Source organism: Lynx canadensis, chromosome D1, assembly GCF_007474595.2.
Source record: "Lynx canadensis isolate LIC74 chromosome D1, mLynCan4.pri.v2, whole genome shotgun sequence".
Taxonomy (NCBI): domain Eukaryota; kingdom Metazoa; phylum Chordata; class Mammalia; order Carnivora; family Felidae; genus Lynx; species Lynx canadensis.
Genome location: NC_044312.2, coordinates 47,708,372 through 47,780,460, shown reverse-complemented (window position 1 = coordinate 47,780,460; position 72,089 = coordinate 47,708,372).

The window sequence follows — 72,089 nt, the reverse complement described above, 5'->3', positions numbered from 1 at the left end:
CAGATATTGGATTTCCTTCTATCCCTCTCTGTAGCACCTCCTGAGGCACCTTATTTAAACAATGGGGCTCCATAGAACAAAGTTTGCTCAAAAACTGACACTTCAGCATCCCATCACAGAACTAGTGTGGCAAAATCTAAAGATGAAAACTTTGGCTTTTTCTGTCAAAATTTTGGATAGGTTTAGGACTGAGTGATATGCAGATGAGGGTTAGCTTTCTCTTAGCCCTGATACAAATGTAAGCCTTCACTGCCCTGTCTCCAATCCTAGCCATCTCTATTATTTCCTCATATAGCTATCCTTTTAAACTTAATGAAGCAGAGGTTTTGTGTTGTTATAACTGAATGGCTACATTGAGTAGGAATTAACCTATGGTTCTAGACTCATGGCTCAATAGTAAAGGTAAGAAAAATGATTCTAGGTACACCACATATAAAATTTGCAGAGCATCCAACTAGTAAGGCAGATACCTGTCTACTGGGATGGCATAGTGATGCTGTTCCTTTAGACCTGGGCCACCACCACCACTATCACGTACAAGTTAAATAAGGAGAACACGGATGTAAGTGTGAAAGAAGATCATCAAGTAGTATAAAATTTGTAGTGAGCAAGCTATTGCCCACTTCTGCTCTGGAGGAAACAAGGGAGACCTCTCATCTCCCCAAAGCCAAGAATGAGGTCTACAAGAGAATCATTCAGAGAGATTGGTTGTTCATGAGGAAGGAACTGGCTCTCTGTTGCATCACTATAAGTTTGCTGAGCCACAGAACACAGGGCCTCTCTCATGCTATTGATGGACACAATATTAGTGAGAAACATTTTAAGGAGCTTAATAGGTGTCCTCTGAAGTCTTAGGGTGTGTGAAAGCATAGAGATCAATTCTTCTCATCTGGAATCTTCAGAAGACTGGACGTCCTACTGGAATTCCATCCTAGTGAGTGCTGAAAGACCTGTAATGAGGTGTGTATGAGAAGAGAATGAGTACAAATCTCACCTTATCCCAATTTGAATTGCGGTTTCACCATTTCACCATTGACCTTAGGCTACTTAAGAATGTTAAACTTGATTTTCTTATTTCACAAATAAAGTTATTTTTTTATTTAAAAATATTTAATGTTTATTCATTTTTGAGAGACAGAAAGAGAGCATGAGCGGGAGAGAAGCAGAGAGAGAGGGAGACACAGAATCTAAAGCAGGTTCCAGGCTCTGAGCTGTCAGCACAGAGCCTGATGCAGGGCTCGAATCCAAGAGCCATGAGATCATGACCTGAGCCGAAGTCGGACGCTTAACCTACTGAGCCACCCAGGTGCCCTCTGTAAATAAAGTTATTGATGCCAGGATCATGCATAGGGCAAAGATGAAATGAGATAATGTTATAAAACTAGGCCCCTGACATGTAGCTGGAAGATACTATTATTGGCATTAGGCAGGATAGGTCTGTGGTTTTTAGAGTCAGACAAACTTATGGTAAAATCTCAGCACCACCATTAACTAACTTGGTTGAACCCAGAAAAGTCACTTCAGCTCTCTAACCCTTACTGTTGAAATGCTGATTGGTGAAATCAATTAACAGAGCTCAGCATAGCTCTTACCAAGATTTTAATCTTGTCAAGCATTAAAGTCAATGTCCACATATTTCTCTCTCTCTCCCCTGGATCATAAATGACTTAAATGCATGCACTTGGCCTCAGTTATCTTCTTATTGCCACTACAACACCATCACCACCACCACCACGAAATACACCGACTTGCATATAAATAGATACTCAATAAATACTATATGGATTTGAATTTTTGTTAGGTCCTTGGGACCTTTGAGAGATTGTCTTAGTACCATTCTGGTTAGCAATAAGAGAGTCCAGGAGTGCCTGGGTGGCTCAGTTGGTTAAGCATCCACCTTTGGCTCAGGTCATGATCTGAGTTTGAGCCCTGCGTAGGGCTCTGTGCTGATAACTTGGAGCCTGGAGCTGCTTTGGATTCTGGGTCTCCCTCTCTCTCTGCCCCTCCCCTGCTTATGCTCTGTCTTTCAAAAGTAAATAAACACTAAAAAAAGAAAAAAAAAAAGAAAGAAAGCAAGAAATAAGAACTCCAACTTAAAGTAACTTAAGCAAAAAATAAATAAATAAATAAATAAATAAATAAATAAATAAATAAATACATGAACAAAATAAGGAACACATTTTATTGAAGTTTATGGATTATTTTATGGAAGACAAAGATAGGAAGGTCTTTCAAGGGATGGAGCCAGATCCTAGAAAATCTTTAAGAGCACAAACTGTTCTCTCTCTTGATCTGTCCTCTCTGATTTTCCACAGAGGTGTTTGCTTCATTCTTTCTCTATGCTGAAGGGCTTGTTCTTTTTCTCTATGCATATGACAAGAAGATGATAAATTTGATTTTACTCTAAGGTTTAATCTCCTTTCAGTTGACCAACCCAGCCTAACTGGTCATCTCTTGGTGTCTACTGTTGCTATCAGGAAGCCTGCTTCCTGCTCTTTTGTGGATAATTTCTTTTTTCTTTCCACTTTTAAGATTTTTTTTATTTTTTTTTTATATTTTGTAGTTTCATTATGATGTGCTTCAGTGTGGGTTTGGTTTTATTTATTTTTTACTTGGGACTTAGTGTACTTTTAAAAAATGTTAATATTTATTTTTGATAGAGAGAGAACACATGAGTGGGGAAGGGATATATAGAGAGGGAGACATAGAATCTGAAGCAGGCTCTGCGCTGTCAGCACAAAGCTTGACATGGAGCTTGAACCCATGAACCATGAGATCACGATCTGGTCTGAAGTTGGACATTCAACTGACTGAGCCACCCAGGTGCCCTGATATACTTTTTAACCTAAAACTTAAATCATGTCTTTCTTCTGGAAAATTCCCATGCACTATCGCCTCCAAAATTGTCATTACTCCTCCCCTCTCTCAATTCTCTTCTTTCTACTGTATTTATACTAATGCCACAGCTTCTCCATCTATCATCCACGTGTCTTAAATTCTCCCTTACGTTTTTTATCTCTTAATCTCTTTACTATATTCTGAGTGACTTACATGTGTTTTTTAAATTTACTAATTATTAAGATTTCCTGGTATTTAACTAACCAATAAAGGCTGTGTTTGTTTTTTTGTTTTCAATAACTGTATTTTTTTATTGCTAGCCCAAGTTGGCCTATTCTTCTTTTTATAATTCCCTACAGAGATGATAAATATCAGTATTGCATTCAATTTCACAAAACTATTACATGTAATCTGGAGCATATCTGTTTATTCTTCATAAATTAAGGGGTCCTGATTATACAGTAAATGTAAAATAACTAACATGAAGCCATACCTCTACCTTTGCTACAGTGACATGGACTTGGCTAGGCCTTTCAGTCTGTGCACATTTCCAAATGTTACATAACCAGTGAAATCTGATTAAGAGGAAAGCTCTGAAGTGGTAATTCACCAGAGGGCCTTGAAGCTGATAAATGATAGGCAAGCCGTGTTATTTATAAAATAGTTACAGCCTAATTCACAAAATTTACCAGCATTTCATTTTTCTAAAAAGAAATGGGAAATTAAGAAATTATTTGAATTGATACTTGGTCAAGTGGTAGGGCTGAGAAGGGATACTAGAATGGTAGTATAGAGACCCTGGTGGGGCAGATGGATTGATTATAGAAGTCCTCAAGAATCATTACATAATAATCACCAATAAAATCTCTGTTGCTTGTAAACAGAGTAACAAAAAGATTTCTGAATTGTAATCCTAGGTATATTATAAATAAATGAAAAGTGCAAGTAATCATACATTAAGATTCACAAATACATCAAAAACTACATGAGGACTCTGTTTACAGCAACATTTCACAAAACAAGGCACACAGCATTTTAATTCCCATAGCTTGATTTCAAAAATACTCTTGTGGTCATTTCAAAAAATTCCCTTGGGGCATCTGAGTGCCTCAGTCAGTTGGACATCCAGGTTCGGCTCAGGTCATGATCTCATGGTTCATGGGTTCAAGTCCTGGGTCGGCTCCGTGCTGACAGCTCAGAGCCTGGAGCCTGCTTCAGATTCTGTGTCTACCTGTCTATCTCAAAAGTAAATAAACACTTAAAAAAATTCCCTCATTCTGCCTTTGTTTTTTCTGAACACCTTATACACCCAAAAGGCCACTCCCAATTGTCATATCTCTAGGAATTTATCAGGATTTATTGACTATTGCTTCACCTTGGCTAGCTCTTACCTCATGTACTCATCCTTCAGAAGACTATTCTTATTCCCAGCCAGCATGATGTACACATTGGTACGGAAACGCTTAATTTCTACATTCCATTTTTCTGGAAGGTTTTCTATACTACAAACATAACCAATGAAGAAACACATCAATAGAACATCCATGTCTGGCCGGAAAAGGGGCTTCAGTTGGTCATGACCTTCCTGCTCAGCTGTGTCCCCTCAAAGCAACCCCACCTGCTTTCCATTAACTTTAATGTCAGCCATGTGGTTCTCTGGGTACTTGTCCCTGTTAAGATTATCAGCCAGCCAGTCCCTCCCTAAGCTCCGCCATGATGATCACCAGCATCTTTAAGATGGCATCCATTATTTACAGAGTGCTGTGAGGCAGGGACTGTGGCAGAGAGGTTCTATAGAGTATATTAAGCATCTCAGAAAATAGGTACTTTTAGGCAACACCTCCTGAATCAAGATACTGCTCTTTCAATCATGGATTCAGAAGCATCTGTGGATTGGTGGGTGGGAAGCACAAGCAAGCTTTTAAAATTTTAAAGACATTTATGTTTTAAAGTTTCTTTAGATCATTATTTCTATTTATCTCATATGATTGTTCATACTTGCTGCTTATTCTGATTACCTCCTACAATACTAGATTGATGTGTATATTGTAATATTTGTCTCTGAATTTATCTTTACAAAGAAATATGTTCTCAGATTCTACATTACTCAATGGTGGTATAATGGTTGTTGAAGATCCAAAATAATAGTACCAAGAGAATCTGAGAAAACACATCAGGCATGTCCTTTTATACCATCCAGGACTGGAATTACCAGACTACTTTTATGATGCCTCTCTGGATTATATGGAATCTTGTATGTTTTGTATGTAAAATCCAAGTCTAGCTGTCCCATATGTGTGGGTTTTTGGCCTCAAGTATCATTCTTATAAAAACATTAAGCCCCAGTTCTTAAAGTATTTATCAGATGTAATCCCAGTTTTCCTTTCTACTCACAGTTGGGTTCTCTCTGTTTTAGCCATTCGAAGATTTCACTTTTATTTCCTTAAACTCATTGTTATTATTATTACATTTAATTTTTTTCTAGGATTTGCATGTGTTCAGAGTGAGAGTGCATAGTTCTTCTATCAGCTCAGTTTCCATCTGGACAAGATGTTTGGATTGATTATCCCTTGGTCACAATTCCAAATAACAGGGAAGTAGAGACTGATTGGCTTAGGTTCTATCCAGTTATCCTTGGATAAATTAATCATAATGATGCCACAGCATGTAGTAGAAACATGTCTGCTACCTTTGTGAGTGAGAGGGCAACTCTTATGATAACGCTGTTGGACAGATACCACTGTAATACCTCTTATTATAGAGACCTCAAGGAAGATTTTTGTTTTTATTCTTTGTTTGGATTTCTTCATCTAAAAACATCAAGGTGGCAAATTTCCTACTTATTATATTTTCTGAATCTGGCTTACAACATGTTTAAAAAGACATACATCTGGTCTTATATAGACTTTAAATATACTTTATAAAATGAGAGAATAAACATCTCTTGGCACAAAAGTTGGATTTTCTAATAGAGAATGGATATCCAAAGAATGAGCAACAGATTACTATTCCTACCAGATTTTTAACAAAAATATGGAAATGACAACAAAATATTTCCCTTAATAAGTTCACTCTGGGTTTGGTTTTGGTTTTGTTTTTTTCTTTGTTTGTTTTAATTATTAAAAGTCTCAAAACAGCCTGAGTGATTGGTGAGTGGAAGAGTTGGAGTCTTCAGATTATGAAAGGTTCTTACCAAAAAATTGGCTATGGCAGGAATATCGTTTCAATTTAGCACTCCAGAGTTCATATGACTGGATATTCCCATGTCTATAAAAAGGAAACCATTCCTGGAGCTGAAAAATGAGTATTTGCCTAAGCACTTAAGTAACAGAGCAATAAACCTTTCACACATCTACAGATAACAAGATGTCTTGGGAAGCATGGCAGATCTGCATGCTATTCCTAAGGGGACTCCTGAATCTACGCACATTGGCAGGCTTTTTGTAAAACATCTATCATTTAAATAAATTTCGGATCTACCTCTTGAGACCTTATTCCTGAGAACTCAGTATTATGTTCCCTATTTCTATCACAGGCTGTGCTTTCACTTACCATTATCCAGTGGGTTCTGTCCATTCACTTTCCTTTCTATGTGCTTGGAGGGATGTACTATTGGAAATTTAAATAAGTCAGCACTATACATCAGGTAAAGAGTATATATTCATAATAATCCTACCAATAACTCCCATTTTCAGAGTGCTTTTATTTTTTTTCAAAATATGTTTGTTCCTCTGCTCATTTGATCTTCATGGTAATACTACAAGGGCTAAATTTTTTCACTAAGTCCAGAAAGCTTAGAAATCTTTCCACTATCAGTAATTTTCAATCCTGGTTGAACTGTTAGAATTATCTGGAGAGCTTTTTAAAAACACTGATAGTGTTTCTCTGACCTGACACCAATTAACTCAGAAGTTCTAAGGGTAGCCCAGGCAACAGTACTTTTTCTCCCCCCTCCAACCTGCAAATACCTGCAGTCTTCTCTGAGATGCTATAATTTTCTACTTCTAATACATAAATCATGGAAATTATGCTCTAGTTTGTTCACATAATCTAAAGAAATTTTGCTAATCTTTGGGGAAGAAATTTGGATTGTGTAGAAGAAAGGTATTGCAAAGATGGTGACAATATCCTACTCAGAAGAAATGATAAAGATTAGATGATAGATGAAAGATAAATTCGAAATAATAATCCATGCTTTAAATAGAAACCAATAAATAATAGGCTATGCAGTGTTTCTCAAATTAGGATCCTTAGACTCTTGGAGGTTTGTGAAGGTCCACAATTTCCCCATGATAACCGACTTTTAATTTGGTGTTCTCCTTTTTAACTATAATCTAAAAGTACTGATAGAAATATATTCTAGTTCACTTGGATAGACACCTTTTAACTCAGTGTGGCATTAAGATTTTAAAGACTACATTGCTGTTTGTGTTTACAACCACACAGATGCAAACTGTTGCCCTTTAACTGACCAGATATAATAAGAAAAGAACAGGGGAAGACTTACTTTGTAATGATGCACTCAAGCCAAACACAGGCCAAATGACCTCAAGGACCAGTATGTGGACTAACATTTCACAGTTGTTTGAACAAGAAACAAACAATACAGAAAAGTTCCAGAAAAATTGAGCACACAATAATATGCCATGTCTAATTTAAAAGAACCACGCAGAAGCAGTTATTACCATATGGATATTGCAAGATGATGATTTAATTTCAATAAACAGCATTTGTCACACTAAATTAATGACTTTCATTTGGATTGCATTTGCTTGTAGTTTTCACTATACTTAAGTTGTAAATATGTTTTGGTTTAATAGTTGTATAGGAGCTATTAGAATATAGAACTTAAACAGTTTAATCTTATGCATATTTAAGTAATAAAAAATAATTTAGTTCAAATTTGGGAGTTCTAGAATTATTTTTCCTTTGTGAAGGGTATATTACTCCAGTTTGAGAAACAGTGCTGTCTTCTTTTGTTCAAAAATTGATTTTTGCTGTTGGCAGCCTCTGATCTTATAGAATAGATGGATAATTAGTATATTTGGAATGTATAAATATTCTTAATTTGCTATCACATGCCAAGTGTGGAAGCTCTGCAAATAATCTTGAAACTCCAGAATTCCAACAAAAAAAAAGTGATCCACCTCTATGGGATTTTAAATCCCTTCCTATCTTTTGAGATCTTAACCTGATTGATCTTCAACAATTAAAAGAGGATTTTTCATACATAAATAATTTCAAGGAATCATATGATAATCTTATTCTTAGGAAAATTTCACATATTAAAGTCATGATGCAACTACAGCATTTTTGAGCCAGACATCCCCAAGTCCAAATTCTTAATATGCTATTTATATCTGCCCTTGGACAACCTATGTAATTTCTTAAAGAGCCTTATCCAAATATGAAGATAATATTGGTATAAACTTTAGGCAGTTGTTATGAGGATTACCAGGATGGCCTATTTAATGTCCAGAAAAGAGAATGAACTATGTTATCTTTAATTTCATTTTCTGTTTATGATTTGATAGACAGTTTTCTAGGCTATAATTAAGATGTCTGCTGCTCTGTGGCTTTCTTTTTTTTTTTTTTAATTTTTTTTTCAACGTTTATTTATTTTTGGGACAGAGAGAGACAGAACATGAACGGGGGAGGGGCAGAGAGAGAAGGAGACACAGAATCGGAAACAGGCTCCAGGCTCTGAGCCATCAGCCCAGAGCCTGACGCGGGGCTCGAACTCACAGACCGCGAGATCGTGACCTGGCTGAAGTCGGACGCTTAACCGACTGCGCCACCCAGGCGCCCCAATGTGGCTTTCTAATTGTAGTTTTACATAACTCAATCTCCCGGAGTTCTTACCTGCAGACCAAATGAATTATTTACTCTCTTGTGTGGCTAAACTGATCTTAGTCTCCTGATTTCTCAATGAAAAAGAGCATATGATTGAATTATGACCACCCTACCTTATCTGAAATCCCTAGGGTCTGCTGTGTCTGGGAATCTAGAAACGTTTGAATTCTAGAGGTACCTAGAATGGCTGGCTCAGTTGGTAGAGCATGCAACTCAGTTGGTAGAATTTAAGCCCTAGGCTGGTCATAGAGATTACTTTAAAAAAAAAAGGAAATATTTGAATTTTAGAAATGTTACAAGGTGTATATACCAGGTGTTATATATTAGCCTCCAGCAGGATCTGGGGCAGAATCAGTATTTCTGAAATGAAATATATGAATAGTCATATTAAGTAGAATACATTTTTTAAAAAAGTTATAAATAGCCTCGTATTAGTTTATGTTGGGTTTTGCAACCAAATAAGTTTTGACACCAAAGTTACACAAAACTTTTGGTTTTTAAGAGGTTTTAGATTTTGGAGCTACAGATATGTGTTTGTGGACCTCTGAATCCATCCTTGACTCTCAATGTCTAGCTTTGTGATATCTAGTAACTTTACCTCTGAACCTCAGTTTCTACATGCTTAAAATCAAAGTCTGAATAAGATGTCCTCTAGAGTTCCTTCTAAGAGTTATAGCCATTCATTTTAAATGAAAGAAACGAAATAGACACTGTTTTCGCTACAATATAACCTAAATAATTCACTCAATGACTAGATATTCTTTGAAATTTACTATGTCAGCCATTTTCTGTGTGTTATGAATTCTGTGGTGAACAATTTTATTCTTGCTGAATTTATATTCTGGGTGGAATGGAGACTGACAAATAACAACAGATAAGTAAACAAGAACATTTCTAATACTGATTAATGCTATAATGAAATAAAAGAGAATGGCATTATAGAGAGTGATTGATGGGACAGTTAATTTCCATTTCAGTGGTTAGGCAAAACTTCTCCATGGAAGCTGGAATTTTAAAGATAAGAAAGAAGAAGAAAGATAGAAGAAAATCTATGAAAGTCTATATGCGGAGCATTCCAGGAAGAAAATATGTCAGATACAAAAGACCAGAGGCAGGAAATAGGCCTTTGGAACTGAAATGTAGGAGTCTAAGAGAATAGTGGCAGAAGATGAAGTGAAAGTGACAGGGATGAACAAGATTATCAAGGCTTTGCAGGACCTGGAAAGGAAGGAGTGCATGAAATCAACCTTTGTCTTACAATGCTCATATAAAATCTCTTAGTTTCTACAGATCTATTATAAGTATCTTGAAGGAGAAAAACCTCTATTCTGTATCAAAGAAATGTTCAAATGAAAACAGAATGCAATGATACCAAAAAACAAACAAAAAACAATAAAAAACAACAACAGCACAATAACCTCCAGTGAAAAATCAAATCAAGAGCAACAAGACATAAAATAAATTCCATTAGTTATTTATTGATTTGGAATGCCAAAGTAAGTTACTTCTGATGAAAAGACCTGATAAAGGTCTCTAGGACCTTTATACAAAAACAAACCATAAATATATTTTTTAATTTTTTAAATGTTTATTTATTTTTGAGAGAGAGAGAGAGAGAGAGAGAGAGAGAGAGAGAGAGAACACAAGCAGGCCAGGGGCAGAGAAAGAGATGGACACACAGATTCCAAACCAGGTTCCAGGCTCTGAGCTGTCAGCACAGTGCCCGGTGTGGGGCTTGAACTCATGAACCATGAGATCATGACCTGAGCTGAAGTCAGGCGTTTAGCCAACTGAGCCACCCAGCACCCTCAAACCATAAATAATTTCTTTTTTCAGCAATAGTACTAGAATAATTTTCTGGTAGTACATCTTCATATATTATAGACCACTAGGTACAGGATTCAGACAAATAAGAGGAAAAGTGAGAAGCTACATAAACTGGGAAGATTCAGATATTATTTTATTTGTTTTTTAATTTTTTTAACATTTATTTATTTTTGAGAGAAGAGACAGAGCGGGAGCAGGATAGGGGCAGAGAGAAAGGGAGACAAAGAATCTGAAGCAGGCTCCAGGCTCTGAGCTGTCAGCACAGAGCCTGACATCAGGCTCGAACTCACAATCAGTGAGATCATGACCTGAGCTGAAGTCGTATGCTTAACTGACTGAGCCACCCAGAGGCCCCAAGATTTGGATTTTAAACATCAGAAGACATCACTCAAACAAACTTAATGTAGAAAACCTTTCTTCTGCTCTTAAGAACACAGAGATATTAATTCCTTTTAAAAACATTTTAGTGTCTATTACTAGTATTTATTGGGTGAACATCAAATAACACAAATACTGGCAAGCTCATTTTAAAAGTAAAACACATTTTTAAAAGTATATATTTATTTATTTTGAGAGACAAAGAAAGAGTGTGTGCATGCATATACAGGGGGGGAGGGAGAGAGGGGGAGAGACGGAGAGACAGAGAGAGAGAGAGAGAGAGAGAGAGAGAGAGAATCCCAAGCAGGCTCCCCATTGCCAGTGCTGAGCCCAAACTCATGAACCCTCTGCCAAGCTAGAACTCAACAGCGGCATCATGACTTAAGTCGGATGCTTGACCTGCTAGGCCATCCAGGTGCCCCAAAAGTAAAACACATTTTTAAACTGTCAGAACTCAATATATGGTGGCTATCACTACTAAGTTTCCTAAGTGCAGCAGAGTTCACACAGCTTAGGAGAGAAACTGACATGTCAGAACCTATTGCTTACAAGACCCATACCCAACCTAGCATTGTTCTCAGCAATGTAAGCCATAAGAAATACAAGCTAGAGTGCCCAAAGTCAAAAATATTTAACCTTTGAGGCAAAAGGGCTAAAACATAAAACAAAGACCGATGCAATTAGAAATATATCTGAAAGCTTAGAAATGTGATTGTCAGTAAAGTAAATATTTCAACTCCACTTTCTATACTATAATAGAAATATTAATCTTATAATAGAAATTATGATAATTAATAATCTTATCAGGTTATTAATAAGATTAGTATATGTCTTTGCTTAATATAAGAAAATAATGTGTTTCTTTTTTACAAACATGGCAAAAACACTCTTTGCAATGTGCACCCAATAGGATAAAGACACCCTCATGATATATTTAAGTTCTCGTAATAAAAGGATGTGTCAGCATCCTTACCACCTAATGACCATAAATAGCACAGCTTGCTTAGTCTCCTGAAAAATATTCTCAGAGTTCAAACTCAATTCCATTAAGCACAAGTCCCAACAGGATTTATATATCATTAGGAGATATACATGTCCTTGGATTGTCCTTTCTGTAAAACATCCTAATGGGCTGGTACGGCGGCTCCACATTGTACCTTTTAAACCTTTTCTTCTATCATTATCTCTCTCTCTCTCTCTTTCTCTCTCACCTGCACTGTCTAAAGGGAGAGTAATTTCTGTTATAAATACGTTGTGCTCTCAGAAGATCCAACACTGACTCAAGTGGATTGTTCCAAAATTCATCCTAGAACTTGACTCAGAGACCTATTTTGCAAGGTAATTCACTTATGGGCTTCCTTAAAATCTAAACTTTTACAAGATAATTTACAGTCACATTGAAAAAACAAAACAAAGATGCTAATTTTTCCCAAGGCAAAAAAATAATCTATTCACCTTTTAATCATGTATTGAAACTAAGACACATTTTCTCAACCAATTTGCCTTACAAAGAAGTTTTAGAATTAGAAAATTCAATTTTATAATTAGAAAAAGGTTCCACTGATTCTCAACATAGGCACTACTGGCATTTTAGTCAAGAAAATGTTTCACTGTGTGAGTTAATCCCACACATTTAAAAGATATTTATTTTCCCCTGGGTTTTATCTACTATTTACCACGAATGTCTCCAGTCATAACAAAACAACCCTCCATCCCATATATACACATTTCAAACAAACCACATAGGGCTTTAAGGACCCAAGTTGAGCACCACTACACCTATCAAATTCTGCAATGAAAAAATAGAGTCTTGGAAACATTCAATGCTTTGCTAAATGATACAGAGCTAGTAAAGGTCAACATTGTGATTCTCCATTTAGTGTTCTATTTTTTTCTCCATAAAGAGCTATTTCATAAAATCATCAATACATAGAGTTGAATGATATCTCAACAAGATATCCATGTCATTGGCTCTACACAGAGATATAACTGGAATAAAAACATAATCTCACTACATTGATACAAATATTTGATTTCCCCAGCATGCTATTTAGCATTCTCTCAAGAATGAGTTGAGAGGAGAGAACAAGCATAGATCAATGGAATAGAATAGAGAATCCAGAAATGGACCCACAAATATATGGCCAACTAATCTTTGACAAAGCAGGAAAGAGTATCCAATGGAAAAAAGACAGTCTCTTTAGCAAATGGCACTGGGAGAACTGGACAGCAACATGAAGAAGAATAAAACTGGACCACTTTCTTACACCATCCACAAAAATAAATTCAAAATGGATGAAAGACCTAAATGTGATACAGGAAACCATCAAAATCCTAGAGAAAAAAACAGGCAGCAACTTCTTTGACCTAAGCCACAGCAACATCTTACTTGTCATGCCTTTGGAAGCAAGGGAAATAAAGGCAAAAATGAACTATTGAGACTTCATTGAGATAAAAAAAAAAAAAAAAAAAAAACTTCCGCAGAGCAAAGGAAATGATCAAAAAACTAAAAGACAACTGACAGAATGAGAGAAGATATTTGCAAATGACATATCAGATAAAGGGTCAGTATCCAAAATCTATAAAGAACTTACAAACTTCAACACTCAAAAATCAAATAATCCAGTGAAGAGATGGGCAGAAGACATGAACAGACACTTTTCCAAAGAAGACAAACAGACACATGAAAAGATGTTCAATATCATTCATCATCAGGTAAATACAAATCAAAACCACAATGAGATACCACCTTACACCTGTCAGAATGGCTAACATTAACAACTCAGGGAACAATAGATGTTGGTGAGGATGCGGAGAAAGAGGATCTCTTTTGCATTGTTGGTGGGAATGCAAGCTGGTGCAGCCACTCTGGAAAACAGTATGGAGGTTCCTCAAAAAATTAAAAATAGAACTACCCTAGACCCAGCAATTGCACTACTACTTGCATTTATCCAAGGGATACAGATATGCTGTTTTAAACGGGCACATGCACCCCAACGTTTATAGCAGCACTATCAACAATAGCCAAAGTATAGAAAGAGCCCAAATGTCCATCAATGGATGAATGGATAAAGAAGATGTGGTACACACACACACACACACACACACACACACACACAATGGAGTATTACTTGGCAATCAAAAAGAATGAAATCTTGCTGTTTGCAACTACGTGGATAGAACTAGACGGTATTATGCTAAGTGAAATTAGTCAGAGAAAGGCGAATATCATATGACTTCTCTGATATGAGGACTTTAAGATACAGAACAGATGAACACAAGGGAAGGGAAGCAAAAATAATATAAAAGCCGGGAGGGGGACAAAACATAAGAAACTCTTAAATATGCAGAACAAACAGAGGGTTACTGGAGGGGTTGTGGGAAGGGGGATGGGCTAAATGGGTAAGAGACGTTAAGGAATCTACTCCTGAAATCATTGTTGCAATATATGCTAACTAACTTGGATGTAAATTTAAAAAATAATAATAATAAGTTAGGGGTGCCTGCGTGGCTCAATCGGTTTAGCAAGTGACTCTTGATTGCAGCTCAGGTCATGATCTCAGGGTCATGGGATTGATCCCTGCATCAGGCTCTATGCTGAGCATGAAGCCTGCTGAAGATTCTCTTTCTCTCCTCCTGCACCTCCCTGGCTCGTGTGCACACATGTGCCCTCTCTCTAAAATAAAAATAAATTTAAAAATTAAGATAAATATGTTTTAAATAGACCTAAATAAATAAATGAGAAGATCTGATAAATAAATGAAGATCCGATGTACAGCATAGTGACTATAGTTAACAATACTGTAGTATATACTTGAAAGTTGCTGAGAGTAAACCTTAAACGTTCTCAGCCCAAAAATGAAATGGCAATAATATGAGGTAATTAACCAATGTTACACTGGTAATAATTTTATAAGGTATATGTATGAAATGAACATGTTACACTATAAACATACACAATGTTACATATCAGTTATATGGGAGTAAAGTTGAGGGGGAAAGAAAGAAAAAAGAAAAAAGAATCAAAGATGACCAGATATGTAAGTAAAATATGAAGGACAAGATAAACTAACAGAAAAATTTTCCTCCAAATTTCTAGCTCTGCCCATGGGTAGGGGAGAGACTTCTACACAGACGTTAGTAGCGCAGTATTTATTTACTTCTTGCTTTCTTTGGTTCTACAGCTTAGGTTGGGTAAGTAAAAGGTTTCATACTCAAAGCCCCACCCTGACCTCTAATATCTGTCAGCAACATATACGTCTCTTGGTAAACCCAAAACCTGTACTGGTTCTGTGATTAGCACTCTCTTTCTCTGTGTCAAGAGTACTCTATGCTGCTGGAAAAAATCAAATGACTTCAACAATTGGTCATTACCCCAGATTTATGACCTCCAACCTCAGTAGGATCCCCACCACTGACAAATGATCCTTAGTCTTGTACTTCACTCCTTCTTCTGCATTTTTCACCAGATAAGCTTCACTCTTTAAGTTCTAAAGGAAATCTCCTGCTTCCACACCCACACACCTATCCACCTTCTCTCTTCCTCTTTCAAAGCAGGTAAAACTTTTGTTTTCAGAAAACTTCCCTCTTGGAAAACTGATCATATTTAGGCTGTAGTCAAAATAACATTAGTCAAAGGATACTAGTAATGCTTAAAGGAACCACTGATAAGACTAAAAACCATTGAAGTGAATATTTATCAAATTTACAAAAATAGTAAATGCCCAAATCATATTTCCTTGACATTGCTCTTTAAAGTGGCATATTGAAAGCATCTCCCTTTGTGACATGATCCATTTTGTCTTTGAAAAGCCTTAATTGTTTACTGTAGACACATTCATTTAGTATTTTATAAGTTGATAGATTGATTCTTTTGAAAACATTGTTCTATTTATACTCATATAACTTAACACAGAGTATGTTGCTGTCCAATATACACTAGACTACCTAATGAAAACATGTTTCTTTCAATGAGAGAAAAAATTGCTATCTAAAAGGAACAAATGAGCAAACAAAATGCCTCTCCCTGCTAAAGCAAATTGTGTTTTTTTTTATTATCTTAAATAAATTACCAACCTTTCATAAATTAGAGCATTAATTACTTCACCTGAAGACATATATAAGATGGTGCTTTAAATTCACAGATTGGTGAGATACCATTCTTGGAAAGGATGAAAAGAACACAATATTTGGGGCGCCTGGGTGGCTGAGTCAGTTAAACATCCAATTTCAACTCAGGTGAGGATTGATGATCTCATGTTCATGGGTTCGAGCCCCACATCAGACTTTGCAGACCGCTCGAACTCTGGGCCTGCTTTGGATTCTGTGTCTCCTTCTCTCTCTGCCCTTCCCCCACTTGTGCTCTGTCTCTTAAGAATAAAAAAAAAAGACACAATATATGGATTTTGGCAAAACTTAGATTTCCAGCTTTAATAAACTTTCCCAGATAAGTATATAAAGCTCACAATGCAGAGTCTGGCACTTGGAAACTATTAAATAGCTGTACTAAATAACTATAGCTATTTTTCTTCTATTCAAGTATTTTTCCCCAATTATGATCAAATGTTATATGGAATTTTGTAACATGAATTTGTTTCTTAATAATATTTTAATTTTTTTAATGTTTATTTATTTTTTTTGAGAGAAAGAGAGACAGAGCATGAGTAGGGGAGGGGCAAAGAGAGAGTGGAGACACAGAACCTGAAGCAGGCTCCAGGCCCTGAGCTGTCAGCATGGAGTCCCATGCAGGGCTCAAACCCACAAACTGTGAGATCATGACCTGAGCCGAAGTCAGATGCTCAACCGACTGAGCCACTGAGGTGCCCCTGTCTCTGAATAATCTTAAACTCAATACTCTTTTTAACGTTTAATGGTAACTTACCTCATAAAAATAATACTAAGGGAATATCAATGTTGTTTTTTATTGATTCTATGAAATAAACTAGAATTATAAATTGAGAGCAGCACTGAAACATATAATACCTCAATGAAATAAACTGAACTTTTTAAAAAACTGGTTTTATTACAGATAAAGTAAATTGAAAAGTAAAAAAACATTTTTAAAAATGAACTATAAGTCAAGTAGTCATTGTCAGACCCCCGTGTTGTTCTAACTAAAATTAACTCAGGGCAATGTCATATAATAATTACATTGTCTAATTTCTATTCTTTTTTTTTGAAACATTTTAACAGAGGAGAATTTATTCCAAGAATATGTTTAGTTTAACATGAGAAAGACAACTAATTTAGTCCACATTATATTATCTCAATGCAGGAAAAGCATTTAATAGTATCCAATAGTAAAAAGTTGTTGAGCAAAAAAAGAATAGAAGACAAATATTAATCTGGCAAAGTAGAGTTTCACAAACTTTTTCTTGTTAAAGAGCCAGATAATAAACATTTCCAGTTTTGCAAGCCATGTGATCTCTGTTACACTACTCAACTTTGTTGTTTGAGTGCAAAAGCAGCTATGGACAATATTTACATTAATGAGCATGTCTGTGTTCCAATAAAACTTTATTTACAAAAACAATGTCAGGTCAGGTTGGGCCCATGGATCATAGTTTGCCAACTCCTGAGTTAGATGCTATTTATAAAATATATCGGTACTTATCACAATTAATGGTAAAACCATTCCTTATGAGATAGGAACAATACAAAATTTCCCACTGTTAGAACTGTGATTCACATTGCATTTGAGGTTTTAATCAGTTTCAGTATGTTAAGAAAAATATATACAAGGTTAATTGGAAAGGAATTGGAAAGGAGGAAATAGAACTGTCATTATCTGCAAAACAAAATTATATACAAGTCTGAAAGAACCTAACTTTTTTTTAATGAGAAGAATTTAGCATAGTTTCTGGACACAAAAATCAACAAAACTGTCTTCCTACAAGAAATAAAATTTAAAGTAATATCATTACAATAGTATCAAAAACATTAAGTACTCAAGAATATATTTATGAAAATATGTATGACTTCTACAGAGAAATTTATTTTTATTTTATTTTTTCTAATTCAAGGATAATTAATATACCATGTTGTATTAGTTTCAGGTGTGCAATATAATAATTCAACAATTTTAAACATTTCTCAATTCTCATCAAGGTGGTGTACTCTTAATCCTCTTAATCTTTTTCACCCATCCCCCCACCAACCTACCCTGTGACAACCTAGTTTGTTCTCTGTATTTAAGAGTCTGTTTTGTTTGTTTGTTTGTTTGTTTTTGTTTTTGCTTTTTTGTGTGTTTTCTGTTTTGTTTTGTTTTGTTTTTGTTTTGTTTCGTTTTGTTTTGTTTTTTTTAGAGAGAGAGCTTGCAAGCAGGAGAGAGGGGCAGAGGGAGAAGGGAGAGGATCATAAGCAGGCTCCACGCTGAGCAGGGCTTGATACAATAATGGTATCATGACCTGAGCCAAAATTAAGACTTAGATGCTCAACCAACCGAACCATCCAGGTATCCCAAGAGTCTGTTTTTTTTGTTTACCTTTTTTGTTTAATTTGTTAATTTCTTTTGTTTCTTAAATTACACATTTGAGTGAAATCATATGATATTTGTCTCTCTCTGGCTTGCTTATTCAACTTACCATTATACCTCCTAGGTCCACCTATGTTGTTGCAAACGGCAAGATTTCATTCTTTTTTATCCCTAAGTAATAGCCCACTGTCTTACACACTCACACGTGTGCACACACACACACACACACACACATCTTTATCCATTCATCTATGGATAGACACTTGGATTTCTTCCATATTTTGGCTATTATAAATAATGCTGCATTAAACATGGGGTAAATACATCTTTTCAAATTAGTGTTTTCATATTTTTGGGGTAAATACCCAGTAGTGGAATTGCTGGATCAAATGGCAATTCTATTCTTTAGTTTTGGGGGAAACTCCATACTGTTTTCTACAGTGGCTACCCTAGTTTGCTTTCTCATCAAAAGTGCATACGATTTCCTTTTTCTCCACATCCTCACCAACACTTCTTATTTCTTATGTGGTGGGTTTTTCTGTTTTTTGTTTTTTGTTTTTGTTTGTTTTGTTTTGTTTTTCAGCCATTATAAAGTGCTATCTCATTTTGGTTTTAATTATTTGCATTTCAGGTCCTCTGCCCATTTTTAATTGGATTTTGTGTGTCTGTGTTGAGTTGTGTAAGTTCTTTATGTATTTTGTATATTAACCCCTTATCAGATATATAATTTTCAAGTATCTTCTCCCATTCAGTAGGTTGCCTTTTTATTTTGTTGATTTTTTCTCTCACCATGTAAAAGCTTTTTATTTCAGTGTAGTCCCAATAGTTTAATTTTGCTTTTGCTTCTTTTGCCTGAGGAGGCATATCTAGAAAAAATGTCTCTACATCCAGTGTCCAAGAAATTACTGCCTATGTTTTATTTTAAAAACTTGTGGTTTCACATCTCATTTTTATGTCTTTAATTCATTTTGAAATTATTTTTGTACATGGTGTAAGAAAGTGGTCCAGTTTTATTTTGTGTGTAGCTGTCAGTTTCCCAGCACCACTGGCTGAAGAGACTGTCTTCTCTCCATTATATATGCTTGCTTCCTTTGTTGTAAATTAATTTATCATATAAGCATAGCTTTATTTCTTAATTCTCTATTCTGTTCCATGGATCTACATGTCCATTTTTGTGCCACTATTATGCCATTTTGATTACCATAGCTTTGTAGTATATCTTGAAATTGAGATTGTGATACCTCTAGCTCTGTTTTTTTTTTCAAGACTATTTTGGCTCTTTGAGGTCTTTTGTGGTGCCAGACACATTTTAGGATTGTTTGTTCTAGTTTAGTGGAAAATGTTATTGATATTTTGATAGAGATTGCATTAAATCTGTAGATTGCTTTGGGTAGCATGGGCATTTTAACAATATTGGTTCTTCCAATCCATATCTTTCCATTTGTTTGTGTCATCTTCAGTTTCTTTCATCAGTGTTTTATAGTTTTTGGAGTACAGGGCTTTCACCTCCTTGGTTAATTTATTCCTAGGTATTTTATTCTTTTTGGTGAGACTTTAGATGAGATTCTTTTCTTAATTTCTTTTTCTTATAGTTTGTTACTAGTTTACAAAATAAAACAGGTTTCTGTATATTAATTATGTATCCTGTGACTTTAGTGAATTCATTAATCAGTTCTAGTAGTATTTTGGTGGAGTCTTTAGGGTTTTCCATATGTTGTATCATGTCATCTCTGAATAGTGAAAGTTTTACTTCTTCCTTGCCAATTTGGATGTCTTTTATTTTATTTTTCTTGTCTGATTGTTATGGCTAGGACTGTAAGTACAATATTGAATAAAAGTAGTGAGAGTTGACATCCTTTTATTTTTTCTGGTCTTAGAGGAAAAGCTCTCAGTGTTTCACCATTAAGTATGATGTTAGCTGTGGGTTTTTCATATATGGCCTTTATTATATTGTGTTGAGTTAACTTCTCTCTAAACCTACTTTGTTGAAAGTTTTTATGATAAATGAATGCTGTACTTTGTCAAATTATTTGTCTGCATTTATTGAGATGATCATATGTTTTTTATCCTTTTTCTTTTAATGTAATATATCATGGGGGTGCCTGGGTGGCTCAGTCGGTTAAGTGACCGACTTCAGCTCAGGTCATGATCTCATGGTTCATGAGTTTGAGCCCTGCATCAGGCTCTGTGCTGACAGCTCAGAGCCTGGAGCCTGCTTCCGATTCTTTGTCTCCCTCTCTCTCTGCACCTCCCCTGCTTGTGCTCTGTCTCTCTCTGTCTCTCAAAAAAGAAATAAATGTTAAAAAAATTAAAAAATATATATCATGTTGATTGATTTGTGAATATTGAACCAATTTGCATCCCTGGAATAAAAAACTCACTTGGTGAATAATTTTTTAATGCATTGTTGGATTCAATTTGCTAATATTTTGTTGAGGATTTTTGCATCTATATTCATCACAAAGACTGGCCTGTAGCTTTCTTTATTTGTTTCATTTTTATCTGGTTTTGGTATCAGGATAACTTTGGCCTTGTAGAATGAATTTGGAAGCTTTCCTTTCTCTTATATTTTGGGAATAGTTCTGAAAAAACTAGATATTAAATAATTAAAAGTTTCCTAGAATTCACCTGTGAATCTGTCTGGTCCTGGACTTCTGTTTTATTGGGAATGTTTTGATTACTGATTCAAGTTCCTTGCTAGTAGCTGGTCTGTTCAAATTTCGTATTTTTTCCTGATTCAGTTTTGAAAGGTTATAAGTTTCTAGGAATTTTTCCAATTGTTCTAGGTTGTCCATATTTGTTGACATATAATTTTTCATAATGTTCTCTTTACTCCTTTATATTTCTGTAGTGTTGGTTATTTTTCCTCCTTCATTTCTGATTTTATTTATTTGAGTCCTTCCTACTCCCCCCTCCTTTTTTTGATGAGTTTGGCTAAAAGTCTATGAATTTTGTTGATCTTTTAAAAAAACCAACTCCTGGTTTCATTGTTTTTCTTCTTTTTTTAAGTAGGCTCATGCCCAGCCCCAGTGAAGAGCTTGAATACACAACCCTGAGATGAAGACCTAAGCTGATATCAAGAGTCCAATGTTTAACCAGTTGAACCACCCAGGTTCCCCTCATTTCTATTCTTAATAATAAAAATTCTAGTAGTTAGGGATATAATTTGGGTATGATTTTTCCTTTCACATGAATTTCATTGTAGTCTCACATAGTAAACTTTACTGAGGACAATAATCTATCAAAAAATGTGTGTTGAACATTTACTGTGTTACTGTATTTTTGACCTCAATCTCTTACTAGTTGTTAAATCCTTTTTCAACTCCTGTTCTTCAATCCCACAGAGATAAATATGCAGCACCTTAATTTCTTTGTTTGCTCTCAGTTTATAGGCTTCTTTTGATCTTCTTTTTCTTTATCCAGCTTGAACCTAAGGGCTGTTCATTTCAAATACTGTCTGGGCAATAACTTTGATTCCTTTAGTCCAATCCTTCAGGTGTACCCACTCATCAAAACCCAAACCCTGAGATCAATACGACAGCAGGTATTTCCACCAAGGCACTGGAAGTTCTGTGGGAAAGGAAATCATATATTCACATTCATGCTAATAGTAGCTTCTACCTAGTCATAGTTTCCACACTCAGTGGGATAATACTGTCCTTTATCAGTTTCCTCTCTTCTTTCCCTCAAAAAAGTTTGTCTAAATCATTATCATCTTTCTTCCTTCCTTAATCTTATGTAATTCTTCTTTTTGACAGACTAGGTAGCCCTCTCTCCATGAGAAAACTGGAGACCATTATTCCTACTTTCCATTATAATAACCAGTCCTGGAAAGCTAATACACAGCCACAGCCTTCCTCACCCCATTGTCTCCCCTATTCTCTTCAGTTCTTCTCCTTCATCTATATCAGAAGTTGACAAACTATGGCTTGCTGCCTGTTTGTGTGAATAAAATTTTATAGAAAATAGCTATGCTTATTTGCTTACATATTGTCTATAGTGGCATTTATGTTACAATAGTAGAATTGAGTAGTGTCATCAGAGACCATATGCCATGGAAAACCTAAAATATTTATTATCCAGCATTATGCCAACAACAAAAAATTGCTACCCTCTGAACTATACTGCCAACATCTTAACTTTGCCAAGTTCTTTTTTTTAAGCCTAAAAATATGGTTATCTCTTTTCTAGTCTAAAAATGTTTGCTTGGAGGGGATTTTTGGCTCCATAGTTACAGACCAATTTCTCTCTTCCCCACCTCATAGAACTCATTCAGGAAGTATATCGCACCTTCTCTCTTCATTGTGCTTTTTATTCCTTCCTTTTTCCCTGTAATCTGACTTTTATTCCTACTACCTTTTTGAAATTACTCTCATAAAATTAATGAGAGCCTCCTATCTGTGAGGTTGAAAGAAAAAATTGTGATCTTTAACTAATTGACCCATTTTTAGGCACTCTCCCCTTAAAATTATGTAATATAATGTTCTTAGCAAAGAATGCATAACAGGATCATCTCTAGAGTTTTCACCCCTCTGTTAGCCATCAGAATTGCTCTATACTGTTAAGTTTTGTTGCCTCTCAGATGAGGAAATAACAGTATTACCCCAATTAGAGAGAAAATAAGTTAACTGGAAAAAATTAATAATAATCAAGCATCTGTGGTAAAAGAGAGAAGAATACCTAGTCTAATAAGCTGTCAATATACAATATTCATCCTCGCCATATAGGAGGCAAACACTTGCCTTTGCAGAATATGTCCACCCCACTGCCCTTTCTTCTCTCTCTTCTAGAATATCACCATCCATTCACTAGTGAGAAACTGACCAAAGGGAGTCCAGGACATTTTGGTGTATAAGGTTTTTCTTTTTCTTTTTCTTTTCTTTCAGTTATCTTTTGAAATGAGAAATACTAACTATATAAAGAACAAAGAGACTTTATTTCTCTTATAAAATTGATATTCCATGGTTAATGACATAAATGTATTTGGAAGAGGTGTGAGATACCCTTCAAAAGATCTAGATGATTAATCAAAATTTTTACTTCTCATAACGATGGTTGGCACAGGATATGTGCATAGAAATTAAATCTCCAAACCAGTAACACATGCTTACTTATTTAATATGTAATTTCCATATTCCTGAAGTTGAAAGCTATCACACTAATGAAAGGAAATACAGTAATATTGAAGGAACATGATCTGCTTTCTTTTAGGATAGAAAGGTAACTATGGTGGGAGATCCAGATGATTAATGAAAATTTTCACTTCTCATAATGATGGCAGCACAGGATATATACATAGAAATTATCAACTAAAATGACCATGAAGGCAAACAAGAAAGACAAAGCACTGGTGATACCAATCAACAATTTGCATCTAGCTAGGGGGAAAATACCCTCTTTAATTCTATTATGCTGAGGATAGACTAATTGTTTCTACTGGGCACATGTTTTAGTTTTTAAAACAGAACAAAATCAGATAAAAAATTGGTAGAAAAATATACTTCAACTTCTCGTCTGAATCTGTATATGTGGAATCTGTGTCTCTAAGTAAACAGCTTAGCAGTCACAAATTTAATAGGGGAAAACGCTTTCAGATCTATAACAGAGTTATCCCTTCCTTATACCTCTGCTTTATACAACTTCATCCCACAAAATTATAATAAGGGATTTATTAATATACATATTCATGCTCTGATGATCCAAGCAAGTACACTTAAGATGTTAAGAATTTATTAATTAGGCCAATAAAAAATTTATTCCACAGAAAATATGCCATCTTTCGACTTATTCATGGAACTATACAAAATGTTATCACTTATTATGCCACCAAAAAATCAGTAGAGTTTAAAATGCAAAACTCATGAGGACACAATTCTCTGACCATGGTGCTTTAAAACCAGGAATTAATAATACAGAGGAATAAAACTAAACAAGTTCTAACCTTTTCAAAATTAGAAGAAAAAATTTTGAAAATATTATAAAAATTATTGTATTAAAGGAAGCAAAATTATTTTTCTTGACCCCTGAGAATATCATAAATATGAGAATGTAATATATAATATTTGCGGGATTCTTTTATTTTTTATTTTTTTATTATATGTTTTCAATATATGAAGTTTATTGTCATACTGGTTTCCATACAACACCCAGTGCTCATCCCAAAAGGTGCCCTCCTCAATACCCATCACCCACCCTCCCCTCCCTCCCACCCATCATCGACCCTCAGTTTGTTCTCAGTTTTTAAGAGTCTCTTATGCTTTGGCTCTCTTCCACTCTAACCTCTTTTTTTTTTCCTTCCCCTCCCCCATGGGTTTCTGTTAAGTTTCTCAGGATCCACATAAGAGTGAAAACATATGGTATCTGTCTTTCTCTGTATGGCTTACTTCACTTAGCATAACACTCTCCAGTTCCATCCACGATGCTACAAAAGGCCATATTTCATTATTTCTCATTGCCACGTAGTACTCCATTGTGTATATAAACCACAATTTCTTTATCCATTCATCAGTTGATGGACATTTAGGCTCTTTCCATAATTTGGCTATTGTTGAGAGTGCTGCTATAAACATTGGGGTACAAGTGCCCCTATGCATCAGTACTCCTGTATCCCTTGGGTAAATTCCTAGCAGTGCTATTGCTGGGTCATAAGGTAGGTCTATTTTTAATTTTTTGAGGAACTTCCACACTGTTTTCCGGACTGCTGCACCAGTTTGCATTCCCACCAACAGTCCAAGAGGGTTCCCATTTCTCCACATCCTCTCCAGTATCTATAGTCTCCTGATTTGTTCTTTGGGCCACATTGACTGGCGTGAGGTGATATCTGAGTGTGGTTTTGATTTGTATTTCCCTGATGAGAAGCGACGTTGAGCATCTTTTCATGTGCCTGTTGGCCATCTGGATGTCTTCTTTAGAGAAGTGTCTATTCATGTTTTCTGCCCATTTCTTCACTGGGTTATTTGTTTTTCGGGTGTGGAGTTTGGTGAGCTCTTTATAGATTTTGGATACTAGCCCTTTGTCTGATATGTCATTTGCAAATATCTTTTCCCATTCCATTGGTTGCCTTTTAGTTTTGTTGGTTGTTTCCTTTGCTGTGCAGAAGGTTTTTATCTTCATAAGGTCCCAGTAGTTCATTTTTGCTTTTAATTCCCTTGCCTTTGGGGATGTGTCAAGTAAGAAATTGCTGTGGCTGAGGTCAGAGAGGTCTTTTCCTGCTTTCTCCTCTAGGGCTTTCATGGTTTCCTGTCTCACATTCAGGTCCTTTATCCATTTTGAGTTTATTTTTGTGAATGGTGTGATATGGTCTAGTTTCAATCTTCTGCATGTTGCTGTCCAGTTCTCCCAGCACCATTTGTTAAAGAGACTGTCTTTTTTCCATTGGATATTCTTTCCTGCTTTGTCAAAGATTAGTTGGCCATACATTTGTGGGTCCAGTTCTGGGGTTTCTATTCTATTCCATTGGTCTATGTGTCTGTTTTTGTGCCAATACCATGCTGTCTTGATGATTACAGCTTTGTAGTAGAGGCTAAAGTCTGGGATTGTGATGCCTCCTGCTTTGGTCTTCTTCTTTAAAATTACTTTGGCTATTCGGGGCCTTTTGTGGTTCCATATGAATTTTAAGATTGCTTGTTCTAGTTTTGAGAAGAATGCAGGTGCAATTTTGATTGGGATTGCATTGAATGTGTAGATAGCTTTGGGTAGTATTGACATTTTAACAATATTTATTCTTCCAATCCATGAGCATGGAATGTTTTTCCATTTCTTTATATCTTCTTCAATTTCCTTCATGAGCTTTCTATACTTTTCAGCATACAGATCTTGTACATCTTTGGTTAGATTTATTCCTAGGTATTTTATGCTTCTTGGTGCAATTGTGAATGGATCAGTTTCTTGATTTGTCTTTCTGTTGCTTCATTATTAGTGTATAAGAATGCAACTGATTTCTGTACATTGATTTTGTATCCTGCAACTTTGCTAAATTTGTGTATCTGTTCTAGCAGACTTCTGGTGGAGTCTATCAGATTTTCCATGTATAATATCATGTCATCTGCAAAAAGTGAAAGCTTAACTTCATCTTTGCCAGTTTCAATGTCTTTGATTTCCTTTTGTTGTCTGTTTGCTGATACTAGCACTTCCAACACTATGTTAAACAACAGCAGTGAGAGTGGACATCCCTGTCGTGTTCCTGATCTCAGGGAAAAAGCTCTCACTTTTTCCCCATTGAGGATGATGTTAGCTGTGGGCTTTTCATAAATGGCTTTTATGATCTTTAAGTATGTTCCTTCTATCCCGACTTTCTTGAGGGTTTTTATTAAGAAAGTTGCTGAATTTTGTCAAAGGCCTTTTCTGCATCGATTGACAAGATCATATGGTTCTTATCTTTTCTTTTATTAATGTGATGTATCACGTTGATTGATTTGCAAATGTTGAACCAGCCCTGCAGCCCAGGAATGAATCCCACTTGATCATGGTGAATAATTCTTTTTATATGCTGTTGAATTCGATTTGCTAGTATCTTATTGAGAATTTTTGCATCTATATTCATCAGGGATATTGGCCTGGAGTTCTCTTTTTTTACTGGGTCTCTGTCTGGTTTAGGAATCAAAGTAATACTGGCTTCATAGAAGGAGTCTGGAAGTTTTCCTTCCCTTTCTATTTCTTGGAATAGCTTGAGAAGGATAGGTATTATCTCTGCTTTAAACGTCTGGTAGAACTCCCCTGGGAAGCCATCTGGTCCTGGACTCTTATTTGTTGGGCGATTTTTGATGATTGATTCAATTTCTTCACTGGTTATGGGTCTGTTCAAGCTTTCTATTTCCTCCTGGTTGAGTTTTGGAAGATTGTGGGTGTTTAGGAATTTGTCCATTTCTTCCAGGTTGTCCAGTTTGTTGGCATATAATTTTTCATAGTATTCCCTGATAATTGCTTGTATCTCTGAGGGGTTGGTTGTAATAATTCCATTTTCATTCATGATTTAATCTATTTGGGTCCTCTTCCTTTTCTTTTTGAGAAGCCTGGCTAGAGGTTTATCAGTTTTGTTTATTTTTTCAAAAAACCAACTCTTGGTTTCATTGATCTGCTCTACAGTTTTTTTAGATTCTATATTGTTTATTTCTGTTCTGATCTTTATTATTTCTCTTCTTCTGCTGGGTTTAGGGTGCCTTTACTGCTCTGCTTCTATTTCCTTTAGGTGTGCTGTTAGATTTTGTATTTGGGATTTTTCTGTTTCTTGAGATAGGCCTGGATTGCAATGTATTTTCCTCTCAGGACTGCCTTTGCTGCATCCCAAAGTGTTTGGATTGTTGAATTTTCATTTTCATTTGTTTCCATATATTTTTTAATTTCTTCTCTAATTGCCTGGTTGACCCATTCATTCTTTAGTAGGGTGTTCTTTAACCTCCATGCTTTTGGAGGTTTTCCAGACTTTTTCCTGTGGTTGATTTCAAGCTTCATCGCATTGTGGTCTGAAAGTATGCATGGTATGATTTCAATTCTTGTATACTTATGAAGGGCTGTTTTGTGACCCAGGATGTGATCTATCTTGGAGAATGTTCCATGTGCACTCAAGAAGAATGTATATTATGTTGTTTTGGGATGCAGAGTTCTAAATATATCTGTCAAGTCCATCTGATCCAATGTGTCATTCAGGGCCCTTGTTTCTTTATTGACTCTGTGTCTAGATGATCTATCCATTTCTGTATATGGAGTGTTTAAGTCCCCTGCAATTACCACATTCTTATCAATAAGGTTGCTTATGTTTGTGAGTAATTGTTTTATATATTTGGGGGCTCCTGTATTCAGTTCATAGACATTTATAATTGTTAGCTCTTCTTGATGGATCGACCCTGTGATTATTATATAATGCCCTTCCTCATCTCTTGTTACAGCCTTTAATTTAAAGTCTAGTTTGTCTGATATAAGTATGGCTACTCCACCTTTCTTTTGACTTCCAGTGGCATGATAAATAGTTCTCCATCCCCTCACTCTCAATCTGAAGGTGTCCTCAGGTCTAAAATGAGTCTCTTGTAGACAGCAAATAGATGGGTCTTGTTTTTTTATCCATTCTGATACCCTATGTCTTTTGGTTGGCGCATTTAGTCCTTTTACACTGTGTTATTATAGAAAGATACAGGTCTAGAGTCATTGTGATGTCCCTAGGTTTCATGCTTGTAGCGATGTCTCTGGTACTTTGTCTCACAGGATCTCTCTTAGGATCTCTTGTAGGGCTGGTTTAGTGGTGAGAAATTCCTTCAGTTTTTGTTTGTTTGGGAAGACCTTTATCTCTCTTTCTATTCTAAATGACAGACTTGCTGGATAAAGGATTCTCGGCTGCATATTTTTTCTGTTCATCACATTGAAGATCTCCTGCCATTCCTTTCTGGCCTGCCAAGTTTCAGTAGAGACATCAGTCACGAATCTTATAGGTCTCCTTTTATATGTTAGAGCACGTTTATCTCTAGCTGCTTTCAGAATTTTCTCTTTATCCTTGTATTTTCCCAGTTTCACTATGATATGTTGTGCAGAAGATCAATTCAAATTACGTCTGAAGGGAGTTCTCTGTTCCTCTTGGATTTCAGTGCCTTTTTCCTTCCCCAGATCCAGGAAGTTCTCAGCTATTATTTCTTCAAGTACACCTTTAGCACCTTTCCCTCTCTCTTTCTCCTCTGGAATACCAATTATGCATATATTATTTCTCTTTAGTGCATCACTTAGTTCTCTAATTTTCCGCTCATACTCCTGGATTTTTTTATCACTCTTTTTTCTCAGCTTCTTCTTTTTCCATAATTTTATCTTCTAGTTCACCTATTCTCTCCTCTGCCTCTTCAATCTGAGCCGTAGTTGTCTCCATTTTATTTTGCAGTTCATTGATAGCATTTTTTGCTCCTCCAGGCTGTTCCTTAGTCCCTTGATCTCTGTAGCAAGAGATTCTCTGCTGTCCTTTATATTGTTTTCAAACCCAGTGATTAATTTTATGACTATTATTCTAAATTCACTTTCTGTTATATTGTTTAAATCCTTTTTGATCAGTTCGTTAGCTGTCGTTATTTCCTGGAGGTTTTTTTGAGGGGAATTCTTCTGTTTCATCATTTTGGATAGTCCCTGGAGTGGTGCAGGACTGCAGGGCACTTCCCCTGTGCTGTCTTGAGTAACTTGTGTTGGTGGGTGGGGCCGCAGTCAGACCTGATGTCTGCCCCCAGCCCACCACTGGGGCCACAGTCAGACTGGTGTGTGCCTTCTCTTCCCCTCTCCTAGGGGCGGGATTCACTGTAGGGTGGCATGGCCCATCTGGGCTACTTGCACACTGCCAGGCTTGTGGTGCCGGGGATCTGGCGTATTAGCTGGGGTGGATTGGCAAGTTGCACAGGGGCGGGAGGGGCAGGCTCAGCTCGCTTTTCCTTAAGTGATCTGCTTTGGGAGGGACTCTGTGGCATCGGGAGGGAGTCAGACCCACCAGAGGGATGGATCTGCAGAAGCAAAGCTTTGGGTGTTTGCGCGGTGCAAGCAAATTCCCTGGCAGGAACTGGTTCCCTTTGGGACTTTGGCTGGGGGATGGGCGAGGGAGATGGCCTTGGCGAGCACCTTTGTTCCCCATCAAGCTGTGCTCTGTCATCCAGGGCTCAACAACTCTCCCTCCCGTTGTCCTCCAGCCCTCCCGCTCTCTGAGCAGAGCTGTTAGCTTATAACCTTCCAGATGTTAAGTCCCGCTTGCTGTCAGAACACACTCCGTCAGGCCCCTCCGCTTTTGCAAGCCAGACTCGGGGGCTCAGCTTGGCCGCTGGGCCGCCCCTCTGCCCCGGCTCCCTCCCGCCAGTCCATGTAGTGCTCACCACCTCACCGCCCTTCCTACCCTCTTCCCTGGGCCTCTCGTCTGTGCTTGGCTCCGGAGACTCCGTTCTGCTAGTCTTCTGGCGGTTTTCTGGGTTATTTAAGCAGGTGTAGGTGAAATCTAAGTGATCAGCAGGATGTGCTATGAGCCCAGTGTCCTCCTAAGCCGCCATCTTCCCAGGATCTGGCAAGCTGATTTTAAAATTCACATGGAAATACAAATGACCAGATGACTTAATGCACAATGAGCCTTTTTTCTTGTTTTTCTCTCATTTGCTGTCAAAAAGCATCAAGCATCAGCACCCTGCTTGCGATGATGTGAGATGATAAAATGCTTCAAGAAGAGATGAAGAGAAACAAACGACCCAGGCGTTGGGGCACAATTTTAGGCTACCACGGACCTGACGCTGCATCGGGAGGATCATCTGCTCTGTGGGATTCTTTTAAATATTTTTGAGATAAATTAATAGGCTTAAAGGGCAATGATTTCTTTTTAATTTTTTTTTCAATGTTTATTTATTTTTGAGAGAGAGACAGAGTGTGAGTGGGGGAGGAGCAGAGAGAGAAGGAGACACAGAATCCAAAGCAGGCTCCAGGCTCTGAGCACTCAGCACAGAGCCCGAAGGCGGGGCTTGAACCCATGAACCATGAGATTATGACCTGAGCTGAAGTCAGACGCTTACCAACTGAGCCACCCAGGAGCCCCGGACAATGATTATTTTCAAAACGAATGAAAATAAGTTGTCTTGTTATCAAGATGTTACAAAACTTCAATCAGAATAAAAATAAAATGGAAAAAAGGAAACACTAAAAAGAAAATCAGAAAGTAATTAGTTACACTATAGAAAAATGATAAAGCACTTAGCTCTTAGAATAGGCAATAAAATTGATACATTTATGACAGATCTAATCAAGACAAAGAGAGGGATCATACATTTTGGTACTAAGAAAAAGAATACTATGACTAATACCAAAACAATATTTTAACTTATAAGATAACTGCATATATATTACTCTAAATTACCTATAAATATAAGCTAACAACTATAAAAATGAAGTAGCTATTTTGTCACAAGTGTAGAGCCTTGTGTTTGAATACAAACTATATTGAGTGCTAGCTTCATGATCTTGAACACATTCCCTAACTGCTTGCTGTGAGCCAAATTTTCTTCACCTGTAAATGGGAATTTAAAATCTCTATAATAAATAGGAGTGTTTGGAGTTACGTCACTGTCATTATTGCTATCATCACCTCTTCCTCATTATCAATATTCACTACCTTTGATGAGTACTTGATATGTGTCTAAGAAAGTTGAAATTTAAAAGATGCTTTTCTGATCAATACTTTAATCCCTCTGTAATAACCAGGCCCAACAGAGATCATTTTTTTATTTTATTATCTATTTCTCCCCTGATCTGTAAGTATTAGTAGCATTCATTATATCTGAGAATAAAAAACCTTAATGACATATCCTCTAGGGAAAAAAATCTTGCCCAGCTTATAAGACCTGGAAGGATTGATTATAATTAATAATTAATGTGGTGCTTTTGGAGTTATATAATGGTCATTAAACAAATATATATGTATCAAATTTAAGAGAAAACCAAGAAGCAAAGTGAAACAAAGTTGATACCAAAAAAAAGGGCACAAAGTATTTTCTCATTTTTATCAACAACATGAAGGCGTAACATAAGCCCATAAGATTCTGAAAACAAGAAGTGTGCTACACTTTTAAGTTCACAAACCTCAGAATGAGATCAAAAGAAGACCAGTAAAATTGGATCTCTTATATTTATATATTTCCCTAGACTTTTCCTTAGGCTTTTAATGTATGGTATTATTTCCGGAGTTAAATTAAATGAAAAAGATGTAAAGTTAAATTACCCCTGACACTCCTATTTTAGACCAAAAAAACCCAATTACTTGTTTAAAATTTGTGTAAAGGAGTCCACCCAGGGCAAAATCAAGTGTTTTTGAAGCACAATTGCAAGATTCCAAAATAAAATAAAGCCAAAAAAACCCACCAAACAGAAAACTCGTAACTTTATCGACCTATCTTCTTGGATTAAGCTACTTAAAAATGACACTTATTTTAATTTCATTAACACAGTAAATATTTATAGAGCACAAAAGAATACAAAGATTAAAATAAATATTCCAACAAATATAGTTTCTTACCCTGGAGGAACACATGACATGAGAATTCAAAGGAAGAGACTGAACGTTGATAATTATAAAACTGTTTGATACAAATATGCTTTATTTCTGTACTAGTCTATATCTGTGGCAGAGATATACTGATAATGCTAGTAATTTATTGAGCATTGAGATAAGTTTCTAGGTGCTTTATTTATACTACTTGCATCCTCACTAAATTCTTTCATGCTGAGAATTTTTCATGCTCATTTAACAAACATAGAATTGAAGTTTTTAGAGTTTAGGTTGGTAAACTGTTGAAGGAACAATTAATAAACATGTGTGACTCTGAAACTCATACCTTTGGCTACACTACATTGTTCCTGTTAAATTGAGACATCTGAGGAATTATCAGCTCTTGAAATTATAAAAAAAAATGTACTGGATTCTAAATCTTGCCATGTCTCAGCTTCTTCATCTGAAAGCTGTCAGTAATTAAACTGGTCCCATTAATTTCACTGGGTTCATGGGAAAATTAAATATGATAATTTATGAGAAAGTTACTAAAAAGTAGACAAAAGTTAAGCCATTTATAAAATGAGATATAGAATTACAGAAAAGAAGCTCTTCCCCAGCATTAGAATCTAGGCCAAGCAACCAAAGAAACAGGAACTAATACAGCATGGGAAACATATCTGAAACAATTTTATATATTTAAAATACTTTAAACATTATAGCCCTTGCAAAACAACCTTAAGGTAAATGGCATTGAAACTGTTTTTCTATCTGATTAGTGCTGTAGTAACAATTAAAACACAGGCCAAGTAGAAAACTATGCAATTTTTTCTCAGAATTCAATCAACACAGACAAGGAATTTGCATAATGCAAGCCCCCAAGCAACTTTTTCCCTCCCCAGCACATTCCTGAAGCCCAAAGGAAATGAATAATTGCCTTGACTCTTCATTGCATTTTGTCTACACAGCTACCATCTGCCTTTAAACATGTGGAAAGGATAGTGCCATTTGTAGTAGAATGAAAACCATCCTAGAGTTTTAGAAGTGCTCTTTTGTCTCCATTCCCACTGTTATAACTCTCCATACATTGGCTTCAGTTCCATGAACTGAACTCTTCTTGGGACCCTGTCTTTCCTGCAAACATTTCATTCTAAGTTTAGTTTTAGACTTCCCTAACACATTTTCTTAAATTCGGACTCCCAAAATGTCTTCAGAGGGATTTGCCATTATTCTTTCCATGGGGTAAGACCATTCCGTCAAAACATATTTTATGCCAGAAACTAGAAAAATAAAAAAATTAGTAAAATATCCTACTGATTGAAAAAAAAAAGAATGCTCTTTCAATTCCATTAATTTATTATTTTGAAGATTACCACAGCACTCATGTGCATGCAACATTCAAAGTTATTCTGTTCAAGACAGATTAAGTCCATATGTAGTACAGAATGAATGACCATTGAGAAGCATTTTAAAATTAAATGCATTCTGTAATTGTAGACAGATTTTCTACTCTGTATAGCAAACACACATATACACATACCCACCATACCATGATAGTGCTATATTTTTTGTACCTTTGAGTGTACAGGGAACACTGGCAAATTCATTTAACATGGAGAAGAATAAAATTTTTCTTATTCTTGTTTCAATTTTGAATGCACAACACTGTTGATATCTGGCCTCAGGCTCTGAACAGAACTCTTAACAGAGAGAAGTGTTGTTGGAGTTTAGCATTCCTCCACGAAATGTGAGATCATAAAAGCCTAGGGTAGCTTCATCTATTAATAGACGCTAATGCTTATAACTGAGGCCAAACCACTTTGATACAAAATAATAGCAATTGAAGAAATTTAGTTCCTCTGAATGAAGAAAACCATAAAACTTCATTGAAGGACACAAAATACATAAAGATATGTTCTTATATAATATCAATTAATATAATTAAAATGTCCATCATCCCCAATTTCACATTAATAATTTTAACATTTTTATTAATAATAAAAGTTAATGCAATTCTAATTGGAATCACAAAAATGTTGGACAAAATTAATTTAAAATTCATTAGAAGAATAACTCTATTGTAATTGCAGAGGAATTCTGTAAAAGTAGACAAAGAAGAAGGCTTTGCCCATTCAGATATTAAATCTCACTCAAAAGTCATCTTAATTAAACTAGTATGAAATGAGCACACCTATGGAACAAAGTTTAGAAATAGTTCGAAAAATACATCAGAACTCAATATATGATAAATCTAACATTCCACTTTAAAGGGAAAATGATGGATTAATCAGTAAATGTTTTAAAGATAAATGGCTATCTAATCGGTGTTAGATACAATTAGATTCCCACTTTACACTATACACAAAAACAAATTTTAGATGTCTTAGTGTTCTAAATGCAAATAATAAGACAATATAATTAATAATTATTTATTCAGGGATAAATACCTGAACATATTTTGATAACCTTGGTGGCAAAGAATACCTTCTTAAACATAATTTAGCAACCAGAAGCTAAAAGGAAATATAGAGTTTATAAAGTTGACTACATACAATTTAATTTTTTTTAATTAAAAATAAAAGGCAGGGGCGCCTGGATGGCGCAGTCGGTTAAGCGTCCGACTTCAGCCAGGTCACGATCTCGCGGTCCGTGAGTTCGAGCCCCGCGTCGGGCTCTGGGCTGTTGGTTCAGAGCCTGGAGCCTGTTTCCGATTCTGTGTCTCCCTCTCTCTCTGCCCCTCCCCCGTTCATACTCTGTCTCTCTCTGTCCCAAAAATAAATAAAAAACGTTGAAAAAAAAATTTAAAAAAAATAAAAAAAGAAATGTGCTTCCTTCAAAAAAATAAAATAAAGGGGCGCCTGGGTGGCGCAGTCGGTTAAGCGTCCGACTTCAGCCAGGTCACGATCTCGCGGTCCGGGAGTTCGAGCCCCGCGTCGGGCTCTGGGCTGATGGCTCGGAGCCTGGAGCCTGTTTCCGATTCTGTGTCTCCCTCTCTCTCTGCCCCTCCCCCGTTCATGCTCTGTCTCTCTCTGTCCCAAAAATAAATAAACGTTGAAAAAAAAAAATTTTAAAAAACAAAAAAATAAAATAAAAATAAAAATAAAAGGCAGTAAAAGTAAATCAAACTATAAATAATAAACTGGAATAAAATATTTATCAAACTTATAGTAGACAAAAGGGTCTAAAATGGGGAGAGTCGTGAAAATTACTAAGAAAAAGACAAAATACAAAAGGACAGTTGAGGGGCACCTGGGTGGCTCACTTGGTTAAGCATTGAACTTCAGGTCAGGTCATGATCTCAAGGTCTGTGAATTTGAGACCCATGTCAGGCTCTGTGCTGACAGCTCAGCGCCTAGAGCCTGCTTTGGATTCTGTGTCTCCCTCTCTTTCTGCCCCTCCCTCACTCATGCTCTGTCTCTCAAAAAAATGAATAAATGCTAAAAAAAAAGTTTAAAAAAAAGGACAACTTAGAAAAAGAGACAAAGATTATGAACACATCAAAATACTATGATACTATTTCCCATACTTAACAAAAATCTTAAAAACAATAATATCTAGCACTCTGAGAAATGTACAGAAATGAAAATTTCATGGAGTTTTGGTGGGAATATGTATTGTTAAAATCTTCCCGAAGGACAATCTGATAGCATCTTTTAATATTTAAAATAAACACACTCCAACCTTGCAATTTTGCTCTTAGGAATCTGCTTTCTGAAATATTTGTCTATGAGCACAGAGCTTTAATTCTAAAAATGTTCAATACAATATTTCAAAGAGCATAGCATTATAAATAATAATTTATAATTATAAATAATTTCACTAGTAGAGAAATGTTTGAACAAACTTTAGTTTGTCCATATTATAAAATAATATGTAGCTGCCGCTAAAAGAAACCAATAGAACTATTTACTTAGAAGTCCATGCTATTAAAAATATATGAACAAAAGTTATAGAATAGCACATCCAGTGTGATCTTATGTTATTATTTTTTTTTTTGGCTAAAAGTATATTTAGTAAAGAGCTAGGATACAAAACTGTATAGAATTTGATTACACAAATGATATACACATATATCAAAAAGAATTTAATTAATAGATTAACACTAGTAATGTCCAAGTATTGAGTTGTCATATATTTATTTTTCTTTATTCTTCATCTAGATGCCGTAGACTACAATGTAACATGAAGGTATTAATGTTTACTCTTCCAGCCTAATAGGGGCGGCAAATACATTAGTATTTGCTAAAAGGTTTTTAAATTCTCAGAGAGTTGGCGGCACAGCATATGAAGGTACAAAGCAACTAGTTTTAATAACTTTCAATTTGTTGGAGAAATAAACATTTACTAGGAAAAGAAGCTTGGGATAACTGGAATTCACCAAGTTACCACTAATTGTTTATGAAGTCCAAGACAATTTTGAGATAACTTTACATTGAGGAAACACTCTCTGTGAAGTGCCATGGCTAAAGCCAGAACTCTTGTAATGTCTGTCAAAGAGACAGATGATTCGAAAATGTACGAATCAGTACCTGTTCAATATCTCAGGCAAAAAAATGCAGGTCCTACAATGTGTTCACATTTCATGTCTGGCAATGGGAGGTAGAAACACAGACAGGAGTACTCAAACCTCCAACACATTTTTTTCTTTTTTGGTCTAAATGGTGAGATGACAGTAGTCTATTAAATTGTTAGACATATTCCAAAACAAAATAGAATTGTCTAAATAGGAGATTCAGCAGACTAAGCATTAGAAAATATCAGAAATGAAATTTAAGTTACCAACATTTATTGGGCTTCACCAATGTGTGAGGCACTGTGCTGTTGATGTATTTTCATCTTCTCATTGGATTCTTTTTAAAGATGCAGTTAGTGGTTCAAGGAGGTTGAAGAGTTTTTTGTTTGCTTATTTGTTTTTTTTTAATTTTTTCATAGGTTTACTATGTCAATAATGGAGCACGCTGGATTTTTTTCTTTTTGCTTATTTGTTTGATTTTACATTTCTACTGATTTTTATTGACTCATCCAGCCATCTCACTAGTCTCAGTGAATTACTTTGCTTTTCTTTGTATTTCTAGTATTCTATAATGAATACTGCTAAATTTCCTATCTTATTAAAAAGTTATACTGCTTATGCCATTATTATGTCTTACTCCATTTGTTAGAATCATCAAAGCACTGCTGATTAATAATAGTAAGGGTAGTGGTCAACTTATTTCTTTCAGATTTTACTGTTAATGCTCTAAAAGTTTTACTGTCGATTCTATTGTTAGTTATTGTGTTTAGATAGTCTTTATCGAGTCCAAATGTTTCATTTAATCCTATAGTACATCAGATTTTTTAAAAATCACAAATGGGTCTTTTTTTTTTGCTCTTTTAATATATTCAATGTGTAGTTATTTCACTTTTCTTGTCCTTAATAGTATACATTATTATTATTATCCTGTAAGATTTGCTAGCAGTTTTATATTTTACATATTTTTCCAAGAAACTTACCAGTTTTATTATTTATATTTTATGATGTGTTATATTTTTTTTACTTTTTCCATTTTTTCTTAATTTTACCTTGCATTGATATTTACTAATTTTCCTCATATTTTCTTTTGATTCATGTTATTGTCATTTTCCTTTGTAATTCCTTCAGTTTGACTTCATTTTATTTTCCATTTTTATTTTTTAACAATAAAAGCATTTTTGTCTAGGACCACCTAGGTGGCTCAGTCAGTTAAGCATCTGACTTTGGCTCAGGTCATGATCTCGTGGTTGGTGAGATCTGCCAGCACAGATCCTGCTTTGAATTCTCTGTCTTGCTCTCTGTCCCTCCCCAGCTTGTGCTCTCTCACTCTCTCTGTCTCCTGTCAAAAATAAATAAACATTGAAAATAATTTTAAGAAGCATTTTCATCTATACTTTCCTCTGAATGCAGTTTTAGCTGTACCCGTAAGTTTCTATATGAAGCACCCTACTTCTTATTGATTTCTGGGCAATCTAGCATTGCAGATGTTTCCTTTTTATATACAGTGGCTATTTAAAAGAGTGTTGTTACCAAATGCCTAAGCCTCTCTATTTCTTTGTTGGCCTTTTCATTATTTAGTTTTGCTTATTTTGCTTTTTCTTTTGGCCTTGAAATCTAATTGATCAGATACTAATATTGCTTCCTCTGCTTTCATGTAGTTTGCTTTTGCCTGATATGGTATTTGCCCGCACTTTTGTTGTGGAGGGGATAATTTATCACTTTGATTTAGATACATTTATTTATGAACAACAGTACCTCAGTGCATTTTATTTTTTAGCCTGTCTTTGTGGAGGGTACTCAACCTACTCATATTAATTTTCATAACATAGGACAGTTTTATTTTTCTCATATTACATATACTATTTTTATTTTTTTTTCTATATTCTGCTTCCTTGCTTTTGTTTCTTATTCTCAAGATTCCTTCCATCCTCCATAGTAGTCTAGGAATTTTGCCATACATCTCATTCAAGTATAAACCCATAGTCACAAAAAAATAATAACCACACCATTCCATTACTGATTATTATTATTCTTTCAGCCCATTCCCCACCAAACTCTCATTTTGCTAAAATAATTTAGAATTGGAGTCTCTATATTTTAATGCCTGAGAAATACTTGAAGCAAATCCTGTAGCTACATATACTTCTGAAATTAAGATATGATTTGAAAAATTGTTTTTGAAATGTTTTAAGAAATGCCTTCAGGGGCGCCTGGGTGGCGCAGTCGGTTAAGCATCCGACTTCAGCCAGGTCACGATCTCGCGGTCCGTGAGTTCGAGCCCCGCGTCGGGCTCTGGGCTGATGGCTCAGAGCCTGGAGCCTGTTTCAGATTCTGTGTCTCCCTCTCTCTCTGCCCCTCCCCCGTTCATGTTCTGTCTCTCTCTGTCCCAAAAATAAATAAACGTTGAAAAAAAAAAAATTAAAAAAAAAAAAAAAAAGAAATGCCTTCAAAGTTTACCAATGTTGAAATAAAGCCTAACTTTTTTTTTTTAATTTTTTTTTCAACGTTTATTTATTTTTGGGACAGAGAGAGACAGAGCATGAACAGGGGAGGGGCAGAGAGAGAGGGAGACACAGAATCGGAAACAGGCTCCAGGCTCCGAGCCATCAGCCCAGAGCCTGACGCGGGGCTCGAACTCACGGACCGCGAGATCGTGACCTGGCTGAAGTCGGACGCTTAACCGACTGCGCCACCCAGGCGCCTCAAAGCCTAACCTCTTTACCAATATTTATTCGTTTTTGTCCCAACAGTAATAATCCAGGCGACGGCACAAAAGAATATTCCAGACAATTTCTTTGAAAATTTTCAGCTCATCAGTCATTTGTACCCAAACATTTTACTTGTTTTTGTCTGCCATGTTTTATGCATTTGCTGAGTATTTTCCCTTAACTATGAAGAGAGAAGAATTATAAATAATTTTTACAAAGCCAATGTTTCATCTTTTTGCAAGTTATAACTTCTGAAAACAGGAATATCATTTCAAATATCTTGCTTGAAAGAATTTGAATACGTGGCAAATAAGAATGTATTATTAAAGCAATACTCAATGACCATTTAATGCTTAGGTTATGTTTTATTTCACTAGAGTATTAGGATTTTTCTATTTTTTCCATTTTATAAAGAATGTCTATTCAAAAGTGTAAACATATTTTTAAGCATATTCATTTTTGAGAGAAAGGGAGAGAGAGAGAGCGAGAGAGAACACAGGGGAGGGGAGAGAGAGAGAGAGAGAGAGAGAGAGAGAGAGAGAGAAAGAAAGAAAGAAAGAAAGAATCCCAAGTAGGCTCTGCACTATCAGTGCAGAGTATGACGTATATGGGGCTTGAACCCATGAACTGTGAGATCATAACCTGAGCCGAAAACCAAGAGTCAGATGCTTAAATGACTGAGCCACCCAGGTGCCCCCAAGAGTTTAAACATATTTTAAAAAGGCATGAAATTATTATACTCATTTCATCGGAGTTACTATTATTAGTTATCCACTTAAGTGATGAAAATAAATCTTACTTCACCATTTCTAGTTTTAACCACCTATGTGAATGTATTTAAAAACTGAATTTAGAGAAAAGAAAGATGAAAAGAAAAACTGGATGGAGACCACACAATGTGCAACTTACCAAGTGAAAACAGTCAGAAGGAGGCAGCCTCTACTAATAAATTGTATCCAGAAATGACTTGAATTCAGAAAATGATGGGTGGCAGAGATGCCTCAACAGCCTCCTCAGGTTCAAACTCCTCACAAGGCTATTTCTAATGCCTTAAGAGCATCTGGCATCTCATGCCCTACCAAATATGCCAATAATTGAGAAAAGAAAGCTTTCTAAATTCCACAGATTGCATGCCAAATGGAAAGCAAATCATACCCAATCTTGCAAATGCAAAAACAACAAAAAGAATTAAATACTATTTATGTGCATTTCAGTGTACAAATTCCCCAACAGATAAACAGTGACTATGCTGTGAATAAAATTATAAAATTTACAAACAGTTGAGGTTAGCTACTTTATTATTGTAAAGAAATACAGCTCCTTTAAATTTTAATCTTTTCAAATGAGGGAGGCAAGTTTCTCATTAAAAGATTTCATTTGAAGACTGTGCTGAAACTATAGAGAATATCCTTTGAAAATCATTCATAGTCAGAGACATTGACCCAGGAAATAAGGGAAGTATGTGGTCCTTACTGCATTTCAAATGGTGGATCCTAGAAAAAGATTCATACAATATCTTGGAAGGGTAAAGAATAGTAAATAACTTTGTAAAACCTGAGATTTAATTTCCGAAAGATTTCCCATGATTAAAACAAAGCATTGGGAGTCTCTGTTCGCAATGGTATATCAGAGAAATAAAGGGAGGAAAACCATTTGAAATATTTTGCTTGAGAGAGGAATATATGGAAAACAAGAATGTAAATTTAAAGCAACCTTTAGTGAGTATCTGATGCTTAAATGATGTATTATTTCACTGAAATATAATAATCTTTTTTTTTTCTTCGTTAGATAGCAATAAGGTTTTTTTCCTCAAAAAAATCAGATATATTTTACAGGGGCATGAAATTCTAATTCCCATTCCATCAGAGATTTTAGTTTTCACCAGTTTTAGTCTACTTTATGTGAAGGATTTGGGAGTTTTCCATCTCCAGGCACAGGAGAAAGTTATGGGATCCAGATAATGATGTCCTGAGAGTATTTGATGTCCTTAGTTTTAGGTATAGAGCTGAAGATGATTATCAGAAGCAAATACTCTAGAGTTTTCAGGTCCTTATACTGAGGTAAACAGTCTGGAGCCTCATTACCAAATAAAAATGTGGTAGATGAGAAAGATATACCAAGATGAAATATCAGGGGCATTTTTAATAAGGAAGTCTAGGCAGAAACAGGTATTTTGAAAACAAAAAGAAGTCAAGGCCTGACAGAATTCCTAAGGAATTCATTCTCCAGCATAAGAACTGAGAGGAGTTTTTCGTGAAAACCTAAGTCTGTGCTTGAGCATGGAGAGGAATGGTGTCTGGGGAAAGATTAACACAGCTGACAGCAATACAGTATAATTTTTTCTGAGCTTCCTCATGATCTGCACCCTCTGGTTCCTCTTTGCAGAGCTGTCTTATGGTGATTTTTATGTCCATCAATATACTCCTACTTCCAAGCTAAAGCAGAAATATCCCTTGCAGTATCTTTGGAAAGGACTTCCCGTCTCTGATTAACCATTCATTTTCCTCTGCTATCCATAAGTTTATTTCTTATTATCATTGGAACTCTACATATATTGGAACATCTGTACTTGAGTTAAGGTAAAATTCTGGGCCCCAAGCCAAAATCTCAACCTCAGTGCTCTTGCCACTAGATAAACAATAACAGAAGGCTCTCTTTTGATATGATAGTTTCCTTTTCGTCCCCACAAAACACAAAGGCTGCTTTACAATAGTGGCATCTCTGTTTCTTCCTGTAATCCTGGCCCTTTGGCTTTGTCTGATGCTTCAGCCAATGTCAGGCAACCCAACAATTGTTTGACCTGACCTGTTTAGAATACTTGGCTAGCCTGATTGATGTTATTTCTATCTGTTTAGACTCTTAGAAATATGTTCAACCCTTACAAATATGGGATAGCATGTAGAAGGTGGAGAAGGGAAGCTTACTGCTAACCCTTTGAAAGAGTACTATTACTTCACAAATGTCACTAACCAACCACCCTACACAAACATGCTCTTTAGCAGTTTGCATAGATTGTCCTTAGAAAGTCAGTCAGGACCTGCAAACCTCAAAGTGGTCATCATCATAAAAATTTTTTGGTTGGGCTCGATGAGGCTACTGTCAGCTCAATGGCTTTGGTTAAGCTAACAAGCAATAGGTGTATCTTGAATTGTGCTAAGCCCTTCCTCCCTTCCATACATATCTGGCTTCCAAATATGTGTCAGGTTACTATCTCAAAGCACCTTTCTGCCCTTTTCTAGTTGTATGACCTGAAGAAAATTACCTAGATTCAGCTTTTTTACCCATAAAATGAAAGAGAAGAATGGCACTTACCTCAAAGTGCTGTCTGTCCATTTGCCTGGAAGTTTCTTTTCCTTGATATCCACAAGTGACTCTCTCTTTTCCTTCAGGTCTTTAGTCAAATGTTACCTTCTAAATGAAGTTTTTCTTTATTATCCCACTTAAAATTACACCTGTGCTTCCTAGCCTCTTTCTGGCTTTATTTTTCTCTGTAACATTCACATTATACATATTTACTTATTTGTTTTCTGTCTCCTCACTACTGGCAACCAGAAGGTAAGCGCTAGGAACTTCATCTATCTGTTCATTGCCATAGCCCTAGAGTAAGATTATGCTTAGCACATCATCTCAATAAATACCTTCTGGTTGAATGTATTAAGTAAGTGAAATAATGTGAGAAGTACCTAACACAGTCGTCGAGCATAGTAAGCAATCAAATATAAGCTATTGATAATTATAAATATTATATTTTTCATCAAGTGACAGACCACATGTAGAAATACTATATTTCTATAAAGTTCTACCACACAGCATAAATGAAGAAAAACAAATGCTTATAATAACCAGTAGCAACTTCAGAAACAAAGTATAGTTGTACAGTTTTCATTACATAAAACTAGTTCTATAAATATTCTCATGCATTTATTATTCACTCATTCATTTATTCAGAGAGTATGTTGTGCCTACTCTGTATACAGCATAATATCTTTCTTCTCAAGCAAAGAATTTGTTGAAATAGCATTCCTTGTTCTCTACATGGCTTATATAAAACAGTAGTTCCACGTTGGCCTCATTTTCTGTTCTGATTGCCTACAACAAGGCTCAGCAATCTAACAGAAGGATGTACCAAACTATTTCATTTTCTGGAGAGGAGGAAGTGTTGATCAGCTACAAGATAGTGACATGTGACAGGATAGGAGAGAAGGATGACAATAATACAAACTCCACAAAGGCTCTTTTCTGTTTGTTCACAGAAGTATCCCCCGGGACTCAACTAATACATGGCATGTGGTAAACACTCAATTTCTTACTAAATGGAAGGCTTAAAGTAGAGGAGTGCATGACTGCCAACAACTCTGGACGATGTTAGTAGCCCTTTAGAGCTAGGAGAAAAGATTGGTTTTACTATCAGCCAATTCACATGATGGTTTTAGCATGCTACCAACTCCTGACCTTTGCTGCCCTGCTGCATTCACTGGATAAGCCATTAAATTCCACCAGGTCTCCAGAATCCTGGTGTGGTGGAAAATGAACAGAGTTTGTAGTTAGGCAGACCTGGATTTGAGTACCAGCTCCATCATGTACCTGACCACCAATAAAAGTTTTAACCTTTCTGAGAGTCAATTTCCTCCTCTGTAAATTGGGGATTAAAATGCTTAACTCAGGGGCTGTAGGTATTAAACAAGGGTTTGATGGCTGACTTAAATTTAATGGGGTGAACCTTGTCAGGTGCTTTCCCACTGCTTCAGAAAAAGATTCATCTGTATGGACGTGACCTCAGGAAAGTATGATGACAACATGAAACTATTAGCACGAGGTCTTATTATACAAGTACTATTTGAACAGCACATGCAGGAAAAACTAACTGAGGTGGTATCTTAAAATTTAAAGCCATCTTTAACTGTTAAAATTAAAATGCCTTATTTTGGGCACTTATTTAAAGAAGTTCATTCATTCCTGACAAAAGCAGTTTGGAAAAATAACTTTAACCCAGTTTAAAATATGTGAGAATCTTAAAATTAACCTAAATTTAGGGGTGAGGGAGAGGAGTTTCTAAAATAAGTCAAGACATGTTAACCTTGTTCATTAATATAGATTGTACATTTCTTTCTAAATACATAATAGATTTGAAAATGTCAAACAATAATATGGGTCATTCTCTGGGTATATGGCATATTGGATATAATCTGGTTAATGAGTCAAACCAGGTTCTCAGATAGCAAACATACATGAAACAAAACCTCACGGCTCTGATACAAACCCCTCCAAAGAGGAAGCTCAGTTCTCTTACTTGCTTGTGAAAGATCATGCCAAAGCAGGTAAATATTTTATATAGAGAGTTTTCATATTAATGACAGAGGCAAATTCAAGAACAGGAATGCTCATGAGATGTGAGTATTCCAGACCCAATTCAGTTCACACTTGGAACAGCCTGGGAATCCAGGCTAGCCATCAGCCACATCTTAAAGAAGAGTAAAGATACACATAAAAAGGAAAAGTGATATCTACTGACCATTTAGAGAGCTGCAGGAATACTGGACCTTGTCTTTGTGAAGATCCTTGATGTAATTTATATAAAATCACTTAATCCCAATTTTTGTCATAGAAGAAAAACATTTTCAAAGAAAGATATTATAATTAGTATAAATAGTAGTTGCTGACTATTTCTGGATTGTGTGCACATATTCACTCAGATAATTTCATGTAAGCCTCATGACAACCTTGTGAGCATAGTATTGCTAGGTTCAGTTTAGAGGTAAGGCAACTGAGACTCTGATATATTTATAGAAAAAAGAATGAAGATTTATATCCACTTGTGTCTTTTTCCACATCATGTTTCTAAATTATGCATTATCTACAATTACTGCATCCCTCTCCCCCCAACCATTCTCTCTCTCTATATATAGATGATGTAGATAGATATAGATATAGATGATATAGATATAGATAGGTATAGATATAGATACAAATGTAGATATAGATAGATACAGATATTGCTTGGGGACACTGTCACTTTTAAGTATTGCTTTAATTAATTTAAAACAGTTCCCTAATATCTCAAGAGGAATGTGTCAATGAGGTAAAAATGTAAAGAAAGCAACAAGAGAACTATGTTGAGTTTCTACAAAGTAGATGCTGTTGGTCTATAAATTTCAGGTTGAACAAAAGTTGTGGATCCTACTTGGACAATGTCCAATTAAATTAGACACCTGCACAGATGGTTAGAAACCAATGTAGGGTCTAGTGTTTCCTTTCGGTTAAAACAACAGAGCTTGATACAATTTTGAAAAACAGCATTTGCTTTGCCCAACACATCCTGGCACATCTGGGGATTGTATGGAACTTGACAATCAGTACTTTTTACTTTGATAATATTACTGTAAAAAAAATAAGCTTAGATATATATACTTTGGTCTTATTTACCACTCTTAACATCACTCGTAAAGTGATTTTGAAATAATCATTTCACATTCTAATAGTAGTCTGATATTTTTTGTCCCAAATTGTTGGAATTTTTGGTTAACGCTTTGTTTGCCATCTGTCATGTTTTAGTATTCAGAGCAACAGGGTCTTGGCACAGGGCTTTTCCTCCAATGATTGGTACTCCTCCACAACCTTTAGGGACATTCAAAACCACAGCCAAAGACCCATTTTTATCTTTAAACAAGTTCTGCCCAGGGGTGCCTGGGGAGCTCAGTTGGTTAAACATCTGACTTTGGCTCAGGTCATGATCTCACAGTTCATGGGTTTGAGCCCTGTGTCAGGCTCTGTGCTGACAGCTTGGAGCCTGGAGCCTGCTTCAGATTCTATGTGTGTGTCTCTCTGCCCCTCCCTACTTGCGCTCTTTCTCTCATAAGTAAATAAACATTAAAAAAAAAAAAAAAAACCTTTTTAAACACTCAAATGCCATGATTCTTCCAAAGTTTGCCATTACTCACAATTAATCTATAGTGTCTTATATACAGTTTAGGTAATTGATCAGCACCAGCCAAATGACAAAAATAGTTCTTTACTAGTTACATCCAAATATGAAGCAATATAGCATTGTTATTATGAACAAGATCTTGGGCTTTAATTCCTTTTCTACCATTCCTTAATGGTATAAATGTAGCTCACTTACCATTTCTAAGCCTTGGTTTCTTATCTATATAAGAGGGATATTAATAGCATCTATCTCTTGGAGGTTTTTAGGAAGATTAAATGAAGTAAAATACATAACAAAGCTCTAAGCATGAGGTCTGTAGCACTGTAAGATTAAATTAATGTCAACCATTATGATGATGATGTATAAATTAGCATAAGAAAGAGATGTTACATCAAAGAGTGGTAAAAATGGGAAAAAACACAAATATGTGGGTTTCCTAATCATCTGAACTTATTTTATCAACATACTATAATCTCCTTGAAGGGTATGTAACTTTGTTTCTTCAGCACCTAGCATACTGCCTGGAACCTGGTAGGCAGTGAGTAAATGCTGAATGAGTGAATTCTTGCAGACAACTAATTCACCTTGAGCAGTTCAAAGAACAAGAAAAATTCATCTTTTTTTTTAATGAATTCCCTCTTTTGGAAGATGGCAAGAACACCTGAGGAAAGGGATGGGAAAGGGGAAAAGCAGCTGAATCAGAATTTCATGGCAGAATTTTGCTATATACCTCAAATCCAAAATGTGCTCTATAACTGTGTGTTCTTGTAGTTCTGAAATCCATTGCAGTTCCTGGGTCATTTTACTTGAAAAAAAAATTCGTAAATTCTAAACCTATAATAGATTAATTCTCAAAAACTGGGTAGAATTTTCCCTTTGAAATCTATCAAGGATGAAAAGAATGATTAAATTCTCCTAAAAAGGTCAATGTTAATATACTTTTTAACCACTTCTTGTAACATACTCAATTCAAAAAACAGTGAACCAACACAAACAAATGTACACAACACAAACATAACACAAATACCTATTTCATTGCCCATTGCACCATGTAATATGATGTTATGCTCACTGCAAGACTGAAATAAAAGTCACATCTGACTGTATGGTTCAAACCAGGATATCTATTCATGACATGATGATAATTTTGCAATACAACAATTTTGTCAAAAGAGCATTTTAGAGGGTGTCCAGAGAGTGATGCTTTCTCTGGAGGAAAACCTCCTAACATGAGTAGCAACTGGCAGATACTTCTAGCTATAAAGCTTATTCAACACATCTCAAAGCTGTTGCTCTGCCTCGTGAACTTTTATAAACTTACTGTGGTATGGACACTATGAATCTTGTGACTGATAGCTGTTAAGAAGAGAATATACAGGCTGTATCTCAGAAAACATAGAAGTACTAGTGTCAGAACTACTCTAAGTACTTTACATATTTTGACTCATTTAATCCTTATTTTTTCAATCTCCATTGTATCTTTCCTCTCAGCATACAAACTTGCTAAGAGGATTATAAAAGTCCTAAGTACAGTGCATGAAACCTAGTTAGTACAATTAGGTAGATACCACTATTATCCCTATTTTGCAGATAAGGGAACTGAGAGAGAGGGAGAGAAAATTTAAAACTTGACTACAACTTTCCAGCAGTAATAGAGACCAGGTTTGGGTTCTTACTTATTGTGCTTTCTCTCTATTTCATAGCCTACATTTCAGGGCTAGGGGTGGTCTTTTCATCCACGCAATTCTATATCCCTAATTTTATTTTGTGTTTACCTAGTGTTTCTTAATTACTTAATATTATCTTGCTAAAATTAACTGTGTCTTTATGTAGAACTTTGGGGGTTTAAATAGACTTTCTTGGTGTAACAACGGTGTAGTAGGAGAGGTATTATAACTTGTAAAAAGATCCAAACTCTTCGAGATGTGACAACTGATTAGATTTCATTGTAAGGAGAAGATATGCATTATGAAAATAAATGCTTCTTCATTGCTGGATTTTATATTTCCAAGTTTCTGTCCCATCAGCCTATCTGACTAACTGTCACTAATGCAATCCAGTGGGCATGGCACTCTGACTCTCAGCTTTATTTTACTCACCAAAAAATACAAAAAAGTCATGTCAACCTCATGGAGTTGTTGTGAGGATTAAACAAGGCAGTGGAGAGTTTTAAGCAGGAGACTGACATGATCAGCTTTGCATTTTATTTATTTATTTTTTTTTTTAGCTTTGCATTTTAAAAAATCACTCTGAGCTGCCACAGAGAAAATGTATTCAAGAGGAATAATACAGGAAATGAAGAGTCAGATTTAAAGATAAGTGGTCTCAGTGAAAGATGATGCTGATTTGCAGAGGGTTATGGCAATTAAGCCGGAGGGTGAAATGAATAGATATTCAGTTGGACATTTGGTTGTAGAATCAACAACATTTAGTGATAAACTGAGTGTTGCAAGTTAGGGACAGGGAAAAGAAAAGAAGGCCTCAGTTTCTGACATAGGTAAATGAAGCTACCAGTTACTAACACTAGGAGGACTGAAGAAAGAGCAGGTGTCATGGGCAAAAGTAAGGAGGGAGAGTCAGACTAAGAATTCAGTTAGGGACCCATTAGGTTTGAGCCAATCATGGGGTAATGGCAAATAGGCCACTGGATATATGGATTTGAAGCTCAAAAGAGATAAAGATCTCCACTAGATACATATGTTTACGAATTGTTGGATGGTACCTGGGTGGCTCAGTCAGTTGAACGTCCAGCTTCGGCTCAGGTCTGATCTCACCGTTCGTGAGTTCAAGCCCACATCAGGCTCTGTGCTGACAGCTGAGAGCATGAAGCCCAACTTAGAATCTGTGTCTCCCTCTCTCTCTGACCCTCCCCCAACTCACTCCATCTCTCTCTCTCTCTCTCTCTCTCTCTCAGAACATAGATAAACATAAAAAAAAATTGTTGCCCATGAAAATAAATGAAATTTCCCAAGGAAGAAATACGTTGAAAAGAGAAACTATGAGCAAGTTCTGGGAACTTCAAACTGTTGTTTTAAAAGTTGTTAATATTTACTTGGAATTTACGTTGTGCTAGGCATTATGTTAAATGATTTAAATAGGTTATCTGAATTAATCCTCATAACAACCCAATTTTCTGTTCTAGTGGAAACTAAAGCTTTAAATGGGTTAAGTGAACTGCATAAGGTTATGTAGGTTATAAGTGGAAGAGCAGGACTTCCCTCTCTGACTAATACCCTAGTATAATACAAGAAGAACTGACAAAGGATTCAATAAGGCATCTGAATCTCTAGGAAAAAAAAATGCTTGACACACATGGGGTACTTGTAAATTACAGGTATTTTATGGCTTTTTTTTAATAAGGTAGGTAGTAAAGTCAATGAATTGATCATATTCTTACAAGAAATCTGTCATATACTATATATTTAAATATCTTTCTGTATGCAAATATTTATCATCCCAATTAGATTGCTAAGTAGTTTAAAGATAGATTCAAAGTTGATTAAAAATTTACACGCTTCAGGGGCACCCAGGAAGGGTAGATCCAGGTAAGGATCCAACTTCTTATCAGTCAGGTAAGGAGTCAACTTCGGCTCAGGTCATGATCTCATGGTTTGTGGGTTTGAGTCCTGGATTGGGCTCTGTGCGGACAGCTGAGAGCCTGGAGCCTGCTTTGGATTCTGTGTCTCCCTCGCTCTCTGGCCCTCCCCTGCTTGCTCTCTCTCTCTCTCTCTCTCAAAAATAAATAAACATTACAAAAAAACTTTTAATAAATAAATAAAATAAAAAGTAAAAACATGTAAATGCTTCCAAAATTCAACACCCCAAAAATGAATAATTCAATTAAAAATGGACAGAAGACATGAATAGACATTTTCCCAAAGAAGACAGACACATAGGGACACACACATGAAAAGACGCTCAACATTACTCATCAGGGAAACACAAATCAAAACTACAATAAGATATCATCTCACTCCTGTCAGAATGGCAAAAATCAACAACACAAGAAACAACAGGTGTTGGCAAGGATGTAGAGAAGGAACCCTCTTGCACTGTTGGTGGGAATGCAAACTGGTACAGCCACCCTGAAAAACAGTATGGAGGTTCCTCAAAAAGTTAAAAATAGAGCTACCCTACAATCCAGAAATTACACTACTAGGTATTTACCCAAATAATACAAAAGTGCTAACTCAAAGGTATACATGCATCCTGATGTTTACAGCAACATTATCTAACAATAACAAAATTATGGAAACAGCCGCCAAAGTGTTCATTGACTGATGAATGAATAAAGAGGTGGTGTGTATATACATACACACACACATATATATATATATTTAATGGACTATTTCTCAGCCATAAGAAAGAATGAAATCTTGCCATTTGCAATAATGTGGATGGAGCTAGAGAGCATAATGCTACATGAAATAAGTAACTCAGAAAAATGCCATATGATTTCATTCATATGTGGAATTTAAGAAACAAAACAAATGAGCAAAGGGAAATAAAAGAGACAGAGAGAGGCAAACTAAGAAATAGACTCTTAACTATAGAGAACAGAAGCAAGGTGGGTGAGGGGATGGGTGAAATATGTGATGGGGATTAAGGACGGCACTTGTGATGAACACCAGGTAATGTATGGAAGTGTTGAATCATTATATTGTACACCTGAAACTAATATTACACTATGTTAACTAACTGGAATTTAAATAAAAACTAAAAAAAATGCACATGCTTCAAATAAGGTATTTATGGAAGACATTTTAGAAAGCAGAAAAGAAGGAAAATAACCATATCTCCACTGCAAAATCATATTTTTATACATCTTTGATGTTTAGTATATTTCTTTTATGTTTTCTATACATAGAACTTTCTGTAAAATAACTGAAACCATATAAAACACATATTTTTTTAATTTTTTAATGTTTATTTATTTGGAGACAGAGAGAGACAGAGCACGAGTGGGGGAGGGGCAGAGAGAGAGAGGGAGACATAGAATCCAAAGCAGGTTCCAGGCTCCAAGCTGTCAGCACAGAGCCAGACACAGGGCCTGAAAACATGAACCATAAGATCATGACATGAGCTGAAGTTGTATTCTTAACCATAAGAGACTCTTAAAAGCTGAGAATAAACTGAAGGTTGATGGGGGGTGGGAGGGAGGGGAAAGTGGGTGATGGGCATTGAGGAGGGCACCTGTTGGGATGAGCACTGGGTGTTGTATGGAAACCAATTTGACAATAGATTTCATATTAAAAAAATAATAAATAAATAAATAAATAAATAAATAAATAAACGTCGAAAAAAAATGAAGATGGATGCTTAACCAACTGAACCACCCAGGTACCCCATAAACGCATATTTTCATATTCTGTTTTTAAAACCTGACATCACATCATAAGCTTTTTCTATTTTATCAGTCTTTTCAAAACTATGACTTTATTCCTAATAGATTTCTCTAATTTATTTAATCATTCCCTTCTTATTGAACATTAGAGTTATTGACCATTGTAAAGCATTATACATATACTGTTATAAATAACTTTCTCTTTCTCACTCTCACTCTCTCTGTATCGCTATCATTATTTCTATCTCTATATTTTGGTCTTTAACATCACTCACAAGAGAGTTAGATGGGAAAACTTGACCAAATAATTATCGTGATTATTGTCACAGTTTAACCCATTCAATGTATTAAATCAAATTCACAAAGAAGACAACATCATCATAAATATATAACAAAAGAAGATCCACAATAAATTACTTTAAAAGTAAAATGAACTGTATGTAGACATGTGAAATGTTGTTTAGATGTATGGTCCTTTAATTCCAGTTTATATACCTTTAGCACAGCAAAAAATGTTAGGCTTTTTTTTTACTATTCCCTGCCAATGACAAAAACAAACATTAGAAATGTCACAAAGGATTGAGTAGTTTTTAATAAAATACTTTAAAATAATTTTTCAAATCTGATTTTAAAAGCTCTATTTTTAGGGGGCACCTGGGTGGCTCAGTGGGTTAAGTGTCCAACTCTTGATTTTGTCTCCAGTCACAATCTCACTTTGGCTCAGGTCATAAACTCACAGTTTGTGGGATCAAGCCCCATATTAGACTCTACGCTTACAGCATGAAGCCTGCTTGGGATTCTTCTGTCTCCCTTTCTCTCTGACCCTTCCCTACTCTCTCTCTCTCTCTCTCTCTCTCTCTCTCAATAAATAAATAAGCATTTTATAAATATAAAAGCTCAATTTTTGGTGGAAAATTCATTTAAAGTATTGGTTCACTACAGAATGAAAATGAGTATTCAATTTTTTCAAACACTATCTCCAATATTGTTTACCCTTCCTTCTACCAGTTAACACATACTCATTGGTGACTAATGTTTTAAAATCAAAATCAAAGTTCAGTGAGGAAGTTATATATTCAGAATATTTTTAATGAACACTGAGCATATTCCAGGCATTGTACTAGGGACTATACTAAACTATGCAATTTTCTAAATGTTGCTTGTTCTATCTACTCTGGACCTCAATGCACATGCTGTTACTCTGCTTCAGCCCTCTTGTTTAACTAGAAGCTCTTATTTGTATCTCCAGTTTTTGTTGGATATAATACCCAGTGCAAAGCTGTCCCTCACACCACAAGAATGTGTTAGATGTCTCTCATGTTGTGCTACTACACCCCCTGTGCTTATTCTTCATCATACTGAATCATAATTGCCTACTAACTTTTACGTCTCCTCCTACTATAACTGCCTACAGGATAGATGATTTGCCCTTCCCAAAAATTAAGAGGATTCAAGTTATCCTTATAATGTACACTTTTGTGAGTGGGTTTTACTTATAAATATTAACTGTCTTGAGACTATCTGATATACTTGGCACAATTTCACAATTATAATTGGTTCTATAGTTTCCTAGGCATGATATTTATTCCTCTGATTAAACTGAAAGCTCCTTGGGGTCAGAATTCTTATCTTAACCTTTTTCTATAACCCAGAGTATTAGAAGAAAACACTCATTAACTAATTATTGATGAGGGTTACACTGAATACAATCACAATCTTCATGGCACCATCAGAGAAGTCCAGTTCGCTGGCTTCTAACCTAAACACACTACTCTACCTCTTCTCTATGAACCAGGAATTTGACAAGGTAAAGTGTATATATAACTCATCAGAGGAGTAATTTCTTAATATTTTTCAAGGAACAAAAAAAGACTCATTTCCAGGAGTCCCATTTCTCAGAATATCTCCTAAAAATGAAATCTAAAAAAGACTACTATTTTCATGAAGATATTTATAACCATTTAATTATATTTTTACAAAATTTAACCAAATGGAACATAACTTCTTCCCCATGCAAGATTATTGCTCTTGTGGTAAGATCCTAATTGATAAAACTCTGGCCTTTCTCTGCCTATTAATTCACTCTATCCTGAATGGGGAAGAAGGATGGCTGACCTATCAGTTTTGGTAAAATATAAACTGGGCATGTGGGGCCCATCTGTACCCTTCTTCCTTTGGGGAGGAAATGGGCCACAGAAGGCACCTCTTCCCCAAGAGTATAATCTTTGTCACTACTGAGGTTAGGCATGGTTCATTTCTGGTGCAACTGGGAGGGGGTAGCGAGGGGAAGGAGTCTGGCTAATTCCAAGGATTAGTTAGCAGACCATTTGGTTCTCATAAAAAGCTCCATATTCCAACCTGAGCTTTATCAGTAATAGAGGTAATATTTTGGCTCCATCTGCCACTCTTTTGTTTTACTTCTCAAATTATTCAAAGCCCAGGCAGAAAAGAAGAGTGCCATTTATTGGCTCCCCTCAGAGACCAACAGATGGAAATCTGCAAAAGTGAAAATAGTTTTACTGTTATAGTAGTGAAACTATAAGTGATCCTCTTCTTCCGCTTTCCTAAATTTTTATTATTGTGTTATAATATCTTTTTTTTTCAAATGAGGGATTGTAGAAAGGCTAGAGCAACAAAACACCAAAAACAAACAAAACAAAATTATGTCTGCAATACATATCAGCTTAGTCTTTTATTACCACACCTGCTTAACAGTAATTCACCTGAATTTGAAAAGTAAAACAACATATTTTTAAAAAAAGTTTTAAACACACGATAAAAGTACAAAACCATATGTCTACTTTCTTTTTTTTTTTAATTTTGTTTTTTAACGTTTATTTATTTTTGAGACAGGGAGAGACAGAGCATGAACAGGGGAGGGTCAGAGAGAGAGGGAGACACAGAATCTGAAACAGGCTCCAGGCTCTGAGCTGTCAGCACAGAGCCCGACGCAGGGCTCGAACTCACGGACCGCGAGATCATGACCTGAGCCGAAGTCAGACGCTTAACCGACTGAGCCACTCAGGCGCCCCAATATGTCTACTTTCAAAGTTCAAATGAGGTTAGCTCTATGGATAGTCCCAATTTTTCAAAAGGGAAGAAGAAATATGATGACTCTTTTTAACAATTCCAGAAGGCAAGACATTTTGGAAGAAAAGGACTGCTTCTCTAGAGATGTCTGCTATTCTCTACAGGATTTTAAATATCATTATCACTAGTTGGCAGAGAAAGGATCCAATATGTCACTGGAAAATATGTCCCCAAACGAATAAAATGATGGCAGTGAAAACTTGGTCTAAGCCTGAGGCTCAGGCCTGCTAAAAGAGTCAGACTTCCACCCCAGAACTTACCTCGCATAGCTTCCCCACTTTCTACATCTGTTTAGCTCTAATAACCACCCGCCCCTTTTCTCAGAGGATCTCAAAGAGAATTTAGCAAAATGCAACCTAATTCCTTCTATGTTAAAAAAGAAATTACCTTCTGTCTGAGACTTGTACATCTACCACCTCGAAGAGGCTTTGAGTAGAGCTCCCTTAGGAGTATATTGGCTGCTGACAGCACTTCTTGCTTACCAAATCTCAGCAATGTGATGTTATATTCTGATACAAGAAGCACAATTAGATAAATCTGAGCATAGAGGTGGCAACATAAGCATAGGCTAGAAGTCTTTCAGATGAGGCAAATGATTAGAGTTCTTTGACATGTGAGGGAAAAATTTTATTATGAAAATATGCCATATCCTGATTATTGAATTTTATATTTTTACCTTTTTGCTCTATTGATTGGAAGTGGATCCCTAATGTAATCTATCAAGAAGGGCATTTTGACTGCAAGAGTCAGTTTCATCATCTAGAAATGGGGACATTATTTCACAGAGTGAGGCTTAAACTAGGCCCAATTTAAAGAAAACTGTCACAGTGCTTCTTAACTCATAGAAGAAACTCCCCAAATGTCTCAAAAATCTTTAAATTCTTAACTCTTCTACTCCATCTTATATATGCAGTATCCAAAAACCTGCACAGTATTTCCTTCTCTTGGAGACTCACACAGCATCTTTGCATATTAAATGCTTTGAGATGCTCTCTAGTAGAAAAATGTGTTCTTTTTGTTTGTTTAAATTTTCCAATTTCAGGACCTCTTTGGACATTTTTCCACAGAACACAGTAGAAAACAAGACACTAAAATATGGGAATGGTTATTTCTCAGGGACAGAATTATGGGTGATTTTTATTTTCTTCTTATTTATTTTATACAGTTTCCTCCCTAATCTGAAATCTCTGTATTTATACAATCAGAGAAATAATTGTTTTAAAAAAAGAAACAGTGACACTAACACTCTGCTTGCCAAGTACTTGTCCCAAGATCTTAGTGGGTGTTTTTAATTTCCTCACTGAGACCACTGAGCTTTTCATCATTACAATAGACATATCACCCCCATAATACTTCTCATGGTAAACTGAAATCCAACTATAGTAAAATGCTAACAAATAAAGCAAGATATTTTTATTTTAAAACTCCTTTAAAAACTCAAATCCAAAAGTGTACGGAAAGAGTCATTTTACTAAAGGATGATCAATTTGACCTTTCCAGGTCAAATTCTGACCTGATAGCTTATTGTAATTCTCAACTCTGTAATTCTGTAATTCTGATTGTAAGTCTGACCCCATAGCTTTCGGAGTGAGAAGATTTAGTCCGATGAATACATGGGTTACTTCTTAGCTATGTGATCTAGAATGGAATATATTGAATAATCTCCTTGAGGATCTATTTTCTCATCTGCAAAATGGGAACAAGGTCACTCATGCTTCAGCTTTCTCAAAGAACTAAATGAGATAAGTCTCTGTGGAAATGGTTTGTAAATGTAAGTATAAAACTCTGTACAGAAATTATTTTAAAAGAGACAAAACCCTCTCCCCTTTAATATTAGGCTAAGAAAACTAAATGAAAAAATAAGAACACCTCATGGCAATGCTTTTATGTCTTAAGTACATATCCTAAGTATAGTCTTGCAAAAAATCACCAGTAAGTGTCAAACAGACATTTCTTCTCTAATTGAAAGACATTCTGATTATTAGTAGGTGAAAATGTAGTTTCCACTAAGTGAGATATTTGCCTATTATCTCCATGAGCATTCTACCCTTGTTGCCTTACAGATCTGTCTTCTAGCTTTAATTCATAGTAGGCGAAATGTGCAAAAGTTGCTTTGCTAATAGTCTACTAATTTATTTTACTAGAGACTGATGATAGTTTTCTCAGCTTTGATAGTGTTTTCTCACTTTTCACAAAGCAATACCTTTTTTTGACCTTCAATATGTGACAAAATTATTTTTTGCTTTTGCAATACAAAAGAACCTATTGCCAAACTGTCAGACTAAAACTGACTAGATTCTAAGATTAATGAATGTTAATGAGAAAACTAGCAGTCTTTCTCCTTTTAATCATCCCTTGCAATATTAGTCTTTCTTTCAATATGCCAAACTACAAGGCTAAATCCCAAAAAAATGGGTATGTTCCATATGCAACACAAGAAATACCCAGGAAATTCCACCAAATTAAAGGAGGGATGGGGAAAAAAAGATCATTTATTATCATGGACTCTACTGGTATATCTAATATGAGGTTGATCAAAGAGACACCCTTTGGGAATCTGCAATTACACATTGTCTTTTCTGCTCTGAGGACTCTACAGAAATGTGAGAAATAACCTTTAGATTTTTCTATATTAATTATATATCAATGTTTCAAACCACCGGACAATATCTGTTACCCTATAGTTATTTAGTTAAGCCATTCAACATCATACGCTTCAGTTTTCTCATCTCTAAAAATAAAGAGGTTATAAATATTTATCAATAGGGAAAAAGTTTTATATAAATTAGGGTTCATCTATACAATGGGACTTTTATGGATCCATTAAGAGCGATATGTATGACTAGTCCACAAAATAGAAACCAGACTTATATGGGAGAAAATAAGGATAAAAAAATTGCTTACATATTAAAATGAGAATTATGTGAAAAATGCATAAACATAGACAACAATCCAAGGAGAAATTGAGAAATTAATAGTGTTTTGTCATTCTCTTTGTTGTTACTTTTATAATTCCTAAAGATCATCCTCTAAACCAGTAGCACTAAATAAAGAAGTTAAGCTAAAAGGGTGCCTGGGTGGCTCACTTGGTTACGCGTCTGACTTGGGCTCAGGTCATCATCTCGCGATTCATGAGTTTGAGCCCTACATCGGGCTGTGTGCTGACAGCTCAGAGCTTGAAGCCTGCTTCCAATTCTGTGTCTCCTCTCTCTGTCCCTCCCCCACTCATGCTCTATTTCTCTCTGTCTCTCAAAAATAAATAAATGTTTAAAAAAATTAAGAAAAAAAGAAGTTAAGGTACAATGATTAGAGTTAAGTCCCATGGTGACTTAAATTATTGCCAGCCTCCTGGTATCGATTATGTCATGTTCCAGAACCCAGGTATTAACCCTCCTTAATAAGAGGAACTAGTATATTTCAGCAGTATTATTTGTTTAACATGTTTTCCTAAATGGAATGTATTTCTGTAATGGTAGAGATACATTTGCTGTGTTGATTGCACTACCTCTAGCACCTATCACTATGTCTACAATATGGAAAAACTGGCCACAAGTATTTGCTGGACTATTAGATCAAAATTTCTCAACCTGAGCACAACTGACATTTCAGTTCCTTGTTGCAGGGGAGGGCTGCACATTATAGAATGTTTAGCACAGCATCTCTGGTCTATACTCACTATATGCTACCAGGTTCTCAATGAACATGTGCTAATTGTCAAAATTGTCCCAAATACTTAGTTGTGATACATGATTCATAGCAAAAGTACTACTGAGAACTAAGACAGAATTAAAATGCACATTTAAAAACCTCAATAGAAGTCTATCCTAAATGTCTATCTGCCCTCTTACTCTAGTCACCTGGGCTGGACCACACAAAAGAAAATATCAAAACTCCTCTTTTCCTAAAGCAGAAAACAGCAGTAGGCCTGAAGAACAAGTCTTTACCTTTCCTTTCTTTAGGCCTTATCTATACCCCCATACTTTCCAGAGTCAAATGTACCTCACAAGAGAATGTTAGCCCAGCTCCAAGTTTCACTACCAAAAAATGCAGAGATAGGAAAAGCAGCAAGAAGGGATTTCCAAAGCCTTCTATTTCCAGTCCTGTCACCAAAGGTTTCAAACATTCATTCAAACATGTTTGTGAACGCTGCTCTCAGAGAAACCTTTAAGAATGAAATAAAGATGTTTAACAAACCATCGACTTCCACGAAATGTGATTCATTATATACCTAACAATATTTTTATGTCAAACCTGATCATCACTCAATTTCCATCTGCATTCAATCATGTCTAAAAGTCTAAAACATATTCATGCTTTTTCTATTTATCCCAATAAGCTTTGGTTTACTGGACATTCAGCCTTTTTTTGCTTGGCATTAGCATTGTTGGAATCTTAACAGGTTTCCCTTTTACTGTATAGCTGAGCCCAAGTACCTAGTTATGGCCTCAAGCCACTAGTGGCATCATTAATGCCACAATGATTAAGTGAGACAGCCAAGCACCAGTGCACCATGAAGAACAACAGGAGATTTCAAAGTCATCAAGTCTGAAGCACTGTCATGCTTCTTAAACAAGGCAAATGCATTAAGTTCATATTATTTCCACATTTTGCAGGTAAATGAAGAAGGCTGTTCCTGGCCTGTCAATTATACCTCAGAACTTTAACTGGATATTAGGACACAGTAATAGATAACTACCACATTATTACCAGCATATTGACTTAATTCTACTGGAAGAAATATATATTTGCAGTAAAAGCACAAATATCTATTTCTAACTCTGCAAGAAAGTGGATCACTGGCATTCCCAAGGAAACTTACCAAATTAGCCAAATTTGTAAATATACATATGATATAAATTTCTCCATAAAATTAAGTGTAGTCATTTAAAAATGCAAATTCACTCATCCTACAAACTGTACGCAGGTTGAACTTTGTGCCAAGCATTGTGCTAAGGACTAGGAATGCAATAATTAACAAAACAGACACAGTACTCTGCTCTTATTCCAGCAAGGAATACAGACATTGAACAATTATGAATGTGATAACTGTTAGAAGGAGGTGTGTAAGATGACTCAATAATTTTGGAGTTGTAGACAGGTATGGCTGAGAAAGTAGACCAACTTTCAAATTCTAATACCAAAATTTTATTGCATAAATTGAATGGCCACTTACTCTAAATCTCAGTTTCCTAATTTTTCAAATAGAGCTAATCCTACTTTCCTGAGACTGTATGGCAAGAGTAGGGAATATATTCTATTATATGTGAAAGCACCAAGGATATAGTTGCCACCTAATACTTGGTAAGTATTAGTACTCCTTCAAACCTTCTCATAACTCGTGCTTTTTGAGTGTGGTTTAGAACTCAATAGCTTTTGTGCTGTCATATCGATCAAAATGGTTAATAAGCAGTGTATTTAAAATTATAAATAATTAATGCTCTAACAGCTAGAAAGAGACACTTCTCAGCAGGAGAAATTTTAGAAGGAATGGCTAGAAAATTGCTCTCTTGGATCAAGTAAAGATTGAAAGTATTTGCTCTAGGACTGGAAATCAATACGTAAGAAAAGCAAAGAGAATGTTCCCTAATGTTTAAAATGTCATTATAAAGGCCAAGTAGGTATAATGAAGGTTCCTAAGTGACAAAAATCAGATGAACATATGAATGAATAGAAAAATGAACAAACACTGTCCTTGGGAGTTCATAGTCTATTTCTGAATATAAAAATTACATTCTTTAATATAAAAAATTCTTACTAATTCCCAAAATGGTTCTCTTTGGAATGAAAGTTATCCCTTTGTTTGAAACTTAAATTCACAAAGAACTTAAATACTAATTGACAAACAATTTTAAAAAGGAATATAGGCTTACATAAAGAGTCACACTTCTTATATACTTTTTTAAATGTGAACTATATTTGGTCTTTTTGACCAAGTAAGTAAAAAGGAAATTCAGTTATGAATTTATAAGATGTACTGGTTAATGTTTTGATTTCCTTACAATTACATAATGGTTGTTAAAATGATTTGGTAGAATGATGGCTGATATAAAAACCAGGGTAACAAATATTTATTTGTTTGTATTTAAATTACTTGTTTGAGCAGCATATCTTTGGACCTTCAAATTGCCATGACCAATTTTAAAAACAAGAGAGCGGGGCGCCTGGGTGGCTCAGTTGGTTGGATGTCTGACTTCGGCTTAGGTCATGATCTCACGGTCCATGGATTCGAGCCCCGTGTCGCGCTCTGTGCTGACAACCCAGAGCCTGGACCCTGCTTCAGAGTCTGTGTCTCTTTCTCTCTGCCCCTCCCCTGCTCATGCTCTCTCTTTCTCAAAAATAAATAAACATTAAAAAAATTAAAGAGAATAGAGCAATTCATAAGTTTTCCTATTAAATTATCAGTCTGAGAGATTTAATAGTCACAATATTGGAAGGGTCCTCAGAAATGTACTTGTGTTAGTTGCTGGAGACCTGGCAGGTAAATGGAAATCGAATAGCCTTCCTTCACTGTATGGTGCTATATTTAGTTATCTTTGGTCCTCAGAGTTACTGCCTTGTAGTTAAGAAAAGCGCTTCTTGAATCTATTTATTTATGACTCTAAACTACATGCTATTCTGCCCTATTGATTCCACTCCATTGTGCTATTTAAATTTTTTTCCACATTGTCCTCTCTGTTCCAGTTTGGTTTTCTTCCCATCAAAAGTAAAGGAATAAATCTGGGGCTTGAATTCTAGCACCAATATAGTGACCTCCTAGCAATGTGACTTTGAGAAAGCTACTTCACCTCTATGGCCTCAGTTTTCTCTTTGTAAACTGACAGAATGGGACTACATTATCACTTAGACATCTTCCAGCCCTGCCATTCCATGATTTCCACAAGGCTTAATGAGTTGCCATCTGCTTTAATAGTGGGGGAAAAACACTCAAGCAAGAGGTCTAGATTTTATTACAGGCTCTGATAACTTGGGAAAATTGTGTCATCTCTCTCAGACTAATTTGGCTTGTTAGTCAAATAAACATAATTATACTTTCTCTGCCTCACAGGGTGGACAATCCAGTGAGGTAAAGATATAGGTTGGCAAATAGTATAAACTTTACCCTCACAATATTTTAAGACTTGACAGATGCAGGTAAAGGGAAAAGTGGGAAGGAGAAAAAAATAAATAACATTCAGAGAATAAAATTAAGAGAAAAGTACAAAAATATGGATCAATTAGCTAATGAAAGGAACAATTCATTTATCTCTCTAATGATTCCAAATATTTGAAGATCTTAACTATATTTAAAGCAAACATGTTAAATTTGGCAGCAGAGTTATTTGGAAAACAAAGAACAATGCACTGGATTCTAACACTATTTCTGTCATTAATTAGATGAATGAATATCTTTGGACAAATCACACGTTTATGATTCTTTTATCAAATATAGACCCTCCAACAGACTTAAGAAGAAACCTAGAAGAACTTAAGAACATACCTAGAAGAAAATTTTTCCACATTATAAATTCTTTATTCCTTTTTATCTTTTTAATTTTTTTAGTAGTCTCTACCCCAATGTGGGGATAGAACTCAAGATCAAGAATCACATGCTCTACTGACTGAATCAGCCAGGAGCCCCTAAATTTTCTTTTTAAATACAGAGTTTTAAAATTAAGGAGAGAGAGACAGAGTGAGATAGAACTTCCACTTTGACTATGATAGACTAGTTTATAACATTCCAAACCTCCTGCCGAGAAAAATCTAAAAGGCTGGATTATCAAAGAAATGTTTGAAGTCATCAAAGAGCCACCAAGACAGCCAGGACTTAAGAGGCCAAGATCCCTGAGAAGAAAACTCATTGAGGTGGGCTCAACACTTCTTTTCTCCTGAAAGCATTTTCCTATTTGTACCCGGTAGAGAGCAAGAGACTGAGGAGCTCAAACAGAAAGCTGAGGAGAAAACAGATGCTGAGTAAAGCTGTTGGCAGTCTCAAAGGACTTAAAAACAAAAATTGGAGTTCAGAATTGAAAGGAAAGCTTGGACTTGAGGATTCAGGATCCTGCAATGAAGTAAAGGACAAGGAAGTAAGACCTATGCTATGTGCTATTTTTTCTCTCAAGCAATATCCAATTCATCAGCAGAGCAGGGACAGAGACTAGGAAACTGAGAGGAGAGAAGCCTCTGAGAACCTGAATAGAAATTTAATAATCACACAATGCTAGAGAGATAAAAACTGGGGTTCAGGCTCACCAATAAGGAAATTCCCTCATAAACATCTCAAGGTGAAGGTTAGGGTTGGGGTTAAAATTAGGGATAGGGATAGGGGCAAACTGTAAATAAACCACCCTCATAAGAAAATGAATGGAACCTCTAAAATGAGTACTTTTCTGTATCTATTTTGTACTTCAATAGAAAGTTTGTTTTAAATGTTAATTTTAAACCATAAGAGACTCTTAAAAACTGAGAACAAAGTGAGGGTTGATGGGGGCTGGGAGGGAGGGGTGGGTGGGTGATGGGTATTGAAGAGGGCACCTGTTGGGATAAGCACTGGGTGTTGTATGGAAACCAATATGGCAATAAATTTCATATTTAAAAAATAAAATAAAATAAAATGTGAAAAGATATAGAAATTCTCCAGAGACCTAAATCTATGAAAAATAGTCAATGGAAATTAATGAACTAAAAAAAAACTTGGTAAGTGAAATGAACAATTCAATAGGTGGGTTTAAAAATGAATATGACTCAGTGGAAGAGATGGTTAGCGCACTGGAAGAAAAGCTAATAAATAAATCTAAACTGAAGCACTGAGAGAAAAAAGAGATTAAAAAATTATTTTAAAATGTTATAAAACACATATGGATCATAGTAAAAAAAATGAAAAAAAACGAAGTATGTGCCTATGGACTCCCAGGTTTGGTGCAGAGAACGTGACAGCAACATTATCTGATACATAGCAGTCAATATATTTTCAAAGCTGATGAAAGACAGAAAGTCACAGATTCAAAAAGTTCTACCAATCACAAATAGAGTAAGTACAAAGAAACCACAACATAGCATATGATAATCAAACTGCTGATAAGCAGTGACAAAGAGAAAATCTTAAAAGCAGACATTAATTATAAATGAACAACAATAAGACTCACAGCTCATTTCTCAACAAAAATGATTTAAGCCAAAGACGTCTTTAAAGTATTAATTGACATAGTTTAACTTTATATTTAGTGAAAATTTGATTCAAAAATTTAGACAAAGATATTTTCAGTGAACAAAAACCAAGAGAAACTATCATCAGCAGATCTATATTACAAGAAATAATAAAGAGAGCTCTTTAGGTAGAAGAGAAATAATTATAGAAAGAAGAATAGGAATGCAGAAAAGAACAAAAAACAAAGAGAAAGTTAATGAATACTAACTAAATAAATACTGGTTATATAAAACAATAATTGTTATTCTAAATAGTTTTTAGAAGAAAATTTATAGATTTAAATACATTTTTAAAACAGAGTTCTGAAAATCAAATTTTCCTTTTCAGGAAGCTGGAAAAGCATAGGAAATAAAACCCAAATAAAATTAAAGGAAGGAGATAATATAGATTAAAAAAAAGGAACTAATGAAATGTAAATGCAGAATTGGGAAAAATCCAGAAAATCTAAAATTGGTTTTAAGAAACTATTTTAAATTTATAACCATCTACTATGACTGATTGAGAAAATAAACGAGACAAATTATTAATATCTGAAGTAAAAAGTGGAACACTTCCTCAGATTTTACAGAAGGCATTATAAACAAAATAATGCCAATGAAAGTTAAAAATTTAGTGGAAATGGAGAAATACTAGAGTGAATAAATCTTACCAAAACTAACATAAGAGTAAATAGAAAATGTGTTTTCCAATCTCTAAAAATGTAATTGGATTTTTATTTTAAAAGCAATCTCAAGCCCAAAAGACTTTCAGAGGTATATTCTTCCAGATATTTAAGTAAGAATAAATGTCAATTTAAAACAAACTTTCAGAGAACAGAAAATGGTAAGACATTTCCCAACATATTTTGAAGCCAATATAACATTGATACCAAAAGGTAAAAAAAAATTACAAAAGAGAAAAATTATAGGCCAATCTTTCTCATTAGCATGGGAGGAAAAAAAGCATAAAAAACAAAACCCAGTTACACTTGAAAAGAATAGCATTTCATGAGCAAGTTGGGTTTATTTAAGAAATGAAAGTTGTTTTTAACTTTCAAAAATCAACCAATGTAATTTACTACATTAACAGAAAAAAGAAAAAAAATTCATTTGGTCATCTCAGTGGATGTGGAAAATGCATTTTATAAAACTCAGTACTCATTCATATTTTTAAAAATCATAGCCAGTCAGGAATACAAGTGAATAACATTAGTCTGAAAACATTATAAAAGCATTATGGTAGTGGGAAATATTAAAATAGTCTCCCTTAAGATTAGAATGTCAGCTATCATCACTTCCATTAAGTATTGTACTGGAGGTTTTAGCCAGTACAATAAGAAAAGATATAAAAATTAAGAAAATGAAAAAGAAGAAATAAAGCCATCACTTTTCTCAGGTAATTGGATTATGTACATAGTAAATCTAAAAATATCTATAGATAAAATATTACAAATACAAGGAAATTTAGCAAGTTCTCTATGCCCAACGTTAATATACAAAAACCAATTGTCTTTCTTTAAGTGTACCACTTAAATTGACAAATTAATTCTAAAATGCATGTGAGTATGTACATAGCCAAGAATTGCTCAGGAAATTGTGTATAAAAATAAATCTTATAATACCAGATATTAAAACTTATTATACGTAGTATTCTAAGAGAATGCTCTAATTGCATAAGGATAGACAAATTGACCGAGAAAATAGAACACAGTCTAGAAATAGGCCCACTTAAAAATGGTTACCTAATATACCTCAAAGGCCCCCTGTAATTCAGTAAGGGAAAATGTGGTATTATCAATACACCGTCAATTGTATATCCATAGTATGGACAAAATTGAATTGTGACCCTCCACCTGACACTATTCACAAACCAATTCCAAGTCCAGTGTAGATCTAAATGTGGAAAGTTCTAGAAGAGAACATACAAAAATATTTTAAGAACATGGGTAGGCATAATTTCCTAAACAAGATACAAAAAAGACTTCACGGTTTTATACCAAAAAAAAAAAAAAATTGGTAAGTTGGACTAAAAGAAGGAACTTTTCTTCAAAAGCTACAATTAAAAAATAGAAAATACATGCAAAAAAAAGGAGAATATATTTGCAATAACATGTGCAAAATATGTATTCAAAATACATATGAATCTATCAAATCAATAAAAAAGAAAACTCAAATCAATAAGCATATGAAAAAAATTCAAGCTCATTAGTCATAAGAAAAAAGCAAAACTAAAACCACAATATCACTACACACCCACCAAAGAAGCTACTGAAAAAATGTACAGCAACTGGCACTAACATACATCACCTTTGGGAGGATAAATGTGAATAACCACTTTGGGAAACTCTTACAAATTTTCTGCTAAGTTAAACATATGCATCTTTTAAAATCTAGCAATTTCACTTCTAGTGGTATGACCAAACGCACACCAATTTTACTGAAATGTTCCTAGCCGACTTAGTTGTAATAGCCTAAAACTGGAGAGCCAACCAACAGCCATCAACAGGAGAATGAAAAATTGTGTGGTGTATTTGTGCAATGGATTATTATACAGTAGTGAGAAAGGACAAATTACTTCGGCATAAAACAGGATGAATCTCACAAACAGTGTTGAGTGAAAGAAACAAGGCAAAAAAATACTATAGGGTCCCATTTATGTAAATTTCAGACAGGCAAAATTAATCCAAGGAAACAGATGTCAAGAGGAGTGTTACTTTTACAGTGTGGGGGTTAGTGACTGATAGCACAACGAAGGCCTCTGTTTTGCTGATCTATCTAGATGTAGATATCTAGATCTGAGTGACTGTGTTCACTTTGTAAAAATTCATCAAACTATGCCTTAGTGTGCTTTTCTGTATTTAGATTTTTACTTCAGTTTGAAAATATATGATTGGATGGATAAGTAAATAAATAGACCAACAGGATTTTTTTAAAGAATTGTAGTAAAAATACATGACATGGGATCTACACTCTTAAAAAATTTTATGTGTATGTACAGTATTGTTAACCATAAACAAAATGTTATACAAAAGATCTCTAGAACTTTTTTATCTTACATGACTGAAACTATACTCATTGAAGAGCAAATCCCCATTTCCCCCTTCCCGGTAGCCCCTGGCAACCACCATTCTACTTTTTTGCCTTAATGAGTTTGATAATTTTAAACATCTCATGTAAGTGGTATTTGTCCTTCTGTGACTCACCTATTTTACTTAGCAGAATGTCTTCAAGTTTCATCCATGTTGTAGCATATGAAAATTTTTTTTTCTTCTTAATGGTCGAATAATATCCCATTGTTTTAATATACCATATAATCTTTTTTGTTTCTTTCATGTTTTAATTTAAATTCCACTTAGTGTAATATTGGTATCAGGAGTAGAATTTAGTGATTCATCACTTATATATCATACCCAGTACTCATCAGAACAAGTGCCCTCCTCAATACCCATCACTCATTTAACCCATCTCCCCACCCACCTCCCTTCTAGTAACCATCAATTTGTTCTCTGTAAGTTTAGAGTCTGTTTTATGTTTTGTCTCTCTCTCTCTTTTTTCCCGTGTTCATCTGTTTTATTTCTTAAATTCCACATATGAGTGAAATCATATATTTGTCTTTCTCTTATCGACTTATTTCACTTAGCAAAATATACTCTACTTCAATCCATGTCATTGCAAATGGCAAGATTTCATTCTTTCTGATGGCTGAGTAATATTCCAATTTATGTATATACCACATCTTCTTTATCCATTCATCAATCAATGGACATTTGGACTCTTTCCATAATTCGATCTTTATCTGTTCATCTGTATATGGACATTTAGGCTATTCCCACTGCTTGATTATTGTGAATAATGCTGCAGTGAACATGGGGTGCAGGTAGTTCCTCAAAATCCTGGTTTAAATTCTTTTGGGTAAGTGCCCAGAAGTGGGATTGCTGCATCACATGGTTGTTCTATTTTTAATTTTTTTGAAAAACTTCCATAGTGTTTTGCATAGTGGCTGCACCATTTTACATTCCTATCAACAGCGCCCAATAGCTCCTATTTTGCACATCTTCATCAACACTTACTATTTGCTGTTTTTTTTTTCTTTTGTTTTTCATAATATCCACTAACAGATGTAAGGCAATATCTCATTACAGTTTTGACTTGCATTTCCCTGATGGTAGTGATATTGAGCATCTTTTCATGTACTTGGCAATCTATATGTTTTCTTTGAAGAAAAGTCTACCTAAGTCCTTTAGTCATTTTTAATCAGGTTTTTGTTTGTTTGTTTGTTTTATTTTGTTTCTATTTAATTGTATTGTTATATATTTTAGATATTAACCCTTTTTCAGATATTATGCAAATATTTTCTCCTATTCTCTAAGTTGCTTTTGCACTCTGTTGATGGTTTCCATTTCTATATAGCAGTTTTTTAGTTTGATGGTAGTATCACTTTTCCACTTTGCTTCTACCGCCTGTGTGTTTTTTTTAACTGAAATTTCAGTCTGGGTCATTGTGACTCCTCTCTTTCTGTAATGGCATGCTTTATCTACAAATATTTTCAAGACTAAATACACATGATTTGAATTCTTTAGCTGTTTTTTTTCTCATACATTACTTGGTCCAGATTAGCTATAAAAACAAAATTAGCAACTTGCTTTTTGACCCCAGAAATCAATGCCCTGCTTCTGAAGGGCACATCTCTCAGAAGGCAACTGTCATATTGTCTGAAGGGTGCATTGTCAGTGAAGCCTCAAAAGTGTAAAGCAGTAAAAGCTGAGGAAATTTAGTATTTCTTCCCAAAGGAAAAACTGATGATTGAGATATAAATACTCTACTTTTTAGCCTTTTTGAACATATATAATATCAACCTCATTAAAATGAATTCTCTTGGTGAAATCCTAAACAATGGTGAGCTACAAATTCTAACACTAAGTTATCTCACATTTCTATATATTTTTCTCATTTCTGTTTTATTGGATAAAAATGTTATAAAGTCTAAAGCCTATAACTACGCCTTGGCCCTATTAACTTTTCCAACAGTTTTGCTCTCTGGGTGACATTTCAATTCATTCCATTTTATAAGCTCTTTCTTAGGCAAGTGCTCTAATACTGGAGGCACTTTGCTCCTAACATATCACATGACTCTGGAAATTTCCCCCAGCCCATTTCAGCACATCCAATACTTGGATGACTCAGCTGCAGGATTTGAGGTTAGCCTAACCAGATTATTGAAGATGAACATAACTTGCAAAAAGAGGGGTCACTTTGGAGGTTATGATACAGTAAGTAGGCAGGACTTTCCCATTATTGCACTGATAAAACCTGAAATTGTACCTTTTTCAGTTTGGTTATCTGAAATTAAACAGAATTCAGACTATGTAGTTACAATGTTCTTTGCAATCCAGAAAATAGGATGAGGCTCTTTTATGCCATGGAGGAAGGTAAGGTTCATTATTGATGGATGAAAATCTTTATCAGGGCAACAATTAAAAAATGTAGGTGACAACTTAGGTTTAACTAGTGTTTGATTACTGCATTCCAGCTACAAAATTCTACATAAAAGTATTTTTGCATTTAAATAGTATTTCCTACCTTTAAGCATGCATTTGCTTAAAGGGCTAGTGATTCCCACTACACAGATTGTTGAAAAGATAACAACAATAGGTACTTTTTATTGAAAGCCTATAATGTCCTAAACACTGTGTTAACTATTTTATCCCTATGAGATAAGTAATATTACAGACCAATTGAAAACAGGCTCAGAGAAGATAAATTCTTACCCAAGATCATACAGTTACAGACAAAGAAAGACTTTTATTTATTTATTTATTTATTTTTTGGATTATCTCCCTTCAATATTTTATTTATTTATTTATTTATTTATTTATTTATTTATTTATGAAATTTATTGACAAATTGGTTTCCATACAACACCCAGTGCTCATCCCAAAAGGTGCCCTCCTCAATACCCATCACCCACCCTCCCCTCCCTCCCACCCCCCATCAACCCTCAGTTTGTTCTCAGTTTTTAACAGTCTCTTATGCTTTGGCTCTCTCCCACTCTAACCTCTTTTTTTTTTTTCCTTCCCCTCCCCCATGGGTTCCTGTTAAGTTTCTCAGGATCCACATAAGAGTGAAACCATATGGTATCTGTCTTTCTCTGTATGGCTTATTTCACTTAGCATTACACTCTCCAGTTCCATCCACGTTGCTACAAAAGGCCATATTTCATTTTTTCTCATTGCCACATAGTACTCCATTGTGTGTATATACCACAATTTCTTTATCCATTCATCAGTTGATGGACATTTAGGCTCTTTCCATAATTTGGCTATTGTTGACAGTGCTGCTATGAACATTGGGGTACAAGTGCCCCTATGCATCAGTACTCCTGTATCCCTTGGATAAATTCCTAGCAGTGCTATTGCTGGGTCATAGGGTAGGTCTATTTTTAATTTTCTGAGGAACCTCCACACTGCTTTCCAGAGCGGCTGCACCAATTTGCATTCCCACCAACAGTGCAAGAGGGTTCCCATTTCTCCACATCCTCTCCAGCATCTATAGTCTCCTGATTGGTTCATTTTGGCCACTCTGACTGGCGTGAGGTGATACCTGAGTGTGGTTTTGATTTGTATTTCCCTGATAAGGAGCGACGCTGAACATCTTTTCATGTGCCTGTTGGCCATCTGGATGTCTTCTTTAGAGAAGTGTCTATTCATGTTTTCTGCCCATTTCTTCACTGGGTTATTTGTTTTTCGGGTGTGGAGTTTGGTGAGCTCTTTATAGATTTTAGATACTAGCCCTTTGTCCGATATGTCATTTGCAAATATCTTTTCCCATTCCGTTGGTTGCCTTTTAGTTTTGTTGGTTGTTTCCTTTGCTGTGCAGAAGCTTTTTATCTTCATAAGGTCCCAGTAATTCACTTTTGCTTTTAATTCCCTTGCCTTTGGGGATGTGTCGAGGAAGAGATTGCTGCGGCTGAGGTCAGAGAGGTCTTTTCCTGCTTTCTCCTCTAAGGTTCTGATGGTTTCCTGTCTCACATTTAGGTCCTTTATCCATTTTGAGTTTATTTTTGTAAATGGTGTGAGAAAGTGGTCTAGTTTCAACCTTCTGCATGTTGCTGTCCAGTTCTCCCAGCACCATTTGTTAAAGAGGCTGTCTTTTTTCCATTGGATGTTCTTTCCTGCTTTGTCAAAGATGAGTTGGCCATACGTTTGTGGGTCTAGTTCTGGGGTTTCTATTCTATTCCATTGGTCTGTGTGTCTGTTTTTGTGCCAATACCATGCTGTCTTGATGATGACAGCTTTGTAGTAGAGGCTAAAGTCTGGGATTGTGATGCCTCCTGCTTTGGTCTTCTTCTTCAAAATTCCTTTGGCTATTCGGGGCCTTTTGTGGTTCCATATGAATTTTAGGATTGCTTGTTCTAATTTCGAGAAGAATGCTGGTGCAATTTTGATTGGGATTGCATTGAATGTGTAGATAGCTTTGGGTAGTATTGACATTTTGACAATATTTATTTTTCCAATCCATGAGCAGGGAATGTCTTTCCATTTCTTTAAATCTTCTTCAATTACCTTCATAAGCTTTCTATAGTTTTCAGCATACAGATCCTTTACATCTTTGGTTAGATTTATTCCTAGGTATTTTATGCTTCTTGGTGCAATTGTGAATGGGATCATTTTCTTTATTTGTCTAAAGAAAGACTTTTAAATACATTTTTAATGTTTATTTATTTTGAGAGACAGAGAGAGAGAGTGTGTGTGTGTGTGTGTGTGCATGCGCATGAGTGGGAGAGAGGAAGAAAGAGGGAGAGAGAGAATCCCAAGTAGTTTCCATGCTGTAGGCACAGAGCCCATCCGGTCTTGAACCCATGAACCATGGGATCATGATCTGAGCCAAATCAAGAGTCGGATGCTTAAGCTACTGAGCCACCCAGGTGCCCCACAAAGACTTTTAAATCATATTTGTTTTATATGCAAATCCATGATCTTAACCATTACCTCACAGAGGTCTG